At 37.7% G+C, this 72089-nt stretch overlaps 1 protein-coding gene and 1 non-coding gene across 2 annotated transcripts; one reads left to right on the forward strand and one right to left on the reverse strand.

The window, feature by feature from the left end:
- Positions 1–18031: 18031 nt before the first annotated feature.
- Positions 18032–19899, reverse strand: LOC113724360 (auxin-binding protein T85-like). The gene is made up of 5 exons (XM_027247268.2): positions 19731–19899; positions 19512–19618; positions 19021–19224; positions 18759–18826; positions 18032–18458 (listed from the first exon to the last, which is right to left on the reverse strand). Exons 1-5 carry the CDS (start codon positions 19813–19815, stop codon positions 18350–18352), a joined length of 573 nt encoding a protein of 190 aa, XP_027103069.2. The 5' UTR covers positions 19816–19899; the 3' UTR covers positions 18032–18349.
- Positions 19900–44622: 24723 nt separating this feature from the next.
- LOC113728300 (small nucleolar RNA R71) lies at positions 44623–44729 on the forward strand. The gene has a single exon (XR_003458029.1). It is a non-coding gene; the product is annotated as a small nucleolar RNA R71 (small nucleolar RNA).
- Positions 44730–72089: the final 27360 nt, after the last annotated feature.

Here is a 72089-nt window from a genome sequence, read left to right on the forward strand (position 1 = left end):
GACCAAATGTAAAACTAAACTCAAAAGGATTATAAAATTTTCCAATGGAAACAATTGAACCAAAGACAAGTCGGGATCCAACAAGATAGGCTAAGAAATACTGTTTTTGAAATCGTTTATATGGTTCAAAATCATCTCATATTCAAGTAGATATTATAAACTAAAGGTCTTAATGAAATTCATGTAAAAGGAGGACAAAGTGCCCAAGAAAACCCTAAACCACTTCTCTTTATTTGGTAAGAGTAAGTAAACATTTGGAGTTTCCAATTGAAGAAGGACCATGTTTTAAGATGGAAAAACGGTCATAGTATTTGCCAAACGAAAATATACAAGTTCAAATAGAAAATTAGTCCTCGAGCGAAAATTTGGGCAGCACGCCCTTTGTATTTACCTATTTTCCAGCCATTCATGGCTTCATTGTTTTCCTCAATCAATCCCAACATTACACACAACATAAACAGTCACTCAATATGCTCAAGACAATACAAGGACAAAAATTAAGCTAACAACAAGTGCGGAAACGAAGTTTACAAAAGACAGTTTTGACAGGTTTTTACGGAATGGGTACATCCGAGGCTACGCTAATCATATTGAGGTGAAACTTAAACCATTTTGAAGCTAAGATAGGGGGCTACAAGGTTGAAGAAGGCCACTCAGTCCGGTTTGCAATGTATCTAGGTCAAATTTACCAAAACAACTTCAGATTTTCCAGTTCAAAGTTCACTGTGGCAGTCCTAACTCCTTCAGTCATATCTCAGAATATACAACTCCAATTCAAGTGATTCTAAAGCCATTTGAAAGCTAAGATACAAGGCTATAAGTATTAAGAAGATATGGACAACCAAATCAGTAATATTCCTGGTCAAAACAGCCAATTACAGAAGCTGATTAGCATGTTTGGGTAGAAACAGGGCAGCAGGGGTATTTCGGTCTTTTCACAAGTTACAATGCTCTGATTGAGTTGAAATTTTGTAGACTATTATAAAACATCATTCTCTACAACTTTGATGTTTTAATCCAAGGCTAATTCGGTCTATAACATACTCAAACAGAAACAGCCAGAATTGAGGAAACTAGAAACCCTAATCTGAAATTCATGCATTCAAGTGCTAATCTTCCACAAAACAACATCTAAAACAACTAAAAATCACTAATCACCAATTAATTGAAGTAAGAGGAAGTTCTTGGCAAAATACCTTGGAAACTCAAGACAAAAATGGTAGCTTAGACTTTTCTCCTCCAAAACAACTCCACCAAAACCTTTAAGCTTCCTAGTTGAGCATTTGTATGGTGTAGTTTGTGATTTGGGTGGTTGAAACTCAAGATTTGAGCAAGAATTGAGGCTAGAAAATGAAGAAATTTCCTCTCTTGTTTTGCTCCTCAAATGGGTCGGCCAAGACAAGAAAAAATGGAAGAAAATTGGGTCAAAAATTGGTTTTTAGTAAAGATAAAAGTTAGGTCAAAGTCCAAGAGTGAATTGGATGGTGACACTTGTCACCTTTTGGTTTATAGCTATCCCTTTGTCTCTCCAAGATTAATCCAACTAAGTAACCTCTAATTATCTCTTAACACCTTGTAAAATAAACCATGTATACAAAACTTAACCTAATTGGCCGAATTTCACCGAACTTTCCGCACTAGTGGGTCCCACGTCCGATATACGCTCTTAATTTCTTAAAAATAACCGATACTAGAAAAATAACTTAAAACCCCTAGTTGCTCATAAAAATTATCTAGACAATTTTTCTAATAAAGAAAATGCATAAAAGACGTGCAAATAAATAAAAGGGTTAAATACCAAAAACCCCCCTGTGGTTTGCCTAATATTCACTTTACCTCCCTATGGTTTGGAAACCTATAATATGACTCCCTGTCATTTCAACTAAAGTAAAAGTCTAACGGAAAACATCTAAACTAACATCTGAAAGGAAAATGTCAAAATTGCCCCTCTATAAGGGTTTTGGGTTAAGTACCAAAAACCCCCCTGTGGTTTGTCAAATGTACACTTTACCTCCCTATGGTTTGAAAATATACAATTTAACTCCCTATCGTTTCACCTAAAGTGAAAATCTAACAGAAATTCCGTTAAATACACTTTAGTTGAAACGACAGGGAGTCAAATTGTAGGTTTCCAAACCATAGGGAGGTAAAGTGAACATTAGGCAAACCACATGGGGGTTTTTGGTATTTAACCCTAAATAAAATAAAGCCTAGAACATAAGAAAATTTACGGGTTCTCACAGTCGGCGGACCGCCTGCCCAACTCTCGCTGGACTCAGTCGTACCTTAAACAACCATCGGAATAAAACCACAAGAATAAGTATAACAATGATCCAATCTTAACGTGAAACTTATATACATTGTTATCTCAAAAGGAAATACAACCATCGAATATACTAAGGTTCTCAATTCACCATACAACCAGCCCGTGCCAAGCACTAGGGCGAGAACCATTACAAAGTCAAAGAACTAGACCAAGCTAGTCTATACAGAGCTCTCGTCCTTGCTTGCCTACCCCTGTTAAGGAAAACAAAACTAAAGGGATGAGCTAAAAGCTCAGTGAGGTTCCAAACACATAGGAAACAAGAAATTCAATGCATTCATTACATATAACCAATAATTCAAGATATAAGTACAAGATAAAGCGATAAACACATTGTTTAAAAGGATACGGGCTCACAGGGAGCCATATATTCGTTCGTTCGTTCGTTTTCCTATCATTTCCCTTATTCCTCCGGTCATTTTAAAAAAATGCATTTTTGTAAGTAAACCCCTCGTTCGTTCGTTCATTTCATTCACCCCCTCCTGGATGTTGGTCAGGCTCCACCAGAATACAAGGTAATACTCGAGTATACCAATTCACCCAGGGTCACCATATCGCCCGACCGAGTTCGCTTCTGGCTCGAGTCGATCAGTAACGAAGGGCAGGGCCCAGTTTTGTGGGCTGGTTGTATGGAGAATGGAGAACCTTTGTACATAAGTTGTATTGCTTTTGGGATGGATATGTATATAAGTTTACGTTTAAGTTTGGAATTATTGTTATTTCGATTGTTTTGTGGGTTTTATTGTCTTTTCTTATAGTGACTGACTGAGTCCCGGCGAGAGTTGGGCAGGCGGTCCGCCGAACCCTTTGGTTCGCCTTAGGGGGAGGTGGGGCTGTCACACGAATAACACTTTCAATCGCCAAGAAACCCTAATAATAGCCAAGAGAAAATCTTATAGTTAAACCCCTCCAAATTTTAAGTGAACCAAAGAAAATCCGAATAACTACTAGTACAAAGTATAAGTATAGTTTTGGAAGTGAAAAGAGTACATTTAAACCAAGGCTATGAGTAAAATATTTGTAAAACTTATGCTTGCTCGTAAAACTTTGAAATCTCCATTTAAGTCGAAGTGATAAAGAAAATGTACTTCGAACAGTCATTATTTTATTTCTCAAGGGTATAAGTTCGGCCAAGTCCTTACTTATATACCTCGGTAAAAGAAGATGCAAATATTCTAGATGGTTCAAGTGATATTCACTCTTAACCCTTACTCAAGTTGCAAGTATAGTTTTCTAGTTCTCGAGCGTAAATTTGGGCAGTATGCCCTTTGTGTTTTCCTAATTTTTCAGCCATTTTGGCTTCATTATTTTCTCATTTAAACCCAAAGGTATACACACAACAATCTAATTTCAACAGCCGTCCAATAGGCTTAAGACAATACAAGGACAAAAATCAACTAACAACAAGTGCGGAAATCAAATTTAACAAGAGACAGATTTGATAGAGTTTTACATAACGGACACAACCGAAGCTACACTTATTGGATTAGGGTACAACTTATACCATTTCGAAGCTAAGATGAAGTCCTACAACTTTCATGAAGATCAATTGGTCAAATTTCCAGTGTAACCTAATCAAATTCCCAGTTCACAGAACCAGGTTCCAACTAATCGGCTAATTAACCGTACTACATTTAAATGGCCATATATCAGGCTACCAAAGTCCCTTTAGGGTGTTCGTGGAGGTGTTGAAAAGCTAATACAAAGACATACAACTTCCATTAAGACCACTCAGTCCAGTTCTCACCCTAACTAGGTCAAATTTACCAAAACAATTCCAGATGTTCCAGTTCGAGATTCACTGCAGAAATCAACTAGCAGTCCTGCTTTATTCACTCATTTCTCAGCACACACAACTCCAATTTAGGTAATTCCAAAGCCATTTGAAAGCTAAGATACAAGGCTATAATTCTTAAGAAGACATCATCAACAAAATCAGTAGTAATCCTGGTCAAACTAACCAATTACAGAAGCTGATTAGCATGTTTGGGTAGAAACAGGGCAGCAGGGGTATTTTGATCTTTTCATAGGATACGTTTTTCCGATTGGGCTGAAATTTTTCAGGCAACTATAAAACATCATTCTCTAGAACTTTCATGTTTTGATCTAAGGCTAATTCGGCCTCTATCATGATGAAAAAAAAACGGACAGAATGGTGTTTGTGAGAATTTAAACCTGGAATTAGAACTTAGTTGCTAGAATTTCATGTTTGTTAGGTTTAAATCATCAAAACCTCCAACTAGCAACTTCATAACATCAATTAAAGGATATGTGATCATAATCAAAGCTGAAAATGAAACACTAGCTAATCATCCCCCCAACTCCAACAAAACTCACTAATTAACCGTTGTAACTCAAAATTAAAAGCTTCTAGCCATATTTAACCAAAATTGGTAAAAAGAAAAGGGTGAAAAGCCATGATACCTTCCTAGGATGCTTGTAGGAGAAGACCACAACCTTTCCTTCAAAATCTTGCCCTACAAAGCTCTAATCTTCCCTAAAGAGTAGTTTTTGTGAAGTGATTCACAAGATTTATGGTTGGAGTTTAAGATTAAGCAAGAAATTTAGTTGGTGAAGATGAAGTTTCTCTCCCCTTGTTCTCTCTCTATTTTCGGCCAAGGTGGTGAAGAAATGGAGAAGATTTGGTTAAATTCTTGTTTTATGATGGTTGATACAAATTAGTCAAAACTCCTTCCAATAAGGGCTTGACATGTGTCCTTTCTAGAGTTTCTTTCTTCTTCCTTTGGCCTACCATGGTGACTCATGTATAAGATATTTTTAGGCTAATTAGTCAAAATAAAATGAGGAGATTAAAGAAATAAAATAAGGTTTAATCGGTGCACTCACTCGGTAATGAACGGTACACGTCAGTTCTATCCGTTTTCCTTAAATTACACGTACTAGGGCTTTTACTTCCTATTCACTAACTTTATATCATAGCTTCTAATCACATATTATTTCTCACCTAAAAGTCACTCTTAGGCACCAAATTTGATCCTTACACTGCGGATACACGAAAACCCTATTTCACTTTGATTTGAAATCGGAAAGGAAAACCCTAATTTCCCATGATCATTGTCATATTTTTTTTTTCTCTAGGGTGATTGAGTAGTAAGATGGTATAGAATAATATTTTCCAAATAATTTTCAAATAAAAGGAAATTTTCAAGAAATATATAAGGAATTTGCAAGTCCTCACACTCTCTCCCCTTAAGAAATTTCGTTCTCGAAAGTTTTACCTTCAGATGGCTCAGGAGCTTGTTGGTTGTCTAAGGCATATACCCTTGCTGGTACTTTTGTTCGGTTCCCTTTTTCATTCGCTGATTTTGGTTTAGTGCCCTCCAGTTGCTGAGTACTACTTTCACGTGACCGTTTCCTCGAACAGTTGCTAACCTGGTGGTCACCACTTCTGCAAATCAAACACTTCCACCCTTTCCTCCAACAATCACTCTCTGTGTGATTGACCTTTCCACAGTAGCCACAGGTCAAGAAAGAAGCCACTTGTTTGCTTTTTTGAGAAATCTCCTCATGGCCTACTTGACTTCTTTTTGTAGATCGTTCATCTAACACCCCTAAGGTCCATGGTGGGCGGGGTAAAGAGTTCACCTTATGCACTTTAGTTCCTCAGATACATTACCAGATGCACCTCTTTTCCGAGTTTGGGAGGCTTTTACTTGTGTCTTTGCATTCTCAATTCGTTGAGTTTTCTCAAGAGCCTCCGTAAACGTATTCACTTGTACAGCCGCTAATGCTTCTTGGATTTCCAAATTTAATCCCTGTATGAACCGTCTTACTCTTCGCCGCTCTGTGGTCACCAATTCAGAAGCAAACTTGGATAGTCTTGTAAATTTCGTTTCATATTCGGCCACACTTAGCGTTCCTTGGCGTAACCCAATAAACTCCTCCTCTCTCCTTTCTTGGACTAAAGGAGGGAGGTACTTCTCGTTAAATTCCCTTATGAAATTCGCCCATGTCCATACGGTCTGTTCTCTTTCCCACTTTGCTCTAATCACGTTCCACCATGCTCGGGCCGGTCCTTCAAATTAGAACACTGCAAAGTTCACATGCCTTTGTTCAGTGTAGTTTAGAGCTGTGAAGATGTTAACCATGGTTTCTACCCATTGTTCAGCTACGTTCGGATCGGGCCCTCCAAGGAATTTTGGAGGAGCAAACTTCTGGAACCTTTCAAGAGCCTTGTCTTCTCCGATTTCAGGGTTCTGCGGTTGATTCACGGCCATTTGGCCTTGTTGATCCACCAGTCGTGCCAAAATATTCGTCATCTGTTGCATTGCAGTCGCCATTTGGTCACCGGCTTCGACACTTGGTCCTTGCTCTTGTTCAACTCTGATTTCCCTTTCTTCTCTTGGCTCCTGGGCTCGCTTAGTCCCACGGCCACGACCTCGTCCTCGACTACGTCTTCCCGCCATATATATTTTCCCCTCTTTTTTTTTAAATAATTTAATGAATAAACGCAATAAGGTGACTAAAGTAACTAAAATTTAGGGCACCAAATACCCAAATAAACATATACACACATAACACACCACATAAACATATCAAGGAAACAAATAATCAAATATACAAATACGTCTCAAGTCAGGCAGATATTCATATACACAAATACACAACTGACAGCATGTAGTGACAATATACGGGCGAATCAAAAGAAAAGGGATATATCGTCCCACACCCAGTTAGAACAAACCCGTCCGGTCTCTCACGTCACTTTCTATCTGACTCGATGTCCATTAACCTCTTATACCTATTATAGCCAGACAAAGCCTATTCATATTCCCAAAATGCAAATCTCAAGTACTTAGTACCGTCTAAACTCTGGAGTACTCAGGCACAAGAATCCGAAATAAGATAATTCACCTCTCGAGCTGGCCAGTCCCAAGAGTAAACCATCTACAATCGAAATTCCTACTCGACATACCTATTTATGGTCCTCAGATACCATGAGAAAGATTTAAGACCTATAACATTCACAATTCATAACTTATGCTCGAACGAGCACTTAGCCTTTATACTTGTTCACCACTTAGTCCAGGCTCACTCCACGTAGAGACCATACGAAGCAAGCTCTGATACCAACTGTGACGGCCTCACCTCTCCCTAAGGCGAACCAGAGGGTTCGGCGGACCGCCCGCCCAGCTCTCACCGGGACTCAGTCGAACCTCAATCAAATCCGAAATAAAACCACAAGATCAAACGAAATAACAATCCAAAACTTAAAGCGAAACTTATATACATTTCAATCTCAAAAGGAAGTACAATTATCGAATATACAAAGGTTCTCAATTCGTCATTCATCCAACCCGTGCCAAGCACTAGGGCGAGAACCATTACAAAACAAAAAAAAACTATACTAGGCTAACCTACACTAGGCTCTCGTCCTTGCTCGCATCCCCCTGTTAAGGAAACAAAACTAAAGGGGTGAGCTAAAAGCTCAGTGAGGTTCCGAACACATAGGCAATAAGAGGTTCAAAGCATTCATTACATATAACCAATAATTCAAGATACAAATACAAAGTAAAGCGATAAACACATTCATTAAAAGGATACGGGTCACAGGGAGCCATTCATTCGTTCGTTCGTTCATTCATTCTCCTGTCATTCCCCTTATTCCTCCAATCATTTAAAATACATTTTTGTAAGTAAAACCCTCGTTTGCATTGACATTCATTCGTTCATTTCATTCACCCCCTCCTGGACGTTGGCCAGGCTCCACCCGACAATAAGGTAATACTCGAGTATACCAAACGTTCACCTAGGGTCACTAAATCGCCCGACCGAGTCCGCTTCTGGCTCGAGTCGATCAGCAACGAAGAGCAAGGGCCCAATTCAGCCAAACGGCTTACATTCATGCGCAACTAGCATTTAATCATTTAATCATTGAAAATTTCACATTCATTTAGGTCGAGTGCGATAAAGTACACACTCGCGTAGAAAACTCATTTTAAGCAATCATTGAAAGCACTTAACACATTATCAATCAATAATAACAAGCCAATAAGTCAAGAAAATATAACAAACAAGGAACACTCACCTAGTTAAGCAAAATAATGTCCAAAGTATCCTCCCGGATAACACTTTCAATCGCCAAGAAACCCTAATAATAGCCAAGAGAAAATATTATAGTTAAACCCCTCCAAAGTTTAAGTGAATCAAAGAAAATCTGAATAACTACTAGTACAAAGTATAAGTATAGTTTTGGAAGTGAAAAGAGTACATTTAAACCAAGGCTATGAGTAAAATATTTGTAAAACTTATGCTTGCTCGTAAAACTTTGAAATCTCCATTTAAGTCGAAATGATAAAGAAAACGTATTTCGAGCAGTCATTATTTTATTTCTCAAGGGTTTAAGTTCGGCCAAATCCTTACTCATATACCTCGGTAAAAGAAGATGCAAATATTTACTCTTAACCCTTACTCAAGTTGCAAGTATAGTTTTCTAGTTCTTGAGCGTAAATTTGGGCAGTATGCCCTTTGTGTTTACCTAATTTTTCAGCCATTTTGGCTTCATTATTTTTCTCATCTAAACCCAAAGGTATACACACAACAATCTAACTTCAATAGCCATCCAATAGGCTCAAGACAATACAAGGACAAAAATCAACTAACAACAAGTGCGGAAATCAAATTTAACAAGAGACAGATTTGATAGAGTTTTACATAATGGACACAACCGAAGCTACGCTTATTGGATTAGGGTACAACTTATACCATTTAGAAGCTAAGATGAAGTCCTACAACTTTCTCGAAGATCACTTGGTCAAATTTCCAGTGTAACCTAATCAAATTCCCAGTTCACAGAACCAGGTTCCAACTAATCGGCTAATTAACCATACTACATTTAAATGGCCATATCTCAGGCTACCAAAGTCTCTTTAGGGTGTTCTTGGAGGTGTTGAAAAGCTAATACAAAGACCTACAACCTTCATGAAGACCACTCAGTCCAGTTCTCACCCTAACTAGGTCAAATTTACCAAAACAAATCCAGATATTCCAGTTCGAGATTCACTGTAGAAATCAACTAGCAGTCCTGCTTTATTCACTCATATCTCAGCACACACAACTCCAATTCAGGTAATTCCAAAGCCATTTGAAAGATAAGATACAAGGCTATAATTATTAAGAAGACATCATCAACAAAATCAGTAGTAATCCGGATCAAACTAACCAATTACAGAAGCTGATTGGCATGTTCGGGTAGAAACAGGGCAGCAGGGGTATTTCGGTCTTTTCATAGGTTACATTGCTCCGATTGGGCTGAAATTTTGTAGGAAACTATAAAATACCATTCTGTACAACTTTCATGTTTTGGGCTAAGGCTAATTCGGCCTCTATCATAATGAAACAAAAACGGGCAGAAAGGTGTTTGTGAGAATTTAAACCTGGAATTAGAACTTTGTTGCTAGAATTTCATGTTTGTTAGGTTTAAATCATCAAAACCTCCAACTAGCAGCTTCATAACATCAATTAAAGGATATATGATCATAATCAAAGCTGAAAATGTAACCCTAGCTAATCATTCCCCCAACTCCAACAAAACTCACTAATTAACCGTTTTAACTCAAATTAAAAGCTTCTAGCCGTATTTAACCAAAATTGGGAAAAAGAAAAGGGTGAAAAGCCATGATACCTTCCTAGGATGCTTGTAGGAGAAGACCACAACCTTTCCTTCAAAATCTTGCCATACAAAGCTCTAATCTTCCCTAAAGAGTAATTTTTGTGAAGTGATTCACAAGATTTATGGTTGGAGTTTAAGATTAAGCAAGAAATTTAGTTGGTGAAGATGAAGTTTCTCTCCCCTTGTTCTCTCTCTATTTTCGGCCAAGGTGGTGAAGAAATGGAGAAGATTTGGTTAAATTCTTGTTTTATGATGGTTGATACAAATTAGTCAAAGCTCCTTCCAATAAGGGCTTGACATGTGTCCTTTCTAGAGTTTTCTTTCTTCTTCCTTTGGCCAACCATGGTGACTCATGTATAAGATATTTTAAGGCTAATTAGTCAAAATAAAATGAGGAGATTAAAGAAATAAAGTAGGGTTTAATCGGTGCACTCACTCGGTAACGAACGGTACACGTCAGTTCTATCTGTTTTCCTTAAATTACACGTACTAGGGCTTTTACTTCCTATTCACTAACTTTATATCATAGCTTCTAATCACATATTATTTCTCACCTAAAACCCTAATTTCCTATGATCATTGGCATATTTTTTTTTTCTCTAGGGTGATTGAGTAGTAAGATGGTATAGAATAATATTTTCCAAATAATTTCAAATCAAAGGAAATCTTCAAGAAATATATAAGGAATTTGCAAGTCCTCTCAAAAATGTTTGTCATTTGTTGAATTACCGTCGCCATTTGGTCTCCGGCCTCAACCCTGGGTCCTTGTACTGGTTCAACTGTTGTTTCCCTTTCTTCTATTGTCTCTTGGACTCGCTTAGTCCAACGGCCACGACCACGTCCGCGACTACGTCTTCCCTCCATATATATTCTCCCCATTTTTTTTTTCCGAAAGGTAATTTAGTGAATAAATGCAGTAAATGGACGAAAATAATCAAATTCTAGCACACCAATACACAAATAGACATATACGCACATAACACACCAGGTATCAGGAAGACAGATGATCATCAAATACACAAATTCATATCAAATTAGACAGATAACCATATGCACAAATGCTCAAACCAATGTCATGTCATAATGGTATAAGGGCAAATCAAAAGTAAAGGTGATATCATCCCGCTCTCAGTTAAATAACCTGTCCGGTCTCTCACGTCACTTACTATCCAAACTAGATGTCCATTGACCTCTTGTACTCATTCTAGCCAGATAGACAAAACCTGTTCATGTTCCCAAAATGCAAATCTCAAATACTTAACACCGCCTCGACTCTGGAGTACTCGGGCACAAGAATCTGAAATAAGACAATTCACATCTCAAGTTGGCCAGTCCCAAGAGTAAACCATCTACAACCGAGAATCCTCCTTGATGTACCTATCTATGGTTCTCAGATACCACAACAAAATTTAAGGCCTATACCATTCACAATTCATAGCTTATGCTCGAACGAGCACTTAATCCTTCATACTTAGTCACCACTCAGTCCAGGCTCACTCCGCGCAGAGACCACGCGAAGCAGGCTTTGATACCAACTGTGACAGCCCCACCTTCCTCTAAGGCGAACCAGAGGAGTCGGCGGACCGCCTGCCCAGCTCTCGCCGAGACTCAGTCATACCTCAAGCAACCATCGGAATAAAACCACAAGAATAAGTATAACAATGATCCAAGTTTAACGTGAAACTTATATACATTGCTATCTCAAAAGGAAATACAACCATCGAATATACAAAGGTTCTCAATTCACCATACAACCAGCCCGTGCCAAGCACTAGGTTGAGAACCATTACAAAATCAAAGAACTAGACTAAGCTAGTCTATACAGAGCTCTCGTCCTTGCTCGCCTTCCCCTGTTAAGGAAAACAAAACTAAAGGGATAAGCTAAAAGCTCAGTGAGGTTCCGAACACATAGGCAACTAGAAGTTCAATTCATTCATTACATATAACCAATAATTCAAGATACAAGTACAAGATAAAGCAATAAACACATTCTTTAAAAGGATACGGGTTCACAGGGAGCCATATATTCATTCGTTCGTTCGTTCTCCTGTCATTTCCCTTATTCCTCCGGTCATTTTAAAAAAGGCATTTTTGTAAGTAAACCCCTCGTTCGTTCGTTCATTTCATTCACCCCCTCCTGGACGTTGGCCAGGCTCCACCAGAATACAAGGTAATACTCGAGTATACCAATTCACCCAGGGTCTCCATATCGCTCGACCGAGTCCACTTCTGGCTCGAGTCGACCGGTAACGAAGGGCAGGGTCCAGTTCAGCACAACTAACGTTTCAATCATTAAATCATTAAAAATTTCACATTCATTTAGGTCGAGTGCGATAAAGTACACACTCGCCTAGAAAACTCGTTTTGGAAATCCATGAAAGCACTTAGCACCTTATCAAATAATAACACAAGCCATGAAGTCAAGGAAAATATAGCAAACAAGGAACACTCACCTAATTATGCAAAATAATGTCCAAAATATCCTACCGGATATTACCCTCAGTCACCGAGAAAACCTAAGATTCAACGAGAAAGAATATTACAGTTCATCTAGCAAAACAAGTAAGTGAATCGAAGAAAATCTGACAAATAACAAATAAAACGTATAAAGACGACTCCTAGTGAAAAGAGGGGATTTGGTTCGGAGGACGAAAATAACTAGGGTTTCATAAACCAAGTGCAAAACCAAACTCAAAAGGGTTACAAAATTTCCGGCGGGAAACACTTGGACCAAAGTCAAATTGGAATCCAACTGGATCAGCTAAGAGATATTGTTTCGGAATCGTTTATATGACTCAAAAGCAATATATTCAAGTGGGCATTATATGACCAGTGCCTTGATGAAAATCATGTGAAATGATGATAAAAATACGTTAACTTCCACACTTAAAACCTCGCTTAAAAGTAATTTATTTGTGGCCGATAAAACCCTAACTCATACCTCTATATTTTGGGAAGGGCGTAAGGAACATTTGAAGTTTCAAACGGAAGAGGTATCATGTCTTAAAAGGGTAAAACGGTCACATTATTTGCCAAGCGGAAATATACAAGTTCAAATAGAAACTTAGCCCTCGAACCCCTATTGAAAGACCCGATGAAATTTTCAAGGAAATACGTCCAACTTGATACAAAACACATTTGTAAAATCACTTTAACTCATTTACAAGACAAGAAAAGAAACGGACAGCATTTCCCCTAATTTTCTTCATTTTCACCCAACAATCTAAAACCCATTACTCATAGCAATTAACCATTATCACATATACAATTAACAAGCAATAAAACACACTCAATTAGGCCACAATACCCTTTAATCAAAGCCAATTAGAAGCTTAAGAGCCAATTATAAGAAAACCCCCAAATTGAAACCCTAAAATCTGAAATTATCCCCACAAGCGTAAATTTTCCGCAAACAAACGAAATTAACGCACAAAGGTTCCATTTAACCCCATTTCAATCTATCAATCCAAGACTAATCCATGACTTTCATATAAAGTCAGAAAAATACCCAATAAATCAGAAATTGAACCAACTTGACTTAAAACCATGAAATCATCCACAATATAGCACCTCTAGCCTTTACAAGTCACTAATTAACCAATATTAGAACCAAAAAGGGAATTTCTCAACAACTCACCTTATGAGCTCAACAAAGGTAGAAACTTAGGGCTTCTCTTCCAAAAATAACTCCACCAAGACCTCTAGTCTACCCTAGCTAGCACTTGTACGGAGTAGATTAAATTCTAATGGTGAAAACTCCAGATCTAAGAGAAAATTGAAACTAGAATTTGAAGAGCTTTCTTTCTTCTCTCTATGACTCACGGTTGAGCAAGGGTGAAATGAAGATATTTTTGGGCCAAAAGCTATATAAAATGGAAGGAAACAAGCGGTCAAAGTTGGTGGCCGCCTGTGCCACGTCACAATCCGGCCGGATTCTTGGCCGGATTCAAGGCAGTAGCAAAGTCAATTTTTTCAAAAACCCTCAACAATCCGGCCGGATTCGGCCCTTCGGTCTTTTCGCAAAAATTTTTTCCTCTTTTCCAAGTTCGATTGCCACGATCAACTGTACTTCTAACACATACACATATATACGTATCTCACACACAAATATACATAACAACAAACCTTCCTTTGTTTAAAACGATTAATTAACAAATTTTCACTTAAGAGGGAAAATGAGAATAAACAATAGACTAAGAAAATATGAAAATTCTAAGGTTCTCACAAATACCAAGTAGTGACTTCTATTTTTCTTAAAAACCTTTTTAGACTAAATTTTGGACCGAAACTGTCGCATTCTTTAAAGTCCCATTCTAGGTCCTTTTCCACTTATTTTTAAATAAAATCACATCTTTTGTAAACACCTTATTTTCATCGTGAAAAATGGGGCGCGACAGTTAGTTTTGAAGCCATTTCATAGTATTCTCTTTGTTGTTGTTCCTACAATCTTTAAGGCGAAGTCTTTTGGCTTAGATTTTGTTACTTACCTTGTTGAAGGGACAAGGTATGAAATAAGTAATACTATTCCTTATTACTTTAATACCGAAACCAATCTTAAAACATTGATGAAGCAATGGAGTCACATGACGCTTCATTTTGGAAACATGCTATAAATGATGAGATGGACTTAATTATGGCCAATAAAACCTGGGAGTTAGTGGATTTACCACTAGGTTCTGAGCCAATTGCTTGGAAAATCTTCAAGAAGGAATTGAAGGTGGATGGAACCATAGACAAGTTTAAGGCTAGATTAGTTGCCAAGGGCTTTACTAAAAAACATAGCCTTGATTATTTTGATACTTACTCACCGGTAGTGAGAATAGCTACCATGAGGGTGCTACTTGTGATAGATTCAATCCAAAAATGGGTAATTCACCAAATGGATGTCAAGATTGCATTTTTTAATGGTGAATAGGATGAAGAAGTGCACATGAAACAACCTGAATGGTTTGTTGTACCTGGGCAAGAGCACAAAGTGTATAGACTTGTAAAGTCCTTGTACGGATTAAAACAAGCACCAAAACAATGGCACCAAAATTTGACCAGGTAATGCTTACAAGTGGGTTCAAAATTAATGAATCGGACAAATGTGTATATAGCAAGTATATGAGAGGTAAAGGTATCATTATTTGCTTATATGTGGATGATATGTTAATCTTTGGTATTTACTTAAAACAAGTCAATGAGACCAAAAAGTTGCTATGATGCAAGTTTGAAATGAACGATATGGGAGAGGCCGATGTTATCCTAGGAATAATAATTAAGAGAGAACAAGGACAAATTTTGCTTTCACAGATTGTAAGCCTGCCTTAATTTCCATTGACCAAAAAATTGACTTTGTTAAATATGTTGGTGATCTTGTGTCTCAATTGGCTTATACCAAAGTGATTGGATGTTTGATGTATGCAATGACATGTACAAGGCCAGATTTAGCGTTGGCTGTAGGCGTGTTAAGTGAATACACAAGTAATCCAAACAAATAGCATTAGTTAGGTGTAACTAGAGTCTTGAGGTATTTAAAACATACCAAAGACTATAACATTTGCTATGGTGGCTATCCTTTAGTATTAGAAAGTTATTCAGATGGTAGTTGGATGACAAATAAAGATGATCATTCTACTACAAGTGGATCGGTCTTTATGTTAGGTGAAGGAGCAATTTCTTAGGCGTCCAAGAAGTAAACATGCATAACCATCTCCACCATGGCAGCTGAATTTATAACTTTGGCATCAACTAGCAAAGAAGCTGAATGGTTATGAAATTTACTATTAGAGATACCTATGTGGCCAAAGCCAATTTCCCCAATCTCCATATATTGTGATAGTGCTGCTACACTTGCTAAAACTTATAGCCAAGTGTACAATGGCAAATCTAGACATGTTGGATTAAGGCATAGTCTAGTAAGAGATTTGATCACAAATGGTGTGATAACCATAGATTTTATAAGATCAAAAGAGAACCTGGCTGATCCTTTAACTAAGGGATTAACAAAGGAAGTGATGATTAAAACATCTAATGAGATGGGATTGAAGTCCAATCCATGAATCACTAACAATGGAACCTTGATTCAACACTAGTTATAACAACCAGCCTAACATCCCAGAAGGTGTAGTGTGATTTTTCCCGCTTGAAATTGGAAGGTTGAACTAGAGTTCTTAACAAGTCCTTTAAAATGCTATAAATGGCGGGAGCATTAAGAGCTTGCCTGTATGAATGTTGGATTGATGGCATCCACAAAGTTAGAACTTAACTTTGAACAGGTTCATGAAAGGATAGGGATACAAGACCTAATGTATCATTTGTATAAACAAATTGAAGAGAAGTGAATCTGTGTATGTTAATTTATGTGGTTTGTTGCATATACTCGAGACTCAAAACTTGTCTACCAAGTAGGATTAACAAGTTATACTCAATTAACATGAAAATGGTGGTTCAATCGAAAGACATCATTGTTCATGCATAGGTTATCAGAATTTTTCAGTGATCTATAAACAAATTTTCAATATATTGAAAATTGCTGGGGATTGTTAAAGAATTTTCAATTATTGAAAATTTCAAATTTTCAGCTTTCTGCTATTGTGCTTGCAACCTTTCAAGTTTCAAATGATTCAACCGCCATTTGAAGGGATGCATCTCTAGACAAATTTCTAACATTCAATAACCATCTAAGGGACATGAAATCTTATTTATATGGATCAATTTGTGGTCTTTTGGCTGCAGACAAGATCTACAAGTTCTAGAAAAATTTCTGCTCTTCTCTTCTTTGTTTTTTGGGGGTTATAACAACTTAGAGTAGAGTTTTTGTAACCAAACTTCATATTATCGTAGAGGATATATATTCATCCTTGGTCTTTTGCACATTATAGTGGATGAATAAAGCTTTAAGGAAAGTGATTTGTAATCACGATTTGAAACCTTTTTCTAGTTAGTTTTGCAGCCATTACCTAGTATTCTCTTTGTTGTTGGTCCAACACAAAATAAGTAATTATATATAAACATAATTTGCATGCTAAATAATTTGATTCAAAGCAGATAACTAAACAGATGGGAAAACAAATCCAATAACTATCTACATAAAGATAGTAATTATCGACTATATACAGTTGAAGAATACATTTCTCCACAAATTGCAGCAACAGAAAACATAAAACATTTTATCAATTTTAGAAATTTGACATGAACAACTCAACTCAAACGGTGGAACATTACAACACATACAAAGGTTATAGATTGCTTGTAGAAAAACAAAAACACAAAAATACCTAATGCTAAAAACCAAAAAATGGATGGCCTCAACAAAACGTACCTGTTCAGAAAACTGCTGCAAAATGGAAGCAAAATCCCAATCTAATACACAGCATAATTGCTGTCCGTGAAAACTATAATTAAATGAGAAGAATTCCAGCAGATGGAGGTTACTATAGTAACGGCAAAAAAACACAACTCCTCCACTTATTTCCCGTTAAATATGTCCTAATTCAGGAATATGATTAAGTTTGCAATTAAACCACCTTTTCATAGTAGTTTGTATAATAGTTTGTACTTTGTAATTAAAAGCTGATAAACGCTGATAAAGACCATAAAGTCTACCACTTCCCTTGCATTAAGCTATTATACAATCTGTTCAGCCAATTTAGTAAAGCAAACCTTAAATCACTAAATTACCCCTTCCATGAGGCACATAAACCATCACCCTAGAAACTCCTTTTATATATATGGATTGGATACTCACGTTACTACTTGTCCACTCCTATCATCTATAGAGAGTCAACGGCACATCTTTTAAAATGTGATGCCAAATTGTCGATGCATAGAATATATTTATTTATTTTTTTTTTGTTTTGGGTAAAATGATGCGTTATTGTTGTATTTATTTTTTCATTTTGGGTAATATGATGCGTTACTGTTTTGCTGTAGACAGTAATCGTATGTCATTCTTGCGAGGGAAACTTCTTAAACGAGGCAAATGGGAAAAGGTGAACCTGCTGAGGGCTAATCCACTTTTAAGTGAGTTTTAATATGGCCTTGCCTAATTATTAGTCAAAACCCCATTTGCGTGTAAATTGCAGCAAAACCTATCTCTTTTTCCATGCCAGTAACTTTCTGCAGGAAATTTATCTAATAGTTCATTCATGGCTGTAAAAGTTTCATCACATGTAGTTTTTGACAAAAAAAAAAGTACTTCTGCAAGCATGGAAACATACAGGTGGAAATCAAATGGACCTCAGTTTGTGCTGAACTCAGAGTTTCAAACCCCAATTTCAGCAGAAAAGGAAGGTTTACAAAATACACAAGTAAAATCATGATACAGCACGCGTTATACTCGGATATATTTCTAAGTGTTTTTTGAACCCAATGTGTAGCGGAATCCAAGTGATTTTTGTATTGGAAAGTTAAAGCTCGTCTCTTTCCAAAGGCGTCTGGAAACACACTGCATCCCAGAAGATAGGGAAGAGTAGTTTGGCAGCTGTATGTGGCATAAACCAGTCATCATATGTGAACCTGAAAGGAAGAACCCAGATGACAAGTTCAATATATACTACCCGTCAAAACTCGGTATGCATCGGAGGGAAACGTATTGATGATTGATTTGATGGACAGTTATTTTGCTGAGAGTGAACGAACTTTATGTTGGAAAAAGCCAAGTGAAGATGATTTTGCACAATACATGTAAAAAATATATTGCTGTTGTCTTTAGATCTTCAGCTTTCAGGATTCAAGATGGACTGTTAGCTATCTGCCGTAAAGGAGGATAATACACTAACACTTTCACAGGTGGATGAAAGAGGATAATATGCTTACACTTTCACAGGTGGACGAGATATAATAACCAAAATTTGTAAATCCTCCTGCTCATTTGTGTTCCAGACCTGGTATCAATTGTAATTGAAGTACCGTGATGTTAAGGTACTGACACAAAGTTGTGATCTTCGAAAATTTGTTAAATACAAATATAACAGACTACTAATTTTGATGTCAGTATAAGAAACAGAGTATGTAACTTGGCTACCTCCTCCAAAAAAATAAAAATAAAAAATAGAGGGGAATAGAGAGGAGAATTTGCCTGATGAACATCATCAATAGGGACAAGGAATGTGCTATTTGAGAAGATACGGAACTCATGTGGATTCCCAGGGAATTCGGGGTGCATATTTGTCGTAAGATAGAGAGTGCCACTCCCCTTTAGGACCAGGAATGCCTCCTCACATGAGTGTCTATGGATTGGGGTGCGAGCTCCCGGAGCCAATGTTTGCAGCCATACCTCAACCTATAAGTTTAAATCAGAAGTAACTAGTTCAACAATTTACTCTTTTTCTTTCCTTTCTATTCTTTTAATATTCAATCTGCCTACTTTTCCAAACAAACATGCATCAGGAATTAGTAGAATGCCATAGCTTAATTGTTAACAATTTGGCTGAATTAGACATGTACGGACAATCATAAAGCTGAAGCTGCTGCTACTGATCGAACTTTAGCAAAAAGAGAGGAAGCGGGAGAAGCACGACCTTGAGATGTAAAACATGCTGTAAAAATACCGACAAAATAGTGTCTTGCCTCTTTCATGCCATGCAAGACTGAACCCGCAAGGGTGCTGTGAGACAAACCGGGAATCCCGAAGCTACCTTGTGGAAGCTTGCTAACATTTCTCACTAATGGAAAACCTTTTATCATGATCCACATAATGTTTCAATCATTTTGTTGAACAGAAACAACTCAATAAGAAAGCAAAATGAAAAGAAACACGAGTTGGAATCCTGAGAAGTATAAACTTGCCATCGGTCAAACATTCAGAAGCTTCACCAGTGGCACTGAAGTGAAGAGCCGTTGCTGCAAAAACTGTTAAGAGATGCCAAAACATTGCGCCTACAGACTCTGCAGTCTCCGCACTACTCTTCTGTTTCTCTGGTTCAGGCTTCAGAGTAGACTGTCCTTCCCCACTCACCCAAGGTCAACCTTTAAAAGAGTCAGATTATCAAAAATTTGGGTCCAGATAACGAACTATTATCTGACTTTTACATAGTTTACTCTGGGATCAGGGCAGGGCTAGGGAACAGCACGAACTAGGCCGCCGGGTTGCATTACGTCTGCATTCATGCCAATTCCGAACCAATATATGAGGACAAGCTACAATAAACAAAACTACACTAATTTCTACACTAATTCATACTGAGATGCTAAAAAAGTGAACAATGACTTACGTTTTGTTGTACCCAAAAAATAGGAAAAAATAAGTGTAGAATGATTTCGTATGACTTGTTATCAGCCTTGCACTTACTATTGGCCTTGTTGAGTTGACAGTTCATGCTCTGGTGGGACCAAGAAGTGCTCTTGTTCACGGACCTCAGCGCTTATGTCTTCTTCTTCATCATGTTTATGACTCATTATTCAATTCCTTCGTTCTTATAAAATTATAGCTATGAAGTACAAAACCAAGGGTTTTCCACGCCCGTAGCATTTTCTACTCTATCCTCTATATAAAATCAAACTTAAATCTTTTCAAAACCTGATGTACAATTGTCTGCTGTACTTGTATGTCATTTTTTTTTATCTTTATTACTAATATAAAAGTGTCAACCCTCAAATAAATAGTGCTGCCTACAATGCAGGACCCTTAACTGTCGCACCTCAAATCGAAAAAGCATGAAAAAGGTAACCTTAATTGTTGACTACCAAAATTCCAAATCTATGCTCCAGGTGCGAAGTATAAAATTGCCTGCTATATAGAAGCAGAGTTCACAGCAATCCTCTTCACATACAAGCCAAAAGAAAAAAGGGGGCCAGACCAATTCCTATAAAACAATTCTCAATTTGGCTTAAAGACATTCAAAATCCACACGACCCAAGTAAATTGCAAATTCAAACTTCAAGCTAATGTTACACGCGGAAACACCATTAAACTTATGCTGTTATATTGAAGCCAACAATTTGCATGAGTACAAGCTAAAAAAAACCACAAGGCAATCCTTAAGAAGAATAAAATGCCTCTCAATCTGCCTTAAAGGAAATTAGAAACCCATGCATAGTAAGTGAACTGTAAACTCACAACTAGCACGCCTCACCCAATTAGGAAGAAAGTCGCTCGTCCTCGGCTCCACGTGTCAATTGAATTCTACACTTGCAGATCAAACCACACCAGACATAGACAGCTAGTGAAACTACAAAGTGAACTATAATCCTGGAAGTGTATCTCATCTGTAATAATGATTAGAATCGAACCTATTCAATTCAATTAGTAAATGAATAATTGGATCATTTCTGATTTTATTAAATGGATCATGGTTTAAATTTGATCCAATCTAGTTCAATCCAATTAGTAAATGGGTGTTAAATGGTTTGGATTTGAATGAAATGATTCATGGATTAAATTTGATCCAATCCAGTTCAACCAATTACTAAATGGGTGTTGAGTGGTTTGGATTTTAATGGATGATGATTATCGAACTATCCATAAACGGAAATGGGCCTCACAAGTGGTATTTTGCACAATTTGACAGAATGACCATTTAACTTATATGGGCCCGTTACCTAGCAAAATATTGGAATACGTGAAAGGAAAGTTTTCTAACAATATACCCAATGTACATGACATAATAAATCAGCAAATTTCTCTGCAAATCCTCTCTCCTCTCTTTTTCTTTCAGTTCTAATACTCTCTCTCTTTCATTTTCTTTCTCTACTCAACCAAAATTATTCATACACAAAATAATTCTCTCTCTCATCCTCTTTCTCTACTCAGCCAAAACTATTCATATGCAAAATACATGTATAATTATATGATATATATGAAATTTTAATGATAAGATATGAAATTTTAAATGATAAGAGATCTATTGTGTTAGGGTTATTGGAAATATAGAAGTTTCGTGTTCTCTACATTGAGATTTGGCTTATCCCACAATGCAATTTCAGGGCTCCCCCAATTTGGAAGTTTTTATGGATTGTTGATGTCGAAGAATATGGGGATTACATGTGTATGGAATCTACTACAGAGCTATTACAAGAATAATATCAAGAACTTTACTAAACTAATTTTGGGGAATTCAAGAGAGTTTCCAAGGTGATCACTCTCTTTAAGGTGCTATTTGTCCCCACTATCTTGCTAACCGGGTTGAGATGGCAAATTACCTCTAGGATATAATGGAAATGAAAACTAGATTACAACAAGTTTAAACTTAATTTTCACAAGAAAGGGATACAAGAAGTTGGTTTTGCAAATCTAAAATAGCTTAAGTACAAGTTGCCACAAGAAAGGTTTGGACTGCCTCTATTTATAGGCAATTCAAGAGCAAAAGTATATGAACTTCATTTAATGTCCATTTATGAATATAGCACACCAAATACATGAACTAATGAACTTGAGAAGATACGACAATGTATCTTCATGTAATGTCCATTGATGAATTTAGTATTTCAAGTACATGAATTGAGTATTTCCATGAACTATGAACTTGAGAAGAAACATAAATGTACCTATGAATTTTGTAGGAAATTCATAAACCAAACTTCTAGACATCAAAAGAAAAATCATGTCACAAGTCACGATCAATTTTCATACTACAAACTAATTTCCAACATTCCCCCACTTAGTTTGTAGTATGAAATGCTAAACCATCACTTATGATATCATGCATAAAGAAAAGTAACTTTTGTTTTAAACTTTTCCTCAGTTCAAGTAATTCACAAGTTCTAATCAAATCGAGGTGGTTAGATTGCTTAAACCAAGATTTGAAATTAAAACAGAATTATCACACACATGAACTAATCAACTTGCATCCAACAATCATATTTTATCTTTAGCACTATTACCGACCATGTGCTTATCCTAGTTCATGATCATGTATAAAAGATTATCCTAAACTTTTATTAGAAGTGGCACCACTTCTATGATCATATAGTAAACTATATTTCTAACTTTAACAAATAAAGCACTAAGAAATATGTTTATTAAGAGAATACTTCTCAACCTGCTTGATTAAGAGTAACATGATGTACTACCACTTGGAATGGTATAACAAAAATTATAGTACTCACAATCACTTATTAGCAATTTGTTTTTACCCTTTAAACCTTTCTAACTAGGGGTAGTACTAGAAGAACATTGGCTTACCATTGCTATTGATTCTAGACAAATAGTTTTAATCCCATTCCCGATGTTGTCCAATTCACCAAGTCCCTCGCAAGAGTTTTAGTCAACAGATCCGCTAAATTATTATGAGTTCTTACAAACACAACTGTGACAATGCCATCTTTCAACATTTGTCTAATACAGGTGTGCCTCAAACTTATATGCCCAGATTTACAATTGTACACTTTGTTCAATACTCTAAATATAGTAGCGTCACTATAACAATGCAATGCAATTGCAGGCATAGGATAAGGCCACACATTTATTAAGTAATAAATCTCTTAACCACTCCCCTTCTCTGTGTCTAGAAGATAAAGCCATGAATTCAGCTTCTACGGTGAAATGAGTAATCAAAGTTTGTTTCTTTGAAGTCTAAGAAATAGCTCCACCACCCAGCATAAACATCCATCCACTAGTAGGATTTTGATCACCAATACTAGTTACCCAACTAGCATCTATATACCCCTCAAGAACACTTGAAAATTATTGTAGAATAGATCCAAATCTTTGGTTTTTTTAAGATAACCAAGGATACTAGTTACTGCTTTCCGATGATCTTTACCTGGATTCTTGGTATACCTAACTAGTCTATACACTGAATAAGAAATATCTAGTCTTGTGCAATTCATTGCATACATTGAACTTACAAGGGAGTTTTTCTCATATATTTGAACATCCTGATTGTATCTTCTTGGTCAAGCAGTGGATAGTTGATGTGTTGACGCATTCACTTACTAGAATTAAGGGCAATCTGAGTATTACAGATAATGGTGGATAGTTGGATTTTGCTGGCTGTTTCAGTTACTAGTTGGAATGTATTCAGGTGATTTTGCCCGTAAATAGGATAACTATTATGTTTTGTTTGGTTTGTGGTGTCTAAAGGTATTTGTGTAACTCAAACTAATGCTAAAGTCCTTGTGTCACATTGCAACTTAGGGCAATAAGAATTTGAAATTAGTTTATTTATATTTTTGGTTCCTGTCAAAGTTGGAGTCATTGTTTCCTTAGCCTTTGGGCTTAAATAGTTGTATAAATTTATTGACTGTTAAGTTTGCTAAAGTCAAGGAACTCTTAGCCTCTAAATATTCTTTGTTGCCTTGTAGTATCAATAGTTTGAAGGACAAGGAGAATAAATGCTTGTTTTCCTGTTGAGTTAGAGAGAATTTAATCATTCCTCTCTTATTTTCATAGTTTCATCCTTTAGAATTCTTATGGCTATGCTTAAACATCATTTTTTTTTTGCAGTCTGTGCTTTCTAAATGTAAAACTTTTGTATTGTAATGTGTCCACAATTGCTTCTTTGATGATGCTAATGAATATGCTATTTAGTTAAGCACGCAAACTTTATCCTTTTCTGGAAAATCAATTTGATGCAAAACCCATGGAAAACTTGTAGTGTTTGCCTAAGTGTCTCAACTAAAGCGGTGTTTTTTTCAGTACAACCTCATGACATTCAACTTACAACAATCGTCCTTGGGGGCAGTATAATCTTTTTTTTTTCCAACAAATGTCAACATTTTATAGCTATGAACACTTGATAATACAAGAGCTAATTATAAAAAGGGGTAACTACCCCCATATCCTTTATTGCTAGATCTATTAGCCACGTTGGGAAATTATTTTCCCATTCAATATTCTTAACTTGTTTGGCAGAATATTGTGCCAGGAAATGGCTGCAACCATTTCCAGCCCTAGGAACAAAACAGAATCTGCAATATTCAAACTCCTATCTAAGGTCACCAATGTCCTTCAGGACTGTTTCTATGCTACTGTCATGAACATTGCCTATGTTGATTTGGTCCACTACTCCTTTGCAGTTTGTTTGGACTTCTATGTTAGTCCAACCTGCGTCATTTGCCATTACTAGAGCACTTCTAATAGCTAGTGCTTCTTTTTTGCTTGCTTCTCCTCTCTTGCATTCAGATATTCCTTTCACTTTCACAACTTTTCCAAGCCAGTTCCTGGCTATTATCCCCAAGCCTGTTCTTACCATTTTAGCTGGTATTGCCGCATCTGTATTTATTTTGATCACTCCCTCCTTAGGTGGTTCCCAGCCATGTCATTTTTGTCTGCCAATTTCTGGAGTGACATTGTTTCTTGCATCTGCAACAGTTTCATTATCATACTCAATCCATTCTTGATGTGCTTTATCAACAATCTGCTTTGCCTCCGTGTTCTCACAGTGGAATACCATCTTGTTTCATGCATTCCAGATTTGCCATAGGATGTTTACTGTGAGGTTTATTCTATCTTGTCCTTGGTCGTTGTTGGCTAATTGCATCACTGCATCCCACCATCTCTATAGGTTACTTTGAAGCTCAGTTATTCCCTCCCACCTAACAGGTGCTATTTTCCATGTCATTTTGGCCTTTGGGCAGGAGAAAAATATATGCTCAGTGGTTTAAGCTGCCTCTCCACAACAGTTACACAAACTATTTCCTTTCCCTATTCTTCTATATATGGATTCATTTACTGGCAGGCTGTTATGCAAACTTCTCCACAAAAAGTGTTTCAGTTTATCTTCAAGTTAAGGCTCCACAGCTTCTTCCATACAGTGTGTTTTCTAATTTCCCAACTAGTTTCTGCACCAGGATCAATCATTTTGCTCTTGGAAATTTCCTCCAATTTTGCTGTAGCATATCCTGATTTTACTGTATACACCCTAGATTTGGTATGTTTCCAGAACAGTCTATCTCTTCTACTGTAGAAACTAAGGGGTATACTAACAATGTGCTCAATATCCTATTCGATGAACCATTGCTGCAGACAATGTATATTCCACTTCCCTCCCTCAATCAACTCATTGATAGTCCTCATGTGAGGACCCGAAAATTTCCTTATTTTATTGTATATTACTAGCTTATTTAAATATTTATTCATTCATTTTCTCCCGGATAAATTATTTCAACCGTTTTGGAACCATTTACATGGAACTATGACTTATGTATATTTTAAAAATGTCCTGTTAATAAATTTAATTTTTGGAAACTTGTTTAGCTAGATTTAGTGAATACGCGTATGGAGTCAATAATTGATTTGATGGTACAGTGACCTTGGAGTTTTGAGAACTCATGCGTTAGTTTTAAAATAGGTATTTTTATGTTTAAGTACTCAAGTATTAGTTAGTTATACCATCGTTATAAGAATTTCTTAGAAACTTCGCCACAAATCAAAAGTTCGCGTATATCGAGCCGAAGCGGTTAATTGGAGATTTAAGAAACTTATTCTAGACTATTAAGAGTGAATAATTATAATGTTTAAGAAAGTGCATTGGAGGTTTAGTGCACAAGTGAAACAAATCCGAGAGGAATCGGGCACGAAACGCGCACGAACGCGCTCAATTCCTAGTTGACTTTTGGAGCACTTTTGGCCACACACTTAAGCTTCTCAAGGAAGCTTCATTATCAGCCAAACACACTCTCTTCTCCCTCTCTAGCAGCCGGCCACCTCCCAAGGAAGAAGAACCAAAAGCTCCTCATTTTCTTGCTTCATTTCTTCATCAAATCACTTCAAAATTTACACACAACTTGCAAACCACTTGGAGATCAGCTTAAGCTAGGCAAGGAGCTTGTTTCTCACGGTTTTCTTGGGCTTAAGGTGACCGAAAATTTCTGCTCTAGCCATCTAAGAAGGTAAATGATGATCAACCTCTTGAATCTTGGTTTATATAAGTTGTATTGCACTTGTGAGCTCATAGATTCATATGGGTAGCTTTATATAGTTGGAAATCTTGTGAATGGGCTCTATGAAATCTTACAATGGCTTGATGAACTGATTTGATGAGATTTGATGTTATTTATGTTTAATTAGTGCTTAATCTAGTGAAAATGATTTGTGTTGTGAAAGAAAACTCAAAGGAAGTGAGATGAGAAAAAGTGACAATTCTGCCCCTGTTTTGCCGTGACCCTTAGTGCACTTTTTTGTGGTTCAATTAACTTGATTTTGATGTAAATATGTTGTGTGGGTTGTGTGGAAAGTTACCACCAAAAATCATCCAATTTGGTTGGCCAAAAGTTGAGATTTCGAAAATGTAGCAAAACTGGAAATGTAACCAGAGCCTCTCTGGCAGTGATTTTGTTTCGGCCATAACTCTTTGGTCCGATGTCGAAATCGAGTGCCGTTTGTGGCATTAGAAACTAGACACTTCTAGTTTTCCAATGATATAAAATGCATGCCCTGATTCCACCTAAGTGAGCCATACAAACCTTGTAAATTTACCTATTCTGTTTCTCGTCTGTACTAGAAGCCCTGTTTTGAGCTGCGACTTGATGCTCAAATATGAGCTAGTTGTGGACAGAATTTTAAAATGATTACTTCTAAAAAATTGTAGCCTTATGAATGTAGTTTTCAACGCCACCAACATGCTCAATTTCGAGTTGAATTGAGTAAGTTGTGGCCAGATTTCAGAGCTATCATCGTGAAAGAAAACCCTGATTCTGGACTGATTTATAGCTAATCTTGATTTGGGAGTTGTTATTTTGAAACTCTTGGTGTTAATCACCTATCTAACACATTTTTAATGTTTCTTAGACATTGTCTTCATAATTGGACCATGTTTGAAAAGATTTCATTGGCCAAATGTTTTAGAAAAGGGAGATGAATGCACAAGGCAGTTTTGCCTTGGAAATTCTTGGAAGTTGAATGATTTTGTTAACCGATTTTCCATGTGAATTTTTGTATGAGCTTTGGCAGAGGAATAGCCCTCATATGGTAGGACAATACTACCAAATTTGGTGTCATTCCAATTCCATTTCGATGTTCAACCAAAGTCTTAAAGTTCCCATTTTAAATCTGGAAAACCCTTGGTTGGTGAGAAAATTTCAGTAAATTTGAGCCGCTATATCTTGGTGCTCAAAATTCCGATTCTTGTTCTGCTTATTGTGTTTTAAAATGTGATTTAAATCTAATTGAGTTTCAAATTTTAGAGGCTAGTTCGCATTGTGTGAATTTTGCCGAATTTCCAAACTTTGCCAAAAATTAACCCAAAACTGTCTTGGTATTCCAAAACAGCCTCTTGGACCCAAAATTTGAATGTCTTCCATTTGAAATTATAGAAAAGTGCCTTCTAGGAACTATTAGCACTTTGGAAGTAGTTTCCAACAGTAACAAGTTTTCTAATTTTGGATTTTCAAAGAGTGAGTTATGATTTTTCAAAGAATGCCCCTAAATTCGATAATTCTTGGCCATTTTTGTAGAATTTTCGCGCGGGAACATTTTCAAAAAATCCGGCCGGATTGTGACGTGGCTTCTACAGTCCATCTTCAATCATTCGTTTGAAAAAAAATGATTTATACCTACTCGTTTCCGTCCAACAATTTCAAAGATGAAAATTGGATTTTTCTTGTATATTTAAACCCCACTTTTGAGTCTCAATTTATAAGAAATTAAGACTCATTTTCGTGACGTTTTCTTAGATTGTACAAGAGTGCAATCTTCCTTGATAATTAGGGGTTTTAAGTGGTAGTGTGTAATAGACAACTATTGTTTGCTCAGGTGCTCAAGGAGACCTTCAAGAGGATCTCGAGGGGAACACCTAAAGGCTTGTTTACGTACTTACTTTCCTATTTCAATTGGTGAGTGTCAAGTGCATGAATATTTGGAAATTATGTGAATTGCTCATTATGAAATGGATGGGTTATAACTGTTGAGTCGAGTGTGTACTTTATCGAATGCGTTCTCAATAAAATGAATTGTAATTGAATTGTCTGAATTGAATTGCATTATATGCTATGGCTGTATATGTCGTTGGAGTGAATCTTCTCGATTCATAATTGAACTATATGACTGCCGATTGGAGTGTGCTCATCGGTCTATAACGGTATTTGTCGATTGGACTGAATGTCATCAACCCTTATAATTATAATCGTATAATCGGGTCTCTATAATCGTATAATCAGGTCTCTGAGTGATAGCATGTACCACACCGATTCGGGTGGGAGGTACCTTTCATGTCGGCTCAAAACCCTAAATAAATGATTGGTTCTCTGAGCGATAGCATGTACCACACCGATCCGGATGGGAGGTACCTCTCATGTCGTCTCAAAACCATAAACCATCCTAAGTCGATTGGTGCGATGTCTCATCGACTACTAAGCGATAGTATGTACCACACCAATTTGGGTGGGAGGTACCTCTTATTCGACTCAGAACTATAAGCAAAGCATAAGTCGATTGGATTGATGTCTCATCGACCACTGAGCGATAGTATGTACCACACCGATTCGGGTGAGAGGTACCTCTCATTCGACTCAGAACCATAAACGTATAATCGACCATTGAGCAATAGTATGTACCACACCGATTCGGGTGGGAGGTATCTCTCATTCGACTTAGAATCATAAATAAGTAAAGTTCTACGAACTATTGGATTGAATTTTGGCAAAACAAGTGGAAATGAGCTCCCGCATCCTTCTTGAATGTGTTTTGAGAATATTCGGGAATTGCTTGAATGTTATAGCTTTATCTCTCGTACCAGCTTTATTGCTACTTGAATTACCTACTTGCATGATTTTCTTGGCCTTACGAGCATTCGCTCACCTCGTTAGATTTGTTTTCCTTAACTGGAGTTGAAATGGGAGGAATTTTGGAGAAACTTACTTGATGGCTCATTTGATTAGAATTTTGAATGTATTTGTTTAGACAACTTTTGAAATTTGTATATTTTGGGAATTTAAGGTATTTTTGGTAGCTTTTGATGTAAGAATTGAACATTTAGTAAGGAATTGACCTTCCTTTATATTTTCGACTTCTAGTATCGATTGGTTATTTTTAAGTTTGAATTGAATTTGTACCGAGTTCTGGCGAGATTTGGGCAGCCGTCCCACGGATATCCTTGGGTTCGCCCTTGGGAGAAATGGGTGCGTCATACCTCAGCTGACAATCATTAGGCTTTGTTATTGAGACTTTTCCATTTTCTACTCTAGTGACCCATCTATCTTGCCAAATATTCACTGTCTAACAGGTTGTCAATGCCTGTGCAATAATAATAATGATAATCCTAGTTGCCAACAAAAGTAGTTTCGAGTCAATTCTAGTACTGGAGCAGGGACTCTGGATATGCAATGGGTTACTAGATTCACCCTAACTTCGAAGAGTTTGCTAAATTCGATATAACAGAATTTATTCACGAGAACTTGTTAATTTGTATATAAGGCAAGTAGGGTCAAATTCACAGGGATTAGGAGTAATTCGTTACTACTAATGTTGAAGTTATAGGGGGATTTTAGGGAAATTAACAATAAGTTATGCTAATCGAATATTGCAATTAACTAAAAATTAAATGGCAGACTATAAAAACTCAAATAGTATTGGATAGCTCTACTCAAGAAGCAACTTCGAAAATGGTTCTTCTAATTGATCATCAATGCAAGAATAATTTCACATATAAACTGATAAACAAGTTATAATAGTCAAACGAGCGATGACAATCAATTTCTCCGTAATTATCGATAGCTAAGGTACGACCGTAAAATTAAATTTCACAATTACTTTAAAATTTAGAGAAACCCTGTTCTAACCAAACAACACACTACGAGGGTTGTTTACAAATTAGCCCTATATTTCCCTGACATAACCCCAATTATGCCAGTTGCCACCAATTTAGAACAATCAAACAATTATAGATTTAATTATTTTAATTGGCTCTAGGTTATTAAATTAATCTAACATCCGGGCCCGTAACAATTAAATAATACAACAACCATAAGAAAATAAAACAGGAAATATACAAATACCAGAAAATAATAGAAAAATTAAAATCAGTTAGATCTCACAATTTAAGTCGAACCAAATCCTCCGTTGTTCCTTGACTAGAGTATAGACTTAGTTCATCTTTGTGGAGAAAATTCCATGCAAAATCGCAAAAACAATTGGCGCATACATTGTCTTCAAATTGAGATTATTGAATCCGATGGAATAAGAACAATAGAAAGAATAAGATGAAAAGTCAAAAAAGTAAAGTGAATAATATGGTCTGCTATTTTTCCTTACTAATCCCTACTTCCTATATGGCTACTAAGTGGAATAGAAGGGAAGACTCCTAGTTGAGCCTGACCTCCATCCTCTTTGGAAATTACTAAAAACAGAAAAGGGAAGTTCCCCAAAATTTTCTCCTAATCTGCCGCAGTTGACCACTGGATAAGGGAAACATTCTCTGATTGGACTCTTGTTCCTTTTTACTACTCAAACTCTTCTGCTGACTACCATCAAATTAGCACCTTTTTATGGCATTTTGTTCCAATTCTTGCAATAAATACAAATTTTCAAAAGCGAGTAGAATCTGCCAATTAATGCACAGTTGGTAAGATAATATGAGGGAATTAACTATAAAATAAATGATAAAACTATGACTTATCAATTCCCCTCACACCTAGACCATGCTTGTCCTCAAGCATGAGAACAGCAAACAAATACCAATTGTGAGAACCCGTAAATTCCCTAATAATTTTCCTAGGGTTTTTCCCCTTTAAAGACGTGTTTTCTGCATTTTCTGGCTTAGGAAAATTCTCCTGGTAAATTTTATGAGTAAGTATAGTTTTTAGATGATTTTTCTAGTATTGGAGAGTTTTTGAAAAATTAAGAGTATATAATGGACGTGGGACCCACTAGTGCGAAAAGTTCGGAAAAATTCGGCCAATTAGGTTAAATTCCGAATACTGTGTGAAATTTATCGGGTGTTAAAAGATAAGTAGAGGATGTGAAGTGATTGATGTGAGAGGAAAAAGAAAAGATAGGATTGCATTAATGGAGGTGACAAGTGTCACCATTGTATTGGAAGTAGCTTATGACTTACTATTCATTGTTTTGACCTTTTGACCAATTGGTTAAATATCTAAAAAAAGAATTAACCAAAATTCACTCTTTTCTTTCACCATTGTGGCCGGCCCTCTCTCTAGCAAAGAAGAAAGAAAAACTTCTCAAGTTTAGCTACCATCTAGGGCAAATCATCCAAATCAAGTGCTTAAACTTGTTTCTACTCCATAAAATCCCTCCATTTGGTGCTAGTAAGTGATTTGGTGAAGTTTTTTGAGGAAGCTAAGGTGATCAACAACTCTCCCTCTCTTGTTTTCCAGGTGAGTGGTGGTTGAACTCTCTCCTTCACTTAATGAAGCTTAATTTGTGCCTAATGGGAGCTAAAGTGCTGAAATTTGTGGTTTATTTCTTGATTTGAGATGATTTGATGAAGTTTTCAATTTATTGATGATTTTTCTGGTTTAATGTGATCATGATGTTGGGGCCTTCTATGATGATTGGCAATGGCCTACAATGACTCTAATAGGTGTGAATTATTGACAATTGCAACCAATTTTGGGTTTGGATTGAAATGTGAAAAGTTAGGGTTTCATAACCCCCTTTTCTGTCCGGTTTTGTATCATATGATTAGAAGCCGAATTGGCCTTTACTTAAAACATGAAAGTTGTAGGTATTGATGTGTTTGAGGTGCCTGTAAAATTTCAGGTCATTTGGAGTAGTGTAGAGTGAGAAATGTCAAAATTACTATTGCTGATCTGGGTTCATCAGGATGGCAGAACTGCGCCTGTAATTGACTGTTTTGACTGGAATTGCTTTGGATTTGGTTGTTGAGGTCTTCTGATGGAATGTAGCTTGATGTCTTAGCTACCATATGCCATTGGAATCAATGCATTTGGACTTGTATAGACTGAGTTAGACTAATTACACCATAGTGTAATTTGTAAACCTGCAATTACGGTTCTGGTTTAGTGTCTTGCATATTTGACCGGGTTGTGATAGGAATTGGACTGAGTGACCTTCTACATTGTTGTAGTCCTGGTTCTTAGCTTCGAAACGGTAGGTCTTGCACCCTCATCCGATGATCGTAGTGACTTTAGCGCCATTATCGCAAAATAAGGACAAAACTGTTTTTATTCAGGGCCAAAGCTAATGCCATTTCTTGAATTTCTGGTTACTCATGATGCTTGTATATGCCTATGAAACCCTATTGGGGTTGTGATTGGCATTGCTTTATGACTAGTTATCGAGTCTCATTGTATTTGTTTGCATGTTCTAGGGTGTGACGGTAGATCACGACGTACTTGTGACGGCGGTGCATGAAACACCACCTACTTGATTGGTGAGTGCACTACTCACTTGAATGCTTACAATGTGGCTTTGCTATATGTGATTGTGATGCCTTGAAGGCTTATTTGGATAATGGAATTGATCAAGGTGAGGGTGTACTTGATCGCCCTCACCCCTTTTGATGGTATTACTGATTGTTTACCGTTTCACTGTATTACTGAACTTAATATATGAGCTATTGAATTCCATTTCATGGAAACCTGATTTGGTGTCGTTTGGACGAATATCCAACAGCTTTACTGTATTACTGAGCTCAACCCCGATGGTAGTCCATTGAATCGAGCCGGCGAGGGCTTGGTCGTGAAAATTGACATGCCACGGGGACTGTACTGAGGAATCTTGTAGTAATGAGACTCTTGATTCCGGTAAACTCGAGTATTACCAAAAGTGACTGATTGGAGTGCGGGCCCGGTTGGGGTATGTTGGGTGGAAGGAATGGAAGTAAAGTGAGGTCTACGGTTTGGTACTTTTAACATTGACGGAGGGTCAATGAGGTTGGATCAAGAAAATAAGCGAGGAAATGGGCTCTTGAGAGCCGTCCGTATCCTTTCACTGATTTGATTTACTTCTTATTTGCATACTTGAACTGAACGGTTACGCTTATGTGATTTTGGATGCTTATGTGGTAGTAACTCACTGAGCTTTAGCTCACTCCGTTCCATTTGTTTTCCTTACAGGAAAATGATCACCTTTGGGGAAAAGTTCATACTTGTCGGTTGCCAAATTGAGCTCTTGTATATGTATCTTTTGAATAGCTCTTTGAATGAAACCCTAGTGTGTATTGGGTTCACTTTCTTTTGGATTGGCAAACCGAATATGTATAATCATGATAAATAGATGTGGCATGTCTATTTGATTGTAAATGTTGAATTTCAATGTATATATATGTTTGGTCGATGTTTGATTGGATTTCGGACTGATACGCATTTCAAACGGAAAAGGAAAAAATTTGGCGGGAATGAACAGAACTGAATCCGGCCAGGAATCCGGCCAGAAACTGGCCGGATTGCCGGCCGGATTGCATGGAGTTTTTGAAAAAATTTGGACTGCTCTCTGGCCAGTATCCGGCCAGATTCCGACCGGATTCTGACGTGTTCGTCACTGTTCATCATCGGCGCGAATTTCGTGTTTTTTTTTATTTTGTGATTTTGACTTGTGTGTGCGCGTTGGTATGTTCCGGGACATAATAGATCGAAATAAACTGATCCGTAGTCCTGGCGAGAGCTGGGCAGGCAGTCCGCTAACCCCTTTGGTTCGCCTTAGGGGAAGGTGGGGCTGTCACACCAATTCCTGACAATGGCTATCACTCCATCTACCTTATTGCCAAGATACCGAGAAAACACATATCAAGCATCAATGGTCGAGATCCAAGAACATCTCCTCAGTTAGCTTCTAAACCGTAGACTCTTCCAATTTATGGCTAACTATTCTAAGAAAAAGGAATGGTCGATCAACATTTATCAGCAAATGGTCCAACTATTAACCAAAATTTCAACATTTAATCCATAGATCGGCAAGCTGGCTTTAAGCACATATTTATACAACTTTCACACTTTTTTATCATGTTTTTCTGTCATTCTTTTCTTTTTTCTTTTCAATAGTAATAATAATGGATTTAGTCTCTAGCCATTAGAACCTTTTGACGCAAATTTTAACATTTGTCAGATGAAAGAGTCCGATTACTCAGCTCCTATAGTTATAAGACCATGTACTCATAGATAGTACTACTTTTTGATGCGAGAATCGACACTTTTGGTGAAAATCCCTGGTTATTTAGCAGTAATAACTAGCGGAGTACAGCAAACTTTATTCACAACCAGGTAGCAAAATAACTCAAGATATCACATAAAATAATAGCAGTTAGCCTCAATTCCTCGAACATGGAGAACTAAAGTTAATAATTAGACCAAATTCACATGAAAATGCCAAGCAGTTATTCCCTATACCTAGAAAAGTTAACCAAAAATTATAAAAGTCACAAAATCATCAATATTCACCAAAAAGATAATTTTTTGAATTTAACCAAATTAACTTGATACATTTTTATTACTAAAACTTGACAATAGGAGAATTAGAGTCAATCAACGATCGTCAATCTTTGGCAATCACAGAACTGCTGATCACAAATAAAAGTAAAAAAGAAAATAAATGAAAAATAGAACAAATAACAAGAAATAAAGGAAAAACATCTAAAAACTAAAAATACTAGTTGTACCACAGCTCTCCTCCCCACACCTAAATTCGACATTGTCCTCGATGGAGGTAATAGAACAAATAAAGCAAAAAGGACAATGAAATTTCCCCGAATGCATAGTGGAGGGTCTCGATCAGCTCTGGGATAGGTGGGAACGACGGTCGGGTGAAAAGGGCGATGAGCGGCGGAGATGTATTGGTGGTGTGCATAGGACGCCGCAAGAGAGAGGACGTGGCGGCAAGAGGAGATGGGCGGCGCTCTGTGGGTGTCGGCAGACGGCGGTGCGCGACGTGGATGGTGGTGGCAGACGACCGTGGGTCGATGAAGACAGCGATGGCGTGGGGAGTTGCAGCAGGGAAGATGGCGGCGGACTTGGTGGTAGCAGTCGTGGGTCGCGAGAGAGAGAGAGAGTGAGGGAGAGACTGGCGACGCGAGGAGGCAGGTAGCGCCGCGAGGGACTTGAGGATCTCGGCCGAGGGGAAAAGAGGGAAAAGCAGGGGAAGAGGAAAGGAAGAAAAAAGAAAGGGAGAAAGAAAGAAAAAAAAGAAAGAAAGAAGAAGAAGAAGTAGGTTACGATTTTTTTTTTGAGATGAAATGAAAATTTTTTTTATTATCTTTTTATTTTATTTATTATATATATATGACGTGGGCATGTCAAGAAGGCAAGAACCTTTTTGATGAATGTCCGTTGAGTTCAAAGTTACCACGTGCTCTATTGACACGGGTGCGTCATAAGGGTGGAAATCCTTTTGATGGAGAGTTTGCGAATTGTTCATTATCATGTGCCCTGGTGATGCGGGCGCGTCATGATGGCAAGAACCCTTCTGATGAAGAGTCGTTGAATTAAAAGTTACCACGTGCCTTATTGACGAGGGCGCGTCATGTCGGTCAGTCCGCTGCAGGATTGAAGGAAGAACTCTCCAGGTGACTTGATGCAGGCACGTCATGAGGGTGGAAACCCTTCTGATGAAGCACCTAGGAGATGCACATTATCACGCGTCCTATTGACGCAGGCGCGTCATGTCAGGATGACACCTACTAATCATCAAAAATGAAAAATTAAACCATAAATTTGGAAAAACTCTATGAAAATGTATTGAAACTATCAAATAAAACTGAACAAACAACTGAAAGAAATTGGGTTGCCTCCCAATAAGCACCTTTCTTTAATATTTTTGGCTAGACATTAAACACCACTCCTCAATCTGGATGTAATTCAGATTTTCTCGTATTCAGTGATATTCCTTCGGGATCCAAATAGTAATTGAATGCAACCATCTTCTTTAATTTTCTACTGATTTTCACCTCATAAAGTGCTTTCATCCCATGATACTGGTTTGCAAGAATTTTGAATTTACCCTTACAATCGAACTCAAAAAATTCTTGCACGGAGGGATTAGTAGCATGAATGGCAAACACAGAATGAGAGTTAACAAGATGTTTCATTGTATCAAAAATGTTAAAGTAAACTACTTCTCCATCAAATACCATTATGAGAGTACTCTTACTAATATCAATCTTAGTCTGGGTAGTATTTAAGAAGGGTCTACCTAACAACAAAGGTGAGGGGTCAAGAGAATGATCATCATCCATGTCAAGTACATAAAAATCAATTGGGAATACCAATTCATTAATTTTAACCAACACATCTTCGACCAACCCATCAGAATAGGCATTCGTTCAGTTAGTTAATTGGATTATTATCCCAATTTCTTTTAATGGATCTAGGTTCAAAGAACCATAAATAAATTTAGGATTACATTGATTGATACTCTAAAGTCCAACATGGCATTTCTAATCAGAGTATTACCTATCCTACAGGGGATAGTAAACATATCTGGATCCCCGTATTTCGGTGGGAGTTTCCTCTGTAGAGCCGCTGACACGTTTTCCCCCACAATAACTCTTTCGTCTCCCTTTAGCCTCATTCGGTTGACACACAAGTCTTTCAAAAATTTCTCGTACTTTGGGACTTGTTTGATTGCATCTAATAGGGGAATGTTGATTTCTGCCTTATGGAATATTTCCAAGATCTCTTTCTCCTTGTCTTGCTTCTTTGATTTCTCCAACCTGTTAAAAAAGGGAGGCAAATTAGTTTTAACCTCAATGATTGGGTCAGGGATTACCACTGGATTTTTTCTGCTTCTATCCTCCTCCTCAAGCTCTTTCTTAATTTTTTTCTTTATTCTTGTCCTTAGGAAACACAAGTTTGGGTCCCTGAATTTCCTTCTCCCTTCATAAGGTCATTGCACTTACGTTTTTCAGGTTTAGTTCAGGTTGAGACGGCAATTTTCCTTGAACTTGGGATTCCAGGCGGTTGATTGCTATTGCCATTTGACTCATCTGAATCTGCATTGCTTGCATCTGTCCCATTTGATTCCTCATATTTTGTAGGTCGGAATCCGTCTTTTGTTGACTAGCAATTAACTACTTCATCATTTCTTCTAGAGATGGGCCTGAGCTTGGAGGAGGTGGTGGCGGGTGAGGTTGATATTGATGTTGATACCCTTGCGGTCTATTCGGCACAAAATTTAATTGCCTATTTCCTCCATAACTGAGGTTAGGGTGATCTCTTCAACCCGAATTGTACGTGTTCGAATACGGGTCATATGGTTTTCTTGGCGCGGGCGTGTGACCAGCCATGTTTACTTGCTCCGCACTTTCTTTTTGAATCATTGGGCACATCTCTGTAGAATGACCCATAGTAGTACATGTGACGCTCCTACTTCTCCCTAAGGCGAACCAAAGGGTATCGGCGGGACACCTGCCCAACTCTCGCCAGGACTCGATACAGATCCAATTTAAACTTAAGGATAAATAACCAAATAATAAAAGTCGAAGGTATAAAGAAAAGGGGCCGCTTCCTTAAAATAGTCAAATCTTACATTACAAGTTACCAAAAGTACATCCAATTCCCAAAATATACAATCTCCCAAAAGTTGTCTAAACAATTACATTCAAAATCCTAATCAAAAGTTCATCAAGTTGGCTTCTCCATAATTCCTTCCATTTCGGCTCCTGTTAAGGAAAACAAAGCTAATAGGATAAGATACTGCTCAGTGAGGCCAAGAAAAAAACATGCAAACACATAGTTCAAGTAGCAATAGCACTTGTACAAGAAATAAAGCTATAACATTCAAATAATTCACAATTGGAAATAAAACACAGTCAACAAGGATACAGGAACTCTCAGGAGCTAGAATTTACTTGCTTTGCCGAGTCTCGATTATATACCTCCACGTGATAACACTTCGTCAATCGGGTAGGTATATTTAGTCTGTAGAACACCGCTTTACTTCACGAATCCCGTTCACCATTACACCCCCTGTTCTGGGCCCGCTCATCATTTAGAAGGCGATACTACTCGAGTATGCCAAGCGAGATCTCTCAAATAGATGAAGCTTTACGAATATCTCATGGTTCACCAAGCTTCTTGACCAAACTCATGCCGGCTCGAGTCACAAGGTTAGCCTATGAGTTTGGGCATCCCCCGAATACGAATATAAGTCGATGAGACAATGCTCCAATCGATGATCACAAATATGATTCACAACCACATCACTTCACACGAGTCGAATATCAATTCACATAGCGAAATTCAATCATAATTTCATTTAAAAGAGAACGAGTACGATAAAGTACACACTTGTCTCGAGAATTCGAATTCACATAATTGACAAGAAGCAATTCACGTACTTAACAACAAATCATGCACTTGACACTCTCCAAGTCAAAAGTGAGTGAGTGATCAAACAAGCTTTTAGGCATCCGTTCCGAGATTCTCTTGAGCGCCTGAAGAAATAACAATTTTCTATCACTTACAACCATGCATCAACCAAGAAAGAATGTACACTTGTTTAGACTAAGTCAATGTCTTAAAAGAGAACCTTAATCTCTCGAAAATCGAGGTTCAAAAGTGAGGAGTTAAAGTCCCAAGAGAGACTTCTCTCTTCCATGAAATCGAGTTTAAAACGGTCTATCGATATCGAGAGAGAGTGAGAAGTTCTCAAAAACTCATTTCTTACGAATTCGGAAAATTTTTGTTTTGCGCGACGATCTTTGAAAAATCCGATATTGAGTTTGCCATGTCCAAAAATTGTAAAATTTATACCATCGGAAACTAGGTTCGGAGTACTAAAATTTTCTAGAAGACACTTTTTCATGGTTCCAAACAGAAAGTATTCATTTTTCAGCTCAAAGTTTCAGTTCCAAGAAGACAGGTTTGAACCAGTCTTGGTTTTCCAGCACTCTTTAGGAATTCAGCATAATTCACAAAAAGTGAATCAGTCCTTGAAATTTGTAATAGAATAAAAGTTCCAAACAATGTTTCAAACACAACAAACAGAACTAAATTTGGAGCTTTGAGCATCAAGATATAGTAGCTTAAAGTCGACTGAATTTTGTACACTGATCAGAAATTTCCAGATTTGAAGAGCGATCTTTGGGGCGTTATTTGAGTATCGAAATGGTATTTGAATTACACCAAATTTGGTACACTTAAGCTTCCATATGTGGACTACCTCTCTATCAAATTATAGGCAAAAAATCATGTGGGAAAGTAGTTAACAAAATGACTAAAGTTCATGAAATTTTCAAAGTAAATCTGCCAACCCACTTTTTCTTTCTTTTCAAAAGTTTGGTACAATGAAATCAGCCCCAAATCGATCCATTTTTGAAACCAAGGTTCTAGAAACATTTAATAAACAATTTATGGGTAATTGACATCAAAATTTTTGAAACAAAACATCCCAAAATAAACCTGACCATGCGGCTAGCAAGAAGGGAAAAACTTTCCAGTTTCCAGCTTTGTTGCACTTTCAAAATCAGATCACATCTCACTCAATACAAGTTCAAATTAAGAATGGTTTATGGAGTTGTAAACTAGGTTCAAAATTCTACATTTCATCAGAAAGAGTCATTTTCAAAATCAGTTCACAAGTGAGAGAAAATCAAGCCACAAGATGCAGCTTCTCCATTCCTCCCGGACAGACAGTCACAACAGGATAGTCAAATTTGCTGAATCACTACGGTTCACTCAGTTCGAACTAGCAGGTGATTTTTATGCTGTTAGAAAGCTATGAATGTCTAGTTTCAAATGCCACAAATGTCACTCAATTTAGACTTTTTTACAAAGAGATATGTTCGAACAAAGAAGCACTGTCTGAGACCTCTGCTATACGTTTTTCATATTTGATTCTTGCCAAAACTCAAGTTTTGTACAACCAAATGAAACGATTTTTGTAAGGCACATTCTACACACAATATACAACATATAATCATCAATTTCACAGTCAAAAAAGCATCAAAATTTCGAATTAAAACAGAGCAACAATGGACAGAATTTTCGGCCAGCACACTAACCAAAATTTTCCAACTTTCTCTCCCTTTTCTAATCGTAATCCTCACATATAACACATAAACACAATAATCAAGCATTTTAATCCTCAAGTCAGCTACCTATAATCTACCTCAAGACCGCTAGCCTAGAGATTAAGGCGAGAAATGAAATTCCTCAAGTCCCCTAGCCTATTTCTTGCTTAGGGTTTCAAACCCATGCAAAACTAGCCATGATTCCTGAAGAAAATAGAAAGACTAGAAGAGTTAAAGGATTACCTCTAACCCTAGATGAAAAATCAAAATTTTCCACCACAAATCCTCCAAGAAGCTCCACAAGATGTTGTCTTCCTACAAGCTAGAACTAATCTCCAAAGGTTTTGTGAGTTGGGTGAAGATTTTCAAGTGAAATGGAAGCAAAAATTGGAGCAAGATGAAGAGAGCTTTCTTCCCTTCTTTTCTTCCTTGTTTTGGCCGACCAAAGAGAGGAGAGAGAGTGGTTTGAGTTGTGAATCTTGTCTTGGAAGCTTGGAGGGAAAAAGGAGCAACAAGGTGTGCCAAAGTCAACTTTGAATAGTTGACGAATAGTGTTTCGTACCACCACTTTTCTCTCTTATTTGTTGCACTAGTACACTAATCCTGTGAGAACTAGTAATTTTCTTATTTTTCTAGGGTTTATTTTCTTTTAATGGCATGTTTCTGCATTTTCTTTATTAGGAAAATTTTTCTGATAAATTTTATGAGTAAATATAGTTTTTAGATGATTTTCCTAGTATCGGATAGTTTTTGAAAAATTAAGAGTAGATATCGGATGTGGGACCCACTAGTGTGAAAAGTTCGGAAAAATTCGGCCAGTCAGGTTAAGTTTTGGATACTGGGTTTAATTTACCGGGTGTTATGAAATATTTAGAGGTACCAAGTGGATAGGTGTGAGAGAGACAAAAGTTAGGCAAGCAATTAATGAAAGTGACATGTGTCACTTAGAGATTAAATCCTACTTTTGACTTACTATTCATGCTTTTACCATTTTACCAAAATAACTCAAAAATTTGATCCAAAAATCCCCAAAAATAGCAAGCTTGAAGCCGGCCCTCCCTAGGAAGAAAAGAAAAGAAAAGAAAAGAAAAGCTCTCCAAAAATTTGATCCAAACTTGCTCAATCTTCCACCCCTACCGTTTAATTTTGGTTTGCCTCCACAAAACTCCTCCACTTGGTGATTTTGAAGTGATTGGTGAAATTGTTTGGAAAGCTAAGGTGTTGAATTACTTCCTTTCTTGTTTTATAAGGTGAGTGACTAAGAAACTACTCTTTTCCTTCCAATAATGTTTAATTAGTAACTTATGTGAGTTGAGGTGATGATTGTTGGTGCTATTTCATGATTTTGGATTGAATTGGTGAAGTTTTATAATTATTGGTGATTTTTCTGTTTTTCTCTGATTATTATTATGTGGTCATGTATGATGATGGAAAATGATATAGGATGAAGCTAGAAGGTGTGTATGGTGGTTAATTGCTAGAAATTTCTGCTTGGAGAGAAATTTGGAAAGCTCCGTTTCATTATTTTACATTCTGCCTGGCATGGTACCTCATAGTTAGAGGCCGAATTGGCCTTGGGTTAAAACATGAAAGTTGTAAGGAATGATATTTTAGAGATGCCTGCAAAATTTCAGTCAATCGGAGCAACGTAGCTTGTGAAAAGACTGAATTACCCCTGCTGCCCTGTTTCTACCCAAATTTGATAATTGCGTCTGTGATTGGTTAATTTGAGTGGGAATGCTTCTGATTGGGTTGTTGATGTCTTCTGATGAATTGTAGCCTTGTATCTTAGCTTTCGAATGGCTTTGGAATCACCTGATTTGGACTTAGGTAGCCTGACTTATGATATTTGAACCAGAATGCGGTTTGTGAACCTGTTTTGCGGTTCTGGTGTAGTATATCGCATATTTGACCTTGTTCCACTCGAAACTGGACTGGGTGACCTTCTTTAACTATGTAGCCCTATCTCTTAGCTTCAAAACGGTGTATCTTACTCCTCCATCCGATAATCGTAGTGCCGATGGTGCCAAAACCGCATAATGACGTCAAAAACTATTTTTCTAGCTTAGTGCTTAATGCCATTTCCGGATTTTCCTGGTTTACTCTAGTGTTTATATATTCTCGTGGAACCTTATTTTGGTGGTATATAGACTTGGTTATAAATTGTAATCGAGTCTTATTATGCTTATTTGAATGTTTTAGGACGTGACGGTGGTACAAGACGCTCTTAGGCAGAAGTGCATGAAATATCATTTGCGTGATTGGTGAGTGTACTACTCACTTGTTTGTTTACAATGTGGCTTTGCTATATGTGATTGTGATGCCTTGAAGGCTTATTTTGGCCATTGAAATCGGTTAAGGTGAGGGTGTACTTGATCGCCCTCACCCCCTTTGATCTTATTAATGACTGTCTACTGTTTCACTGTAATACTGGATATGATCATGGAAAACTGGTTTTGGTGTCGTTTGGACGAGGATCCAACGGCTTTACTATACTACTGAGCTCAACCCCATTGGTAATCGATTGAATCGAGCCGGCGAGGGCTTGGTCGTGAAAGTCGATGAGTCATGGGGACTGTTATTTGGAATCTTGTAGTAGTGAGACTCTTGATTCCGGTATACTCGAGTATTACCAAATTTCTACTGTATGGAGTTAGGGCCCGGTAGGGGTATGTTGGGTGGACGGAATGGAAGTAAAGTGGAGCCTACGGTTGGTTACTTTGTAAACATTGACGAAGGGTCAATGAAGTTCGATCAAGTATACGAGCGAGGAAGGGGGCTCTTGAGAGCCGTCCGTATCCTTTTACCATCTTGATAATGTGTGATCTTGATTTATTTCTTTTGACCGCTTTATGCTTATATGATTTGGTTGCTTATGTGATAGTATACCACTGGGCGTAAGCTCACACCGTTCCTTTTGTTTTCCTTACAGGAAAATAAATACTTTTGGACTGGATTTGATAGTTGGTTGCCGAATTGAGCTAGTTGGACATATCTTTTGTATAGTTCATTGATTGAAACACTAAATGTACTTTTGGGTCCGATTTCTCTTTTGATTTGGCAAACCGTATATGTATAAACTTATGGGATAATTTTGTATGCCATTTTGGTTTGTAAATGTTGAATTTCAAGATATGTGATGTTTGGCCGGATGTTGACGTGTCGGTTACTATTCATGACCGGCTTCGGTTTCCTTTTTTTTAATTTTTTTTTATTTTGGCTTGTTTTCGCGCGTTTGTATGTTCCAGAACGTATTAGATCACTCTAAACTGCACCATTAGTCCTACCGAGAGTTAGACAGGCAGTCCGCTAACCCCTTTGGTTCGCCTTAGGGGAAGGTGGGGCTGTCACAAATTCTCCAATGTAATTCCTTTAACACTATAATTACTCACTCTTACGAGTCTAATATAAATTTCTCAAATCCCCACTTAGTCGTTCCGACACGATTTACGCGAATTTTCAACTTGCGCACGGTAGAGCGATATTTAAAAGCAATTCATGCAATGATAATATAAGTAACTAACTCTAGGGTAAATAATTATAAAATGACTATTTTAAAAATAAAAACATGAGTCTTCACAATACAAATCCCACACACCTTGATTTGTGGTGCATTTCCTACAGCCAATTGCCTAACAAAAGATGTTAACTCGGACAACTGTTGTTGGATGGAGGATGTTTCCACCTCATTCACCCTACGTATTGGGACATCCTCTCTTGTACCGAACTGCTATGAATTTTCAGCCATCCCTTCAATCAGGTCCCATACTTCTCAAGGCGTTTTGTTCACCAACACGCCACCACTTGCAGTATCAATAATGCTCCTGTCTCTGAAAAGTAGTCCCTCATAAAAATACTGGATGAGCAATTGCTCACTTATTTGGTGTTGAGGACACTTGATGCATAACTTTTTGAACCTTTCCCAGTAATCAAAGAGCAACTCTCCTAGATGTTGCTTGATACCGCATATCTCCTTCCTCAGACTCGCAGCTCGGGAAGCAGGAAAATATTTTTTCAAGAATTTTTTCTTTAACTGCTCCCAAGTGGTGACACTACCTGGAGATAGGTAGTACTGTGAGACCCCGGATAGTCCTTAATTTCGAAATTATGTGATATTAATAGCATTTTGTTCTATTTTGTACTAAATTATTCGAAAACCCTAAATTGGATTATTTATAAATCCTAGCTTTTGTATTAATCACAAATTTGAGTTGTAATTCATGTTTAGAAAGCTTAAGTTGGGTTTAAAACCTTAATTTTGCCAATGTTATAAAGGTTGTTGTTTAATTGTTTTTCTTATGGATAAAATATGATTAAGTGTAGCTGATTAAGTTAGTAGGGTGATTAGTAGAGGAATTAAGTAAGAGTAATTAGTTTGGACTAGATTAAGTTTAGGTCCTATGGAGTTAATTGAAAGCTTTATATATATGTTTGGGCAATAGTGTAAGAAAGAGAAATTAAAGGTGTAAGGGCTAAGGAGTAAATTGGGAGCTTTTATGTAATTGGTGGTGTTGGAAAATATCTCCTAAGGCTTTGACTAAGCTTATATTGTAGGATTTGTGAGATAAAGCTAAGAAATAAACAAAACAAAATCAAAGAGAGAGAGAGAGGGAGTTGGCCGAACCTAGAGCAAGAGAAGGAGAAGAAAATTCTTCCAAGTTCATCATTTTTTTAGCTATCCATCTTGAGTTTGGATCTTGAAGGAACAACTTGGAGCTTGAGTTTTGGAAGATCAACCTAGGAAACTTGCAATTAGAAGGTAAAACTGTCACTTGAAAACTTGGTAAAGTTAAGGTTGGTCTTTGATGGATTAAAATGATGTTTCATGGAGTTGTTTTAATGTCTTGTTGCTTATAAGATGCTTATGAAGGAATTTTATGGTTTATTTTGTTGAGTTATGGTTGCCTAAATTTTGGTTGAGCTATGAAGACCTAGGGTTTGTTTTGATTTCATGAGTTATTAAGTTGCTTTGGTTGGTTTTGAGCTTGGAAATGGAGTCATTGGTGTATTAATTTCACTTGTATGGTGATTCTTAGCAAAAATCAGATTTGGCCATGAAACCCTAGGCTAAGGGGAAGTTATGTTAGCTGAGTTAGGGTTTAGATGAGTAAGGTGTAGTTGGTTAAGGTGGTAGAACTAGTTGGAGTTAGTAAGATTAGTGCCTAGACTAAGGTTAGTGATTGTTAAATTTTGGGATGAATTTGGGAAAGGAATTTAGGTTTTCTTGTAGGGCAAATAGAAGGTGGTATATGTGTGTTTATTTGGTATGAAATTGGTGGGAAACCTTGCATGAGAACCATAGAAATGAACCATGTGTTTGCAAAGTTTAAAAACCAGCAAAACTGGAAACAGGGCAGCTCACAAATTTGAAAATGGACTCTATTTTTATTTATGTTACGTACTGATTCGGAAGCTGCTCAAAACATGAAAGTTGTAGCCTCTTAAGTTCTGAATATGCTTGCAAAATTTCAGATCAAACGGATCAGTGTAGCCCGAGTTATAGCCAAAACACTCACTCCTATTTTGAAACGGGATTGTGTTACGTTTTTAAATTTGGCCTCTGGCCATGCTCGGTTTGCCAGGATAACGTGCGAACTGGGTGTTGATCCCTTCATAGGAAATGTAGATCTTGGTCTTAGCTTCGAAACACTATAAGGTTCATCCAAAGCCGAGTTCCGTAGCTTCAGTTATGACCAAAACAAAAATGGTTGTCGGAACTGCCTTTGAATTTGGACAGTTCTGACAGGAACTTTGGACCCATTTTTCCTTATGCTCTGTACTGATTCAGCTTTTGTACCAAACACAAAAGTTATAACCTTATAAATGAGCTTTCTAACGCCTCTGGAATTTCTTGATTCCGATCTTTGAGTGGTGATTTATGGTCTTTCAAACAGGGCCTGTTTGGTAACCCGAAATGAAATGGCTGGAACTGTTTTATGCATTTTTGTCCTAGTTCCATTGAGATCTGGCTTGAGATGTCTTCATGAATGTTGTAGCCTTTCTTCTTAGGTTCGTAACGGTACCTCATACACTTCGATCCGATAATTGTAGCCTGAAATGTGATCAAAATAGTTCTAGGTACCAAATCTGCCGTTTCCGTTTGCCGGCCGATTCCGTTTTCGTTTGCCGTTTCTGCACTTGCATGTGCCAATTTTTCCATTTTTGTTGATTTATGCATTCTAGTAGTTGTTTGTGATATGTTGTTATGCAATCTTTTATTTCAGACGGTGACGGGTTAGACGGTGCCAATGGGGCTTAATAGTTGGGATACATGACTTGATCTCCGCATTTTGGCTATACTTCCTTTTGTTTAAGTACTCAGACCGTTTGTTTGTATAAGTTGCTTATGTGTTTTAATATGAATGTAAGGGTACTTAGGCTAGGGTGTATTTTATCACACTCGACCTAAACCCTAATATGTGCATATAATTGTACATGATATATGTATATGACTTGCTTTGGGACTGAACCCATTGAGCTTGTAGCTCGGGTTGACTTTTGTGAAATTTGTGAAATATGATGAAATTGTGGGCCCGATCTCAAGACCTAGACGGACATTTCGAGCCGGCCGGGGCTTGGTCGAATCTAGTCCAACCTAGTCTTGAGGTCACCAAGTTTGTAGGTTCAAGTTGTGAACCAAGTTTGTGAACCGAGCTTGCGAAGCAAGTTCAATTTCATTTCGTTCGCTCGAGCAAGTTTGTGAGGTGACTGGCCAGTGAGGGTGATAAGGTGTTAGGTAGGAGTACAAGTGGAGTTCTACGGATCTTATTTGTGGTCAATGGAGTGTCGACAGGAGGTCACACATGGACCATGACGTGGCTTTGGAGCCAACCCGTATCCTTACTTGTGTTGTTATTTATATATTTTGATTTGACATTTTTGTGACGTAATTGTTTATTTTAATGTGAAATTTACATTTTTAGCCCTGTTTACTTACTAAGCATATAGCTTACCCCTTTCCTTTGTTTTCCTTAACAGGGGCCGACACGGGGAACTTTTGGAACTATCAGTAAAATAGTTAGGTTTGGTTTGTGATAGCCAGACAACTAAGATGTTTCTTTTTGTTTTAGTGGTTTGTATAAGGACCCTCCTTAGGGTCCACTTTCTGCTGGTTGTTATCATAATGTAAACTAGTGGTCTGAATAGCTACTTTTGGGTATGTAAATAAAACTCTTTTGGAGTTGGATATATTGTGAATAGTACGCTTTTGGTTTATCTAATTTTATTGTTTTGAAATTTCGAGTCCTGGAGCGAGCTAGGCAGGCGTTCAGCCGATACCCTAGGGTTCACCCTTGGGAAAAGTGGGGGCGTCACAAGTACAACCAATCTTTGGCTGAGTCCTTGAGAGAGAAGGGAAATGCCCTCATTTTTTTCTGTTCTTTCGTAATTTTCAGGGGCTTCATACTTTTGCAAATAACATGGAACTCTTGCAAATGCTTATGAGACTCCTCACTCGGTAAACCATGAAAGGATGATAAAAGATGAATTATGGTAGATTTTAACTCAATCATTTAAATTAAAAAAAGTAATGCATAAAGTGTGATAACCCAAGTTTTAGGATCACCTTTTGTTTAGTCTCAGAAAGGATATTACGGTTTCTTTAGTTTATTTTTATTTTAAAACATTATTTTGTTTTAAAGAAGAAACTAAAGTTATTTCTTTGGGTTTGATTTAAAACCTTGTTTTGTTTTAAAAGACTAGAAACCCTAAAAGTCTAATCGAAACCCTAGTTTCATTTGTGATTGACCGTTTTCTCAAATTTCTCATATTTCAACCGAAACCCTAAATTCAATTTGTGGAATTGTAAAACCCTCATGTTTTTCTTAAAAATGCCCTTTTATTTGGAAATTATTAATTTATAATAGCCCTACCACCCAATCATTCCACAATAAGTGCAAATGAACCTAAAAAGTAGGGTTTCACTTTTCGTTTTCAAGTTGGAGCAAGTTAGGGTTTTCACGTTTTTTCGTAGTATGATTATTCGGTATGGAGTGAGGATCAAAATTTGTAGGTAAGAGTGACTTTTGGATGAGGAAATATTATATGATTATAAGTGATAATAATAAGTTAGTGAATTAGAAGTTAAAACCTTAGTATACGCGATTTAAGGAAAATCCGCTCAAACCGACGGATATCGATCGTTATCGATTGAGTGCACCACTTGACCACTATTTTATTACCTTAATTTCCTTATTATTAATTGAGAAAAATCAGCCCTAAATATCCTCTCATTCCAGCCGAAATTGTGGACCAAATTAAGAGAGAGAAAAGCAAATTTTGAGATTTCATCTTGAGGTGACAAGTGGCGAACATCCAACGGTTGTTTGACCAAACTAATTCCAACCTTCTTATCCTTTCTTGAGCTTCATTTCTTCCTCATTTTTGCCTTTTCTGGTAGTGAGTTTGAGGGAGAAAGAGTGAAGAGAGTTTCTAATTCCAACCTCAAATCAAGAGTTGTGAGTGAAACCAAGCGAAACTAAACCGATTAAAACCTTCCTTGAGTGTTTAGCTAGTGGTGTGTTGGTGAAATTTTGGAAGGAAAAGCTTGGGCTGCTCTTGGTAGTCACTTTAACAAGGTAATAATGCTGATTTCCCCATTTCTTACTCTTAATCTTGTTTAATTTAGCATAGCACCTTAAATTTGTGGTGGATGATACCTATTATAATGATTTGGACGGATATAGTGTATGCTCTTGAGTTACATGAGTTAGGGTTTGATGAGTTTCTGCCTATACTTGCTGTATGAATAGTATATGTTGTATCTAAGCTTATATGAGGGGTTTTGGTGGTGATTGAAGCAAGAAATGAAGAAAGTTTCCTTTGAAACCGTAAAATTCCAGATTTCTGGAAATCTTAGCTTCAGTTCTGTCCGGTCCTATTTCATTATGTTAAAGGCTGAACTAGGCTTAACACAAAACATGAAAGTTGTAGAGAATGATATTTTATTGTTACCTACAAAGTTTCAGCCCAATCGGAGGAACGTATCCTATAAAAAGACAAAAATACCCTCGCTGCCCTAGGATGCATCCAGTGATCCGTTTTAGACAGTTCATCCAATTGACCGTGTCTATTAACCATGATTCATGCTGATTTAGCCATTTGGCAAAGCATGAAAATTTTAGTACTTTGTCTTAGCTTTTCAACGCCTCCAAGAACGGCTTAAACGGACTTTGGTAGCTTGATATATGGCCATTTGAAGGCAATACGGTTAATTAGCCAATGTTATAAAGGTTGTTGTTTAATTGTTTTTCTTATGGAGAAAATATGATTAGTGTAGATGATTAAGTTAGTAGGGTGATTAGTAGAGGAATTAAGTAAGAGTAATTAGTTTGGACTAGATTAAGTTTAGGTCCTATGGAGTTAATTGAAAGCTTTATATATATGTTTGGGCAATAGTGTAAGAAAGAGAAATTAAAGGTGTAAGGGCTAAGGAGTAAATTGGGAGCTTTTATGTAATTGGTGGTGTTGGAAAATATCTCCTAAGGCTTTTACTAAGCTTATATTGTAGGATTTGTGAGATAAAGCTAAGAAATAAACAAAACAAAATCAAAGAGAGAGAGAGAGGGAGTTGGCCGAACCTAGAGCAAGAGAAGGAGAAGATTATTCTTCCAAGTTCATCAGTTTTTTTTGCTATCCATCTTGAGTTTGGATGTTGAAGGAACAACTTGGAGCTTGAGTTTTGGAAGATCAACCTAGGAAACTTGCAACTAGAAGGTAAAACTCTCACTTGAAAACTTGGTAAAGTTAAGGTTGGTCTTTGATGGATTAAAATGATGTTTCATGGAGTTGTTTTAATGTCTTGTTGCTTATAAGATGCTTGTGAAGGAATTTTATGGTTTATTTTGTTGAGTTATGGTTGCCTAAATTTCGGTTGAGCTATGAAGACCTAGGGTTTGTTTTGATTTCATGAGTTATTAAGTTGCTTTGGTTGGTTTTGAGCTTGGAAATGGAGTCATTGGTGTATTAGTTTCACTTGTATGGTGATTCTTAGTAAAAATCAGATTTGGCCATGAAACCCTAGGCTAAGGGGAAGTTATGTTAACTGAGTTAGGGTTTAGATGAGTAAGGTGTAGTTGGTTACGGTGGTAGAACTAGTTGGAGTTAGTAAGATTAGTGCTTAGACTAAGGTTAGTGATTGTTAAATTTTGGGATGAATTTTGGAAAGGAATTTCGGTTTTCTTGTAGGGCAAATAGAAGGTGGTATATGTGTGTTTATTTGGTATGAAATTGGTGGGTAACCTTGCATGAGAACCATAGAAATGAACCATGTGTTTGCAAAGTTTAAAAACCAGCAAAACTGGAAACAGGGCAGCTCACAAATTTGAACATGGACTCTATTTTTCTTTATGTTTCGTACTGATTCGGAAGCTTCTCAAAACATGAATGTTGTAGCTTCTTAAGTTCTTAATGTGCCTGCAAAATTTCAGATCAAACGGATCAGTGTAGCCCGAGTTATAGCCAAAACACTCACTCCTGTTTTGAACACGGGATTGTGTTTCGTTTTCAAATTTGGCCTCTGGCCATGCTCGGTTTGCCAGGATAACATGTGAACTGGGTATTTGTGACGGCCCCACCTCCCCCTAAGGCGAACCAAAGGGTTTGGCGAGTCGCCTGCCCGGCTCTCGCCGGGACTCAGTCGTTCCTTAATCAAATCCAGAATAAATCACAAGAATAAATAGGGCAGCAATCCAAACTTAAAGCGAAACTTATATATATTGCTATCTCAAAAGGAAGTACAGCCATCAAATGTACAAAGGTTCTCATTTCACCATACAACCAGCCCGTGCCAAGCACTAGGGCGAGAACCATTACAAAAGAAACAAAATACCTAGACTAGGCTAGTCTATGCTCTCATCCTGCTCGCCGTCCCCTGTTAAGGAAAACAAAACTAAAGGGGTGAGCTAAAAGCTCAGTGAGGTTCCGAACAGATAATCAACAATCAATTCAATACATTAAACATGGAGTATTAATAATTCAAGGAACATTTACAATGGAAAGCGATAGTAACATTCATTAAAAGGATACGGGCTCACATGGAGCTATTCGTTTGTTCGTTCGTTCCCCTGACATTTCCCCTTATTCCTCCAATCGTTTGAAAATACATTTTTTGTAAGTAGAATCCATCGTTCATCCTTTTGTTCGTTCATGCCCTTTTCCGGACGTTGACTGGACTCCACCCATCCGACCATTGGCCGGACTCCACCCATCCGGACGTAGCCGGACTACAAGGTAATACTCGAGTATACCAAATTCACCCAGGGTCACCATATCGCCCGACCGAGTCCGCTTCTGGCTCGAGTCGATCGGTAACGAAGGGCAGGGCCCAATTCAGCCAAAAGGCTTACATCATGCGCAACTAATGTTTCCATCATTAAATCATTGAAAATTTCACAGTTATTTAGGTCGAGTGCGATAAAGTACACACTCGCCTAGAAAGCTCGTTTTGGAAATCATTAGAAGCAATTAACACATTAGCAAATGATAACAACAAGCCTTAAAGTCAAATAAGGAACACTCACCTAGATATGCAAAATAACGTGCAAAATATCCTTCCGGATATTACCCTTAGTCACCAATGAAACCTAAGGTTGAACAAGAGAACATATTACAGTTTATCGAGCAAAACATTTAAGGGAAACAAGGAAACCCGACTAATTAGGAGTAAAACGTGTAAAGATGACTTTCAAGTAAGAAGAGGGTTGTTTGAACCCCAGGATAAAAAATCATGTTTTAAAATGGAAAACCGGTCATGGTATTGGCCAAACAAAAGTATACAAGTTCAAATAGAAACCTAGCCCTCGAGCGAAAATTTGGGCAGCATGCCCTTTGTGTTTACCTAATTTTCCAGCCATTTTGGCTTCATTATTTTTCCTCAACCACAACCCAACATCACACATAAGCAATTCAAGTCAAGAGCCGTTCCATAGGCTCACAATATCATAAGAATAAGAATTACAACAATCACAAGTGCCGAAATTCAACTTAGCACAAGACAGATTTGACGTACGAATGCGGAAATAACATATCCGAAGCTACGCTTATTGGATTGAGACGAAACCTCTGCCGTTTCGAAGCTAAGACATAGAGTTACAACATTCATGAAGGTCACTTAGTCCAGTTCCTAATGTAACTTGGTCAAATTCTCAAATTACTAAACCAGAAACCAATTCATCGGCTGTTTAAACGCAGAACACTGTAATGGACATATCTCAGAGTAAACAAGTCCGAATCAGGTGTTCTTAGAGGCATTTGAAAGCTAATTCAGAATACTACAACTTTCATGTTTTGGTAAAAATCTAAATCAGAATGGATCCTAGTCGAAAAATGTGATAAACTGGACTTAACTGATCACACTGACTGCTTGGGAAATACTTAAAACAGTAAGGGTATTTTGGACTTTTCACGTCTTACATTGCTCCGATTGAGCTGAAATTTTGTACGCACCTATAAAATACCATTCTCTACAACTTTCCATCTTTGACCTAAGGCCAATTCGGCCTCTAACATAGGGATTCAAATTCGGACAGAATAGGATGAAAATTTCCAGAAATCTGAAATCTTTTGGTTTCAATGATAGTTTTCTTAATTTCTTGCTACACTTGCTACCAAAACCCCCTATATAACCTTATATACAACATATACTAACTATACAACAAGTTTAGGCAGAAATTAATCAAACTCTAACTTACATATTTCATCCAAAAATCACCACAACAACTTGCATCACTTGTAATCAAACCCAAAACATGGACTATTTAACATCTTAAACAAGAATAAAAGGATCAAAGCCATAGATCAGATTTTATACCTCAAAAAGAAGGCTTGCAAGAGTGATCCTCCACTATTTCTTGAAGTTTTTGGTTCCCTTAGCTTCCCAAGCTTCCAAACTTACAATCAATCGGTTTAGAATTCGATTTTAGCACTTGGTTGGTGTAAATCAAGAAGGAATTTGTTTTCTCTTGCTCTCCCTTTCTCTCTCTCTTGCTTGGCCAAGACCAGAAAAAATGAAGAAGAAAGATGGCTGAAGTGAAGGATAAAAAGGCAAGAAAAAAAATTAATTAAGGAGCCATGAGGTGGTGACACTTGGCGCCACCAAAGCCATGCAAATTTTTCTCTCTCTCCCTTACATTTTTGGCCACAAATTTCGGTCAAAGGCAGCTGGAAATGAAGGGATATTTTGCTCAAATATCAATGAGCTCATGTGGTAAGAAAGTGGTGGTCCAGTGGTGTGTTCAATCGGTAGTGTGCGGTACACGTCGGTTCACACCGTTTTTCTTTAAAACACCCGTACCAGGGTTTTTACTTCCTATTCACTAACCTTATATCATTGCTCCTAATCACATATTATTTCTCACTTAAAAGTCACTTTTAATCACCAAATTTGATCCTCGCTCCGTACCGAAAAATCATCCGACGAAAATCGTGAAAACCCTAATTTGCTCCAATTTTGAAAACGAAGAGTGAAACCCTACTTTCTAGGTTCATTTGCACTTATTGGAGAATGATTGGGTAGTAGGGCTATAATAAAGGAATAATTTCTAAATAAAAAGGCATTTTTGAGAAAAATATAAGAAATTTACGAGTCCTCACAGTATTGATCCCTTCATAGGAAATGTAGATCTTGGTCTTACCTTCGAAACACTATAAGGTTCATCCAAAGCCGAGTTCCGTAGCTTCAGTTATGACCAAAACAAAAATGGTTGTCGGAACTGCCTTTGAATTTGGACAGTTCTGACAGGAACTTTGGACCCATTTTTCCTTATGCTCTATACTGATTCAGCTTTTGTACCAAACACAAAAGTTATAACCTTATAAATGAGCTTTCTAACGCCTCTGGAATTTCTTGATTCCGATCTTTGAGTGGTGAGTTATGGTCTTTCAAACAGGGCCTGTTTGGTAACCCGAAATGAAATGGCTGGAAATGTTTTTTGCATTTTCGTCCTAGTTCCATTGAGATATGGCTTGAAGTGCCTTCATAAATGTTGTAGCCTTTCTTCTTAGCTTCGTAACGGTACCTCATGCACTTCGATCCGATAACTGTAGCCTGAAATTTGATGAAAACAGTTCTAGGTGCCAAATCTGCCATTTCCGTTTGCCGGCCGATTCCATTTTCGTTTGCTGTTTCCGCACTTGCATGTGCCAATTTTGCCGTTTTGGTTGATTTATTCATTCTAGTAGCTGTTTGTGATATATTGTGATGTAATCTTTTATTTCAGACGGTGACGGGTTAGACGGTGCCAGTGGGACTTACTAGTTGGGATACGTGAATTGATCTCCACATTTTGGCTATACTTCCTTTTGTGTAAGTACTCAGACCGTTTGTTTGTATAAGTTGCTTATGTGTTTTGATATGAAAGTAAGGGCACTTAGGCAAGGGTGTACTTTATCACACTCGACCTAAACCCTAATATGTGCATATAATTGTACATGATATATGTATATGACTTGCTTTAGGACTGAACCCCTTGAGCTTGTAGCTCGGGGTGACTTTTGTGAAATTTGTGAAATATCATGAAGTTGTGGGCCCAATCTTAAGACCTAGACCGACTATTTGAGCCGGCCGGGGCTTGGTCAAATCTAGTCCAACCTAGTCTTGAGGTCACCAAGTTTGTAGGTTCAAGTTGTGAACCAAGTTTGTGAACCGAGCTTGCGAAGCAAGTTCAATTTCGTTTCGTTCGCTCGAGCAAGTTTGTGTGGTAACTGGCCAGTGAGGGTGATAAGGTGTTAGGTGGGAGTACAAGTGGAGTTCTACGGATCTTATTTGTGGTCGACGGAGTATCGACAAGAAGTCACACATGGATCATGACGTGGCTTTGGAGCCAACCCGTATCCTTACTTGTGTTGTTATTTATATATTTTGATTTGACATTTTTGTGACGTAATTGTTTATTTTAATATGAAATTTACATTTTTAGCCCTGTTTACTTACTAAGCATATAGCTTACCCCTTTCCTTTATTTTCCTTAACAGGGGCCGACACAGGGAACTTTTGGCACTATCACTAGAATAGTTAGGTTTAGTTTGTGATAGCCAGACAACTAAGATGTTTCTTTTTGTTTTAGTGGTTTGTATAAGGACCCTCCTTAGGGTCCACTTTCTGCTGGTTGTTATCATAATGTAAACTAGTGGTCTGAATAGCTACTTTTGGGTATGTAAATAGAACTCTTTTGGAGTTGGATATATTGCAAATAGTACGCTTTTGGTTTATCTAGTTTTATTGTTTTGAAATTTCGAGTCCTGGAGCGAGCTAGGCAGGCGTTCAGCCGATACCCTAAGGTTCGCCCTTGGGAGAAGCGGGGTTGTCACAAGTACAACCAATCTTTGGCTGAGTCCTTGAGAGAGAAGGGAAATGCCCTCATTTTTTTCTGTTCTTCCGTAATTTTCAGGGGCTTCATACTGTTGCAAATAACATGGAACTCTTGCAAATGCTTATGAGACTCCTCACCTGGTAAACCATGAAAGGATGATAAAAGATGAATTATGGTAGATTTTAACTCAATCATTTAAATTCGAAAAAGTAATGCATAAAGGCTGCTGATTTAAATTAGGAGCAGCCAACTCCCTTAATGTGCATGCATTAGCCATTTAAATTAGGAGCAGCCAACTCTCTTAATGTGCATGCATTAGCCATATTGATTTCTTCTCAATCCAAGTCACTCGAAGTATCACCAAGCGAATTTGTTGACTCGACTTCTGGATCAAGTCACTGAGATGCAACACTAAATTGCTCTTCCTTGAGCTGTCTGGTCTCTTTTCACGTTCGACGCGCGGTCTTCTCTACTTTAGGATCGAAAATTAATTCGCCTGTACGAGAGGAACAAGGCATAAACTAGAAAAGACACCGAAAAATTAAAACGAAAATGAACTTTAAAAGAAACAAATTAACTAACGCCAGACAAAAGTGCCAAAAATTAACAGGTTGTTGATGCCTGTGCAATAATAATAATGATAATCCTAGTTGTCAACAAAGGCAGTTTCGAGTCAATTCTAGTATTGGAGCAGGGATTTTGGATGTGCAATGGATTACTAGATTCACCCTGACTCCAAAGAATTTACTAAATCCGAGATACCAAAATTTATTCACGAGAATTTGTTAATTTGTATATAGGACAAGTAGGGTCGAATCCGCAAGGATTAGGAGTAATTCGTTTCTACTAAAGTTCAAGTTATGGGGGGATTTTAGGGAAATTAACAATAAGCTATGTTAATCGAATATTGCAATTAACTAAAAATTAAATGACAGATTGCAAACACTCAAATAGTATTGGACAGCTCTAGTCAAAAAGCAACTTCGGAAATGGTTCTTCTAATTGATCATCGATGCAAGAATAATTCCACATATAAACTGATAAACAAGTTATAATTGTCAAACGAGCGATGACAATCAATTTCTCCGTAATTATCGTTAGCTATTGTCATAATTAGAAAATAATCCTAGGTACTAACGTAGAATTAAATTTCACAATTGCTTTAGGATTTAGAGAAATCCTAGTCTAACCAAACAACACGCAACGAGGGTTGTTTACAAATTAGCCCGTATATTTTCCTGACATAACCCCGATTATGCCAGTTGCCACTAATTTAGAACAATCAAACAATTAGGATTTAATTATTCTAAGTGGCTCTAGGTTATTGAATTAATCTAACATCCGGGTTCGGGACAGTTGAATAATACAACAACCATAAGAAAATAAAGCAGGAAATATATGAATACTAGAAAATAATAGGAAAACTAAAATCAATTAGATCTCACAATTTAAGTCGAACCAAATCCTTCATTGTTCCTTGACTAGATTATAGACTTAGTTCATCTCTGTTGAGAAAATTCCACGCAAAATCTGTGAGAACCTTGAAAAAAATATATATATACATATATATATATATACATATCGCATTTGCATTTTAGACTTCTAATAACCTTTACTATTGTTGGTTCATAATTAAGTATGTAAAAATAATTTTAAGGTTGCAAATAAGTTAATTGTGTAAAATATTAAATTATTTGAATTTTTGCCAAGTTAAGTTAAGAATTCCTAATGTAGGTTATTTTATTTCTTTGATTTTGATTCTTTGAATTCCGATAGCTAACTTTAAGTGTTAATAATGTTAAGTGTTAACGGGACCCTAGAATTAAGACGGAATCGATTTTAGATCAAAACCTTTATAATTATACTTAGGACGTTGAATCTCGATAATTAAATTTTTGCGAGACTAGTACACTAGTAGGCTATCGAATTTCGTTTGGGGTAAAATTTTGGAGTTAGTTTACGAATGAGAACTTAAGTAGAAGGTCAGACAAGATGTTAAAAGTCTAAATTAGCCTCTCTCCATCTCAAATTAACCATGCAGTCGTGAAACCACCTTGAACAAGCTTCACATTTAAGCATTTCCATATTGCCGGTTCCATTCTCCACTACAACAACTACAACTCACCACAATATCTTCATTTCATTTGCTTTTCTGCCGTGAGCCGTGAGTGATCAGCTTCTTTGGAGTTAATGACCGAGAGAGAAAAGTGAGGACTTAGCTTATTTCCTAGCCTCACTTCAAGACCAACCGAGAGAGAGAGAGAGAGCCGAATTCTTTGTTCTTTTACTTTCTGTCCGTGAGCTTGAGCAAGGGAGAGAGGGAGTTGGTGAGCTGCAATCTGAACTGTCCGAGAGAGAGTGAGCAAGAGGAAAGGTGCGAGCTGTCTGTCTTCACCTCTTCCACCACTACCGGGCTGCCATTTCCTTCTTCATCTTCAATCAGCTGAGCTCAACCACAACCACCAACTCCACAGCTTACACAAACTGAGCTCAGCCCAGCCATACCTGAGTTCCATAGCAAGCCGAGAGGAAAACATTTTTGCAGCTGCTTGTCGGGTGAGCTGAGCTTCAAGCTGAGGTAAATTCTGGACTTAGGCTAGATGATTATAGGTTGATGAAGTTGTTTAGGGGGCATGCATGTGAGGGTGGTCCGGTTGGATGATAAATTAAGTCACAAGAAATCTGATATTGAAGAAATTGGAACTGTCCGAGAGCTTGAGCTGGAAATTGCAGCTTTAACTTGTTAATTTGTGGTGATCGGAGCTTAGATGTGTGTTTAGCTAACTAATAGCTGGATGTTTAAGCTTTGCATGAGATTAATCAGCTTGGATTAAGTATGAAACTTGAAGGGTTATAGAATCCGCCTGCATGCAAGCCAACCGAGAGGAAATTGGATGAATTTATGGTTGGTTGGTGACTCTTGATGTTGTCTGGACTTGGCTTTGGATGAAAACCTGATAGCTAACTAATTATTTAGTCATGCATGTACTGAAAAGAGTTGTGGTTAGAAAAAAAAAAAGAAAATCTGTATTTTAAGGAGTTGGGTAGCTTTTTAAAAAAATTTTCAGCATGGCCGAGTGAAGGGGGTGAACATCCGATCAGTTTTCCTTCGAATTTTAGTCAAGATTTTCATATTGGATGTTTAAGAGTAGCTTGCAGCTTGCTAGTCACCTTTTGCATGTGAGTTGAAGTAAAAATTGAAGAAATTATGGACAAAGTACTATAAGTTAAATTGTTATATTGCTGGAAATTGTACACGGTTGTTGGCCGAATTAGTTGAGGCTTTTGATGAATTTATTTTCTGGATTTGTGTGTTATTTGTTTTGGTTTAGGTTGAGCTATGTGTTTAGTGTTTCAAGCAAGTAAAAGATGGAGATTTGATGGACATTGTGAATTGACATTGCTGGAATTTTTTTTGGTTGTCGAAACAAGAAAAGAAAAACCTGAATTTCTAGGGGTATTTGTAAGTAAGCTAGCCGTGACTTTCTTTTTATGTTTTGAGTTAAGTTTCTGGTTTATTGTTGTAAGGAATGATTGTTTGTCATCAAGAGCTAATGATTAATGAAGCTCTTGGCCATTTGAGTAATTTTTGCCAGAGTTAAGTTTTTGGTGGATTTGTTAAAGTGGTTTGGCTGAAATGTACTTGGAAGGCCATGAATTGTGGTTTGGAATCATTTGATATCATGGACTTCCTTTGTTTAATTTTGATTACAATTGATCCTGTTGAGACCTAGGGCTAATGATTGATGAAGCCCTAGTGAAATTGATGTTTGTATTGTAATTTTTCTATAATGGCAAATTGGAATGTAATGTACAAATGAATTGGAATCGTGAAGTCCGTTTTGGTCCTTTGAACTCGAGTACTTTTAACCAAGCTTTGTTAAAACATTTTGTCCTAGTATTAAGCTATAAAAATTGAACATAGTATGATAATGCTCAATTTTGAGTGTCGGGACTTTTTAAAAGAAAACAAACTTTGCTAACTAGTTAATTCTTTTCTTTAGTTAAACTAGCTTTGTTACCGTTAAGAAATAATTGCATTAACTTCCAAACTTTAAGTTTTGCGTCAAATTATTCCTGGCTGGTTGTTTGAGAGGAAAATTGTTAAAAAACACTAGATTTCAATAAATTTAAATGAAAAGCATAGAAAACTTGTTCAGCAAGAAAACTCACTTGAAGTGTATTAGTTCTAGTTGCACCTCTAGAAAGAAAAGTATCTTTAAAGAAACCATACGAAATATTTTATCCCTTTACTAGCCTTAATTCTAAGAGATTTAGTGATTTATTTTGAGGAAATAAACTAGTTATATATCAAATCACCTTTTATATATAAAACAAGGCCTTATATAGTAAAACTTATAGTTTTAAAACTTGCTTTTCTAGGGTTTGGCGAGGACGTGGACTTCGATTCCCAGCTTGACCTTTGAATTTCACTTTTGGTGAGTGTCCGTGCTTGTTCTATGACTAACTTGTTAAAGTGCTTTCTTGACTGTTATGTGATAATTGGAATGTGGTTTTGCTGATCCATCGAAGTGGGCAGTGTGTACTTTATCGCATTAACCCTTTTGAGTGGTGAATTGTTTGAAATGCTTGCTCGAATAGCATGCTTGTACTAGTTGAGTACTGAGTGGGGGAATGTACCACATTTGAGGGTGGGAGGGCCTCTTATCCTAACTCAAGTACCAAAACCTTGCAATTGTTGACTGGAGCATGGACTCGTCAACTAATCCACCAGGCAGGGGAATGTACCACACCTTAGGGTGGGAGGGCCTCTTATCCTAACTTGGTAACCATTTGTGTGACGTCGTTGGGTGAATCCCTCGACTAGGCTATAAAAGGTATACTCGAGTAATACCAAACCCTTTCATGAGAAGAACGGGCCCGGTGGGAGTAAGTTGGTTGGAGCGTGTTAAGAAAAAAAATAATGAATCTACATGGATTTTAGATAGTGAGAGTTGACGGAGGGTCAACTACGGTTAATTTTGATCAAGTTCGTGGAAAATGGCTCCTGAGAGCCCTGTATCCTACTTTGTGCTGTTAAACGCTTTCCTACTTGTTGAGTTTAAGCTTGGAGTTATTATTTGCTATTTGTCTTATATGATTGCATGTTTGGAGTACCACTGAGCTTTAGCTCACCCCACGTTATTTGTTTTCCTGAACAGGTTCTGGCCTTCGAGAGACTTGAAGCTTACCTTTGGCTTTTGTAAATATTGTTTTGAATCAGACTATGTATCTTTTGTCTTGGGTTGCTACTTGAAGCTAGAAAAGTGCAAACCCTAAATTTTGGCTTGTATGTGTGACGGCCCCACCTCCCTCTAAGGCGAACCAGAGGGTTCGGTGGGTCGCCTGCCCAACTCTCGCCAGGACTCAGTCGTTCACTACATTCCTCAAACAGATTACAATATAAATCTCAAATTTTACATCAAATGTTCCAACATTTACATATCAAAAGTGAAGCGTCCACGCTTCCACTGAGCCACTCTGATCCATGATCCCAATTCTTATACAAGAGGAATTTCACAACAATAAAATCACAACAAGTCTTCCTTCGCCACGAGCCCTGTGGAGGGGAATAAAATATTTTTGGGTGAGCTAGAAGCTCAGCGAGTAACCAGTAAAATCAGAAATCAAATATATTTCACAATAATGCATTTCGATCATTTCGATGATGTCATGATTCAGAGATCAAATGTACGTTTATTGCTCTCATGAGCCGGTGAAATCATTGCACTTGAACACCCAACGCTCAAATAGATCATTTAACATTAACATTAACATTGAGAGGGAGCCCCTTTTTGAGCTCCAAATGAACATGAACATAAACAAACGGAGGAGACGTTGGTGTTCGGCACAAGACTCCCCAAGTACTCATTGAAGCCAAAATCATATCATGAATTCACATGCAAGCACGCATGAAATGCAATCGAGTAAATAATGCAAGAAACATTTCATAAGAAGCTTTAACAATAGTTTGGGGTCACTCACCTCCATGGCTCAGAAATCATCCATCATATAACATTGCCTTGCTCAAATCCAAGTCTTAGATCACAAACTCAATGCAAACAAGTCCCTTCAAAGTTCGGACAGCAATTCCCCTAAGTTTGCTAACTTTTCCAGCCATCATAGCTTCATTATTTCCTCAGCCAGTCCCAAAGGTACACACACAACAACAAATTCATCCAATAGCCATTCAGCAAGCTCCAAGTAGTACGAGTACAATTCAAGCTAGGGAAAAGTTTGGAAATGAAAGTTAACCTCAAAACCAGAAAAACAGTTTTGACGTCATTTTACGGTAATGGTACCAAAGGCGCTACGATTGTCGGATGAAGGTTCAAGACCCACCGTTTCGAAGCTAAGAGACAGGGCTACAATATTACAGAAGGTCACTCAACCCAGTTTCGAGTGTAACCAGGTCAAAAATGTGAGATACTACACCAAAATCACAAAAACAGATTCACAGAACGCATTCCAGCGGAAACATCATAAATCAGGCTATCCAAGTCCAAATCCAGAAATTCCAAAACCATCTGAAAGCTCAGAAACAGGGTTAAATTTCATCAGAAGGCCTCAACAACCAATTTGGAAGCAATTCCAGCCAAAACAACCAATTACAGGCGCACTTCTCAATTTCGGGTAAAACCAGAACAGCAATAGTAATTTCGACTTTTCTCATTCCACACTACTCCGATTGACCTAAAATTTTGTAGGCACCTTTAAAATGTTATTACCTACAACTTTCATGTTTTAATCCAAGGCCAATTCGGCCTCTATATATGAGTTATAAATTCGGACAGAATGAAGAATATTGAAACCTAGTTTTCCAGTTTTCCTTCCAAAACAGAAATTGATTGCAATTAATCACTTTTTCCACCTCCTAGAGTCATTAAACATCATTTCCAATCATCATACATGACCCCATAATCATATCCATATGAAAACAGAAAAATCCCCAAAAATAATAAAACTTCATCATTTTCAACCAAAATCAGGAAATCAACCATAAAATCACTTATTCAACGACCACCAATTACTAATTGAACATTATCAAGATCAAAGGAAAGGTTCCTTAGTCACTTACCTTACAAACCCAAGAAAAGACCCAACTTAGCACCTTTGCTTCTCAAACCACTTCACTACACACCTTAATACTACCAAGAGAAAGGTTTTTATGGAGCAAATCCAAGTTTAATCGGTTAAATTGTTTGATTGGAGCAAGAAATGAAGAAGTAAGATGAAAGTTTTCCTTTCTTTTCTCCTTGTGAAGCTCAGCCAAGATGATGAAGAATGAAGGTAATTTTGGATCAATTTGGTACTTATTTGGTAAAGGTAGTAAGATGGTCAAATGTCAAAGTCCAACCTTCAATAACAAGGTGACACTTGTCACCCTTTAAGCTTGAGATTATCTTCTTGTCTCTCCAAGACAAATATCTTAACACCTTGTAAAATAATATCACTCAATTACAAAATTCCTACAAGTTGTCAAAAATATAATGCATTTACCGCACTAGCGGGTCCCACGTTCAAAATACGCTCTTAATTTCTCAAAAACTAACCGATACTAGAAAAATCATTTTTAAACTATCTTTGCTCATAAACTTTATCTGGGGAATTTTTCTAATCAAGAAAATATAGAAAAGGCGAGCGATTAAAACAAAAAAAATAAACCTTAGAAAATTAGAAAATTTCCGGGTTCTCAAACTCATACTTTTCGGGGCGTCACAGTATGGATGTATTTGAATTTTATGATTTCACTTTGTGGTTTGTAATGTATAAATGTAGTAATGTGTTAAGCTGGGTGGAGATGTACTTAAGAGTGAACGTTCAGATGTCCAATGGCAATGTTATCTCTGAAGTTAATGTGTTCCTAGAATTCTGGTTGTTTAAAAGGTTGGCTTGTTCGGGTGACGAATTTTTGTAATGGTTTAAGTTATACGTTGGAAGGGTTTAGCCAGTTTCCTTGCGTGAGTCCTGGCAAGAGCTAGGCAGGCGACCCGCCAACCTTCTGGTCCGTCTTAGGGAGAAGTGGGGCCGTCACAGGTGGTATCAGAGCCTAGGTTAGGAAAAGTATTTGAATGATATATTGGATATGTTAGAAACCCTGAACCTTTTAAAAGTTAAGAAGTGAGTTGATTAGACGTATCTTAAGTAGTACTTGAGCAAGTTAGTTATTTAAGTATAAACTTTTCGATTTTTGGTTATTTTGTAGGTATGGAAAACGGAAACGGACATGCTAATGGTAACAGAGTGGTTAATGGACATGTAGAGCCTCTTAGGTCCATCTCCTTTAGGCCACGAGGCGAGGGATCTCGTATACGTTATACTCCAACTGATAGGCAACCCCGATGTCAGTGTAGGGTCACATATGCCTACCCTAACGAGTTAGTGCTATCCTTAGATGACGAGCGTTGCCAGCTGAGGGACGCTAATCACATTCTGACCCAGGACGTCGAGGAGTTGAGCATCATGGTTGATACTCAGATTGATTGCATAGCTGAGCTCGAGCAGAGGTTAGCAGCCGAGAGGGCTAGGTCAGAGGCTGCTCGTGAGGAGTTAGGGAGACAGAGGTCTCGATTAACTCTAGTAGCTGAGGAGGTACGAGATAGGAGTGCGGGTATTAGGGCTAATGCCACTATAATGATAGATGAGGTCATAGGTATCATTCAGGGTAATGCTCAGGCAGGGGTTGAGAAGGACCCGAAGGAGGATCTGGAGGAGGACCCCGAGGAGGACGTTGCTCCTGGCAGCCCTGCTGAGGGTTAGACTAGGTTTGATCTATTTGCAACTAAGTATCCAGGGATAGATAGGGTGACATTAGTTTAGGTCATAGCATTTTGTCCAGCTAGATGGCCTACTTTTGAGGCACTATATCCCTATTTTTGGTTTAAGGGATTGTTTGTATATATTTGTTAAACTTGTGTGCCATACTTTTGGAAAGCACCCTAACTTGCTATTTGTATGAACCTTGGTATGTGAATATATGTGTTAAGTGTGTTATCTCCCTTTTCCTTAATGTTCATGTTGATTTTACTTACAAAAAAAAAACACATATATAATAATAAATAAATAAATAACAGTATCCCCACTTAATTGCTTTATTTTTATCAATAGGCATAACTAGGCTATGGATCGACAAGTTAGGGGTAGAGAACGTGGGAGATCAACTAGACAACACCCTGAGGGTGGTGGTAATAGGGAACTTGAGGTCAATCAAGACCATAGTCAAGAGGGTGTGGCCGGAGACCCAATGGCCACTGCGATTAATAGAATAACCGATGTGTAGACACCAAAATTTTAGTATAATTTCATTTACTTTTTTTTTTAGTTTTATTTGTCGTGTGAGTTTTATTCATTTTTCAGTTTTAGTTTTTTAGTTATTATTATTATTTTCAAGTTTTTTTTAGCATAGAATTTTTTGAAAAGAAAAGAAAAAGCATTCAAAAAATATACTTTAGTTGTTTTTTATTTAAATTCAACGTTTTCATGGAAAAAAAGAAAAAAAAAAGGGGGACAAGAGCTGCACATGCAGCGGCATGAAGTTTTTTCAAGAGAAATATGGCTCAATGGATCGGATGGCTGGGGGATAGGGCAGAATAAACCTTTCATCCTCACCATTGAGGTGAGGGTTTAGAGTTATAGGTTTTCCATATAAAAAGAAAAGAAAGCAGCGGCGGTAAGGGGGGAGAGGCCGAGAGAGAGGGACGGCAAAAAGAAAGAAATCAAGAGAGGAGAAGAAAGGAGGAACAGCGGGCGAGGGTTTTGAGGGAGCAAAAAAAACCAGAAAACGAGCGGAGAGAGGGAGGAGCGGCCAGAGAAAAGAAATTGAAAAAAGGGAGCTTCGGTCTAGGGAGGAATGGCATGGGTTCCAGAGGGTTGGTAGAGAGAACAACCGAGGGAGAGAAAATCTGGGGTGGACGGCGGAACAAGGTAAACCGAGAAAGAAGCTGCGGCTGAAATCTGGAACTTGGAGGAGGAATTTCGAGAAAATCTTCGGATAAGAAAGATTAAGGGAGAGGGAGACCGCAGCGGAGCAAGGAAAAGAAAAAACGCAGGGACTTCCTCTGCGAAACCCACAACAAGGCTGATTTTTTTTCAGTCTGCCTTCGCAAGGATTTTTCTTCCCCGACCCAGTTTCATTCGTGAAGCCATCAACGATTTTTGTTCAGAAATCTGGAGGAAAACACCACGGGAAACTCGTCGAATCTGGCCACAAACTGGCGTTTTCATCAACCTTGGGGCATCAGCGATGAAGCTTGCGTCTTTCTTTCTTGAATCAGAGCGACTTCCTGGGCGTTGTACATTCATATTATTCCTCTAAGGTAACCACGGATTCTCCTTTTTGATAGTTTTAATACCATTTTTCATGGGAGTTCAAATCCACAAGACATGAATCTTGCGTTATTTTGCTGCTGTCAATGTTTTATGGTCATGGTCGTGACTTTATCGTTCAGATCTTCATGAACATTAGTTAAGTGCTGGTCTTTTCAATCATTTGATGCATTTTCGTTAGTCTCTGATGGGTTTTGACGGAGGAAATGAGAGGGTAATGATGATAATCTTGCATCGAAAGCTTCATTTTTTTTCCTAGTTATCTTGTCAATAGCTCTCTCGACATGAATTGCATAACCTTGGCTGATTGCAACAATATCAACAGAGTTCCTTTTTTGGGGGTTGCTGAAACTTTTGGTCTATCTGAAATTAGAAATCTGCTGGTTGTTTGATTGTTGTACCGTGAATGAATTTGCCGCAAGTTCTTTTCTTCCTTTCTTGCATTTCCACGGCTAGTAGCATGTTTGGATCTTCTGGGAATGGGCAATTTGCTGGGGGTTTTGAATGGGTTTTGATCTGTTTGCTTTACCTTTTATGGTGATAAATTGGCAAATGGTTGGCTTTTGTTGGAGTTCATGCGCGTAAATGGTTGCTGTTTTGTTCAGCGTCGGAAATTAAAAAAAAAACCAGCAACCAGAAATGTTGCAGTGAAAGGGAATCATAAAGGAGAAAGCTATAAAGCTTAGTGATCCTATTCTGGGGCTCATTTCTGCATGTTTAGATGTTAAATTCCAGTGGTCTTACTATCTAGATTAGAGCTTTGATGTTTAGTGGAGAAAATTTGATCAAAGCGTGCGTTTGAATCTGAAGTTTGGGTGCGAAAATGAAATGGCAACAGGTTTGAATTGCAGCGAGCATCTTCGTGGATTGCATGATGTTGCCTTGAAAATCCTTGTACAGATGTCTAGTATCTTGGTTGCTTTATGGTCCGGGTTTTAGCATGTTTTATTGAATATTCTGGTTTGATGTTTTGAGCAAAAGGTTTCATCAGTTGCCGAAGCCTTCAGTTACAGCAGTCTTCTTCCATATTGCAAGAAAGCTTCATACGTATTTGCATAATTTCTTTCTATGTTTTGCTTGTTGGATGTGGAATTTGTTTGTTTTGCTGCTTAGTACAAAGTTACCAACTGTGACGCCCCCACTTCTCCCTAAGGCGAACCAAAGGGTATCCGCGGGACGCCTGCCTAACTCTTGCCAGGACTCAAGCAATTCCATTCAAGTTTATTATCGAACTACACAACACACGTAAATAACTTAAATACAGTAAATGCGGAAGCACTCAAGTTTAACAATATTCATCCATTAACTAACTCGCACGTCGGGTGTTCAAAGTACATCACGAATCCCAAATATACATCACGCCCCAAAAGTTACATTTCAATTCCAGAAGTACAACCTAAAACCAAGGGAATAGCCAAAATATAATAGAAATCCTAAACAAAAGCACATCAGGAGGGTTTCTCCATTACACCTCTGAGTTCAAACCTGTTAAGGAAAACAAATCTACAGGGTGAGCAAAAATGCTCGTGAGGCCAAGAATACAGATGCAAGCACGTTGATCAGGTAACAAACCCAAAATAATAGTTCAAGTGATAAATTACAAGTAATTCGTAAAGCCAACGAAATGTAAACATAAACAATTCAAGGATATGGTAGCTCTCAGGAGCTAAATTCCACTTGTTTCGCCAGTTCATTCGTATATCTTCCCGCGATGACTCTCCGTCAATTGGTTGATATTTCCAAACCGTAGATCACCACTTACTTCTCATCCGTCCACCATACACCGCTTCGGGCCCGCACGACATTTATAAGGCGATACTCCACGAGTATGCCAAGCAAGATCTCTCAATAGATCAAGCTTATCATGTGAATCTCATGGCTTACCGAGGTTCCCGACCAAGCCCATGCCAGCTCGAGTTCCAAGGTCGGCCTATGAGTTTGGGCGTCCCCCATGTATCATGTAAGTGTCGAGGAGATTCACTCCAATGACGTATGCAGCCATAGCATACCATGTCATGTATTCAAGCATTTGACAGGTTCAAGCATGTATTTCAGGTCATGTAAACCAGGCAAACCATGTTAAACATGAGTCATTTGTTTCAAATGAGAACGAGTGCAATAAAGTACACACTCGACTCCATTTTTCAAAACCATGTAGGCTAAGCATGTACTCAGGTAAGCCAAGCATGAATCAAGTCCATAGAGTTCAAGTAGTCATACACTTGACACTCACCGAGCAAATCAAGAAGAAATATTTTCCGGAAGTTCAAGTGTTCACTGTAGGATCCTCTTGAAGGTCCTCGTGTGCTCCTGAGCAAATAATAGTGAAGTATCACTCATATATCCCAATTATCAAGGAAGATTGTACACTAGTACAATCTAAGATAATTTCATGAAAATGAACCTCAATTACTCGTAAATCGAGGTTCAACTGAAGTTTCTCAAAGTACAAGAGCGATCGAGTTTTCATTTTGGAAAATCAAGTATAAACGTTCAAGTAATATCGAAGGGATAAGGAGTGCTTGAAAACTCCCTTCCTTTGGAATTCGGAAAATTTTCAGTTTTGATGCGATATTTTGAAAAATCGTATCTCACATTCTACATGTCAAAAATTGGAAAACTTGGTACCATTGGAAAACTCTTTGAAAATACTCAAAGTTCTTAGAAGACACTTTTCAATGATTTTAAATGGAAGATATTCAAAAATGGCTCAAAGTTACTGTTTTAGGTTCATAAGGCAGTTTTAAGTTGATTTTTGGACAACTTTGAAAATTCGGCAAAATTCACATGTTACGAGCTAGTCTCTGAAATTTGTAACTCAATTAGAGTTGCAAGTAAGGTTTTTCACAGAAAAATCGGATCAACAATCGGAGTTTCGAGCACCGAGATACGGTAGCTCAAAGTTTGGGAAAAATTCAAAACTGGTGAACAAATTTCCAGATTTGAGCTTTCAACTTTGGAACTTCCGTTAGGTATCGAAACGGACTTGGATTGGTACAAAATTTGGTAGTATAATACTCCTATATAAAGAGTATCCCTCTATCAAATTTCAAGGAAAATACCTTCGGGAAAGTAGTCAATCAAACAACCAAAATTTCAAAAATCACAAGGCAAAACTGCCTTGACCCTTTTGTTTTCCATTCCAAACATTTGGTCAAGGAAAAATTCCTCAAACATGGCTCATCAACGTAGGCAAAGCCTAAGGAACATTCATGGTGCATTTGGTAAGTGCTTAGCACCAAAATATTCTGTTAACAAGTCTATACCAAGTCTTGTATCAAATCTGTCCAAGAGTTAGGGTTTTCAAGAGCAGGGCAGGCTCCGTATTTCAATCACGACTCACTCAATTTAACTCAGAATTGGGCATAGTTTATGGCGTTGGAAAACACATTCATAGATCTACAATTTCACAAAAGAAATCATTCGAAAATTCGGCACACAACTAGCTCGAATTTGAGCCACAAGTTGCAGCCTCAATATTTCATTCCAGTGAAACAGAGAAACAGAACTGCCAATTTTAAATGGTTGGTTCGGCTCACACACATGGAGCCAGAATGTGTATTTTATACCATCAGAAAGGTTGGAATGTCTAGTTTCAAATGCCGCTGAAGGCACTTGATTTTGATGTCGGAGTACAGAGTTATGGCCAAAACATGAAAACTGGTCAGAACATTACGGGAATAGTTCCAGGTTTACTAGTTTTGTGTTATTGATTCATTTAACCAACCAAACCTCAATATTTTTCAATGAAATTTTATACACCATCTATACAACATATTGTAGACAATGGAATTTTAATTAAATTCCAAAAATTACCATTGGTCTATTAAATATTTTCGTCCAATCGGATATTGCCATATGGCACGTACACTTGGAAAAATTGGTTATTAAATGACCAATTATATTTTGCCACGTGTCAAGGTGAGGTGTTCCAGATCAATTCAAATTGCAGGGATATCTCCACCAACCAGATCATATCATGTCACATGTCCATTGGATAAATATCTAAATATTTATTTCATATTAAGGGGATAATATTTAGAGTTATTTAATCCAAGTATATCTCTTATATACTGCAATAGCTTGGCCAGTCAAACGGCGCCATGTCACGTGTTCCCACGAGTTTGGCCAATCGATAAATTTCTTATCTCTTTATTAATAAATATAAAATGAAGAGATAATATTTGACTGGTACAGTCCTAATATGACTGCACGTCTTGCAAGACAAGTGGAGTGGTACACAGGTTCTCAACCTCTACCTCTTGCTACAACTATAAATAGAGGTCTCTTAACCAAATTAAAGACACGGACAGATACACAGAGATATCAAGAAGCATCTCATACACTCAAGTATTGAAGCTTCAAGCTACGAAGGGTTGGATCTTCAAGCTCTCCAAGTCTTTCGCATATCAAGGCTTGAGCCTCCAAATATTTTCAAGCCCTTCAAGTCTTCCATATCAAGATTTGAAGGAGCCGGTGGTGGATCCAAGAACAAGCTGCGAAGCCCTTGGATTGGTATTCGAGGAGAAGAATCGAAGGAAGCTCTCCATAAGCTCGAGAAACTTCCAGAGATTGTACCTACATATTTTTCTAAGTTTATATAGTACATATTTGTCGTGTATTTCTTTTTCTTGTCATTTTGCAGACTTGAAATTTTTATCGCGTACAAATTTTGGCACGCCCGGTGGGACCATCTCTGCCTTCCATCTCTTCCCCTCGAATATTCAACTACGTCTATCACCAATGGCACCAAAGAGCAACAAAATCGTGATTGCACGTTCCAAGGCTACTGATGCTAAGCCTGTTCAGGAAGCTGCACACGTTGCCACCAATACCCGCGTTATTGGCCCCGTGACAAGGAGTGTGACGAGGGCAAAGTAGCATGGAACCCTCGGCGCCAACTCCCGTTTTCGGGTCAACATCACAAATGAGCTATTCCTCCACGATGGGGGTCCAAGACGTTTTCACCTCAATTGAGAAGGCTCTTGCCATGCTCGAACTTGGATCCGAACCCAAGTTCTCTAAGGATGACGACGAGTCCTCAAGCACTGGATCAGCCTCTTCACATGAAACTCTTCATTCAAGATTCTCTATTGAAGATTTTGCTGCTTCTTCTGCTGCAATGTCGGCCATGATGACAAATACTTTAAGTCTCGAAGAACAAGTTTCGAACATGTCCAAGATGATGGAAACCATGATGAAACACATTAAGGACCAAGATGCTCTCATTGCTCAACTGCTCACTCAGAAAGATCACGCTGCTGAAGGAAGCCGTACGAATCCTAAGGAGCACCAAGAGCGTGAAATTCCCTCATCTAAAGGTAAGGACAGGGTGAAGGAAGTATATGTGACCGCCGATGGAACTATCCCCATGGAACAACTGAAGGAACTTGTTGAAGGCGTGATCAAAGATAAAAAGGAGGGTGGTTCAAAGTCAAGCTTTACTTACTGCAAGCCTTACACTGCTAGAATCGATAACCTCGCAATGCCTGCTGGATATCAACCGCCTAAATTTCAACAGTTCGATGGGAAAGGTAGTCTAAAACAACATGTGGCCCATTTTGTCGAAACCTGCAATAACGCTGGAACCTATGGTGACCTGCTAGTCAAACAGTTCGTCCGATCCTTGAAAGGCAACGCATTTGATTGGTACACTGATCTCACCCCGGGATCTATCGATAGTTGGGAACAGCTGGAACAAGAGTTCTTAA

The sequence above is a fragment of the Coffea arabica genome, chromosome 2c (assembly GCF_036785885.1).
Source record: "Coffea arabica cultivar ET-39 chromosome 2c, Coffea Arabica ET-39 HiFi, whole genome shotgun sequence".
In the NCBI taxonomy this organism is placed as follows: domain Eukaryota; kingdom Viridiplantae; phylum Streptophyta; class Magnoliopsida; order Gentianales; family Rubiaceae; genus Coffea; species Coffea arabica.

Bases quoted from the DNA above. Each gene is read 5' to 3' on its own strand.
- LOC113724360 (XM_027247268.2), bottom strand. From the start codon at position 19,815: ATGTTTTGGCATCTCTTAACAGTTTTTGCAGCAACGGCTCTTCACTTC. The intron at 19,225-19,511 runs GCAAGACACTAT...TTAAACTTATAG, and splicing joins TCTTGCATGGCATGAAAGAG to GTTGAGGTATGGCTGCAAAC. The intron at 18,827-19,020 runs GCAAATTCTCCT...AATTGATACCAG, and splicing joins CTATTGATGATGTTCATCAG to GTCTGGAACACAAATGAGCA.